This window comes from Gavia stellata, chromosome 19 (genome assembly GCF_030936135.1).
Source record: "Gavia stellata isolate bGavSte3 chromosome 19, bGavSte3.hap2, whole genome shotgun sequence".
In the NCBI taxonomy this organism is placed as follows: domain Eukaryota; kingdom Metazoa; phylum Chordata; class Aves; order Gaviiformes; family Gaviidae; genus Gavia; species Gavia stellata.
This window is the reverse complement of record NC_082612.1, coordinates 9,760,861-9,832,949: the sequence shown is the minus strand read 5'-3', so window position 1 is coordinate 9,832,949 and position 72,089 is coordinate 9,760,861. Positions and strand designations below refer to the sequence as shown.

The 72,089-nt window shown below is 36.5% G+C and overlaps 2 protein-coding genes across 2 annotated transcripts; one reads left to right on the top strand and one right to left on the bottom strand.

The window, feature by feature from the left end:
• Positions 1-21,674: 21,674 nt before the first annotated feature.
• On the bottom strand, positions 21,675-28,277 carry C19H4orf33 (chromosome 19 C4orf33 homolog). The gene is made up of 6 exons (XM_009817254.2): positions 28,247-28,277; positions 25,934-26,123; positions 24,061-24,121; positions 23,806-23,857; positions 23,500-23,699; positions 21,675-21,812 (listed from the first exon to the last, which is right to left on the bottom strand). The coding sequence occupies exons 2-6, from the start codon at positions 26,112-26,114 to the stop codon at positions 21,713-21,715; spliced, it is 594 nt and encodes a 197-aa protein (XP_009815556.1). The 5' UTR covers positions 26,115-26,123; positions 28,247-28,277; the 3' UTR covers positions 21,675-21,712.
• Positions 28,278-29,374: 1,097 nt separating this feature from the next.
• Positions 29,375-71,243, top strand: SCLT1 (sodium channel and clathrin linker 1). Its single transcript, XM_059826871.1, has 21 exons — positions 29,375-29,424; positions 32,526-32,593; positions 33,292-33,344; positions 34,261-34,330; positions 35,457-35,512; positions 35,886-36,018; positions 36,587-36,709; positions 38,018-38,083; positions 40,069-40,139; positions 45,915-46,005; positions 46,178-46,269; positions 47,960-48,137; positions 51,631-51,729; positions 53,403-53,474; positions 54,425-54,499; positions 55,007-55,152; positions 56,074-56,266; positions 57,633-57,829; positions 67,303-67,381; positions 68,457-68,552; positions 71,151-71,243. Exons 1-21 carry the CDS (start codon positions 29,391-29,393, stop codon positions 71,211-71,213), a joined length of 2,055 nt encoding a protein of 684 aa, XP_059682854.1. The 5' UTR covers positions 29,375-29,390; the 3' UTR covers positions 71,214-71,243.
• Positions 71,244-72,089: the final 846 nt, after the last annotated feature.

Here is a 72,089-nt window from a genome sequence, read left to right as displayed (position 1 = left end):
ATGGAGTTCATCTAGGAGTTTAAGACATAACATAAGAAGTTATATTCTCACTTGAGAATGACCAGCAATGAATCAAAATTCCTTAATTTTGAGTCATTATAAACACATTTAATTCCATCGTAAAAGAACCATCATTATTTATCATGACTCAATGAATATGGTAAATCACTAAGAATAATGGCATCTATTTTCTTCTAATTTTTCTGGGAAAGAAGTGAGCAATGTACATCCCTACTAAAGGGGACGTCTCATATCAAAGTACATGAAACAGCTCTGCACACATGAAAACTCAGAAGAGGACAAATTAACTCAAAGTGAGAGTTTTGGAAGCCTATCAAGTCTGGCTTTATTTTAGTATCTTCTATGCTACTCAGGTTCAACTCATTTAATAAACTCAACAGCTTAAAGCTTAAATTATTAAAGAAAGGACATGTAGTAAGAAAAGACATATTAGAAATAAAAGCCATACTCAGACACAGCCATGTTAAAAAACACAAAAATTGTAATGAGCCCTATGCTTCGGAGAGAGCATTGTGCAGTTAATGTAAGTAATGAACCTTTCATGTGAAATGATGTAGTGTCACAACTCATTTGCATCCCACTTAAAGTGTAATTAAGTTTCCCTGACAGCATGGCTTATGACTGAAAGAACAGACCTGGCTGCTAAATTAATCCAGAATCCCTCTAGTTAATAACACTCTGCAAAGGAAACTTAACACACTTTCATTTATAGTTCCTAAACTTACATTTAAAGTGGCACTATAAGGAATTTCAGAGAATGTTTTTAAAGACTTCAAGCCCCACTCAATCACATTGCTGATTTCAAGATAGGTGTACTGAATCCAAGACAAGTTTTGATGCAAACCGTGGAACACAAGATAATAATGCAGCAACATGTCTAAACACGTTTTCATTTTTTGTTACTCTCGGAAAATTGACATATGCATTGCAGGAACTGCATCACCAGGGGAATGTCCTCAACTGCAGAGAGAGAGGGAAAAGGTTTCAGTCTACCAGTCTAAAGATGCTCCTTACAACAGCAAAACAGATGATCATCAGCTGATTCATTATTTGTAATGATACCAATATCTGATTTTTTGATAGAACAATAACATCCAGCAATGCTCAGTAACAGTCAACAGCTGTTTTGAAAGAAACCCTATTATTAACCATTCTTTCCAGCCACCTGTAAAATCCATGCTCTGAAAAGGAGTTACTAAAAACATTATAGAAGGATTGTCTATATAAAGCAGTCATGCTTTTATTTTTTTGGGTAACATTTTATGTTTTATGAATCAGTTTATTCTCTACTGATTTTCATTTTAAAGGTTCTATTTAGAGCAAAGAAAGGTGAAACACTCCAGAATACATAAATCCTCTAAAATCCACATGGATCTAAGAAATGTTAACTCATGACTATGAACCATAAGTCATGGACTGTCTAGAATAAACAGTTCATAAACACTGTCATCTTATCTACCATTATATTCCTGTATGCATGTTACAAATAGTGAGGAACCTACACAGTCTCTCCATTATTCTGAAAATCTCATTAGAGAGAACTCTGTTTCTGCCACTGGAAAGAATCCAATTTTAGCAGCTCCACAAGATCATTCCCAAGAGTCACTCTGAAATACATTACATGAAAATCTGCGAAGTCAGAATCTGGATCCAAGAGGAATAGGTACACAGTGGCTATAATTAAACTGTAGCTGTTAAAAAGGGCTTATTCCTTCCCTAGAAGAGCATTAGTTGTAACAGCTTTTGTAACTACCAAGTATGACTAACTGAAAAACAAAAATCATGTTTTGCGAAGTGTTTTGATGTTCTGGAAAACAATTTTACTCTACAGCTGAAGAAAATGAAAGCTAGTAACAGTTATTTTTTATATAAATAAACGTTGCAATTAGTCACAAAACCCACAGTTTTACAGTTGGTAGTAATAGAACATGAACAACCAAGTCTCTCTGAATTTGAAAGATTAAGCTATAGCTTTATAATATGAATACCATCAGTACTTAGAAGATTGGTCAAAATAATTTCAAATATTTTCTGCTAAGGGGATGTTTTAGGAAAGCACATTGAGCCCAGGAAGGTAAGTTTAAAGCACCAATTATCCCTCCACAGTCATAATTTATAACAATCAATACAAAACCTAGGAAGTACTTGTAGTGTAGCCCCTCACATGATAGAAGTTGCTCATTTGCCTGAATGTGACTTTCAACATAAGACAACACAGTTTTAGTGATCCAGACCAAATGTTTGTTTTCAAGTAGTTTTAGTCATTACTTGACAGTAGGAACTGATTTATCTATATCCACAATAGTAAGGCAGCTGGTTCCCAGGTCTCTCCCAGATTCCATTTTTGACTTAAGGTTTTGAAATACAGGAAATGGTAACTAATGGAGAAAATAAGGAACAGGAAAACAGTGTGCAAGTAAATGTTTTGAGTTCCACTAATAATTTACACTTAAAAATTAAATTCTCATAGATGTGATGAAACCAGAATTCAAAGCCTCTGGCTTTCGTATGGAGCCACTTGCAAGTCTAACATATTACTCAAGGCACATATGTATCTCATCAGATACAACTCTGTCTTGGCCACACGTTTCAGGGCAGCAAATTTCAATTTTACTTTAAATGCAATGAGGTTTTGAGTTGGTTTTGTAAGTAATTATCAAGAGTTTATTGGCACTAACTGAACTAGTATTGTGTAATAACAATTGTATAGTAATATTTTATAATATTCAGAACATGAATGCTATTATATTCCCACCAATCAGGTAGTTAGATATCAAAATACTATATTTTTATAAAGCAGCAAATAAATACTCTTTTTTGGCAGGGACAGAGCAATTTCCAATTCCTTTGCTGCAATAGTGAATAGGAAAACATGCTCTAACAGAGTTAAACAGAGACGACCTAGGGTCCTTCAGGAAGCCAGAAAATTCTGAGGTACTACAGAACCACCAAGCCTGAAATGAAGGAAAAGCTGTTACAGTAGTTTTTTTCTCTAACGACATCCTGCTTAAGTTCTGAAATCAGGGGGGCCACTGAGCACTATAAATCAGCCCTGGAGCTTTGAAATCAATGTGTTCCTGCGTGGAAGGAATATAGCTGAATATATTCTATGCAATTTATTTGCATATAGCTGTTACGTTTTCTCTACAACATTCATTCCTTGTAATTGTATGCAAATAATCAACTTACATAGGACGCTCCATATTCTCATTAGCTGAAAAGTCTCATTGCAGATGACAGTCCAGATGACATTCCATTCTGGATTTAATCCAAAACCCATTAAAGTCAAAAGGAAAAAACTTATTTCCAGACTTCAGTGGCCTCAGAGTCCAATCTTGCTTTATTGGCAAAAAGAAATTGTTCATACTCACAAACCAGGCTCCTGAGCCAGTTCAATCTCTTCTTTAAGTATTGGATAAAATGCTCATATATTCTTCCATTCATATATCCATGGATAACATGGAATTCGTTATTCTCAGGTGGCAAATACTTTCAATGAATAAATGACGCACCATTCCAACTGCTCCAGGTTATATCCACTATTTATAGCAGATCAGTCCCTTTGCAGAGCACTTAAAAGAAAGCAATTAAAATTTCAACCTTATTTGTAATGTGATATTGGCAAAGTATTTGTAACTAAAGCATTTTCAAATACTCCAAAATATTTTCATTATCTGCATTATTCAGACAAGGATCTCCAGGTTTCTCTACTATTTCACAACTATTTATTATTTAGGGATTATTCAACTGATTCCCCAACAAAAGTTTCAACATATACATTTAAGAAATACAGAAGATTACCTATGGAAAAAAATTATTGAATGTTACCATTGCAAGCATTAAAGTGCACATGTTGAAATACAGACACTGATTTTTGTTACTTTGTAATTTTTAAGAGTATTCCTTCTCCAAACTGACATACCAATAGCATATTTAGAGAGATGTAATGTTTTTGTTAGAGAGATCAAACTCCACTAAATTAACTGAGTATTAATTCCTGCTGGATACAACAGATTGTTTGGAACATCTTCCAAACTACCGCCATTCCTATATACTTTCTACTCTCCCATTTGAGATTGCACATGGGAACTGCCAACGCAAGAACTTTTCTCATGCTTGCTATTAAAATAGTTGTGGTAACTGCAACAATTCCTTAACTGAAAAAATTATCATTAAAGTAATTTTTAGCTGTCTTAATACAACTGGGCAATGGGAAATGAAATAGCAGTTGGGACTGCACATCTAGCTGATTCATCATAGACTGTTGTGTTTTACAGACAAAAGTTTGTGAACACAATAAGGATCAGCTTTTACCAAAAAGATTTACAGGTGCTATTAAATGGAGCATGATACTATCTTACAAGTTACAGTAAAATCAATTTCTAAACAGTTATGTTACTTGTACGTGCCAGTAACAAGGACTTCATAAAGTCTAGATATACACTGAAGAGCGCAGAACTTCTATGGAAGTGCTCAGTGGTACCATCAGTTTTTCCATTTTTTTATTTCAATTTGAAATTTTCAACTTGAAAACTACAAATTTTTCAATTCCACATTGATGTAAGGGTATAAATTAGTTTCTATGTATTAATCTTATAAAACAGTGTGTAGGGACATTTTGGATTAAGACAGCAATGTCTAAACCACTACCATGGTGAAAGATAACTGCTTTTCAGTGTTAAATTCACTCTTAGTGTGGACAGTACCGATAAAGGTACTACCTGTTTCCTCTGCAGCTTTTTCAAAGACTCATTAAAAATAAAAGGACAATCATGAAGTTGTCCAACCGTGTTGTCTAACTATAGACAAATATAAAAAAATCAACATAAATCAGAAAAATTACTCACTTCTTTAGCCTTGGTTACTGCATGATTAGGTGTTACAATACCTGCAGCAACATAAGTGCTACCCATTAGGACAGAAAATGATGGAAGACAAACAATATTTATGTGTATTTCAGAACAGTAGGCTCCAATTTTATACATGTTATGTGCTTGCACACACATACAAGGTGCTGCAGATATGTGTGAAGAGTACCTCCACATAATCTATGGCTGAGGGATATCAAAAAAGCTTTAAATGCAATTAAACACTAAGTTGGAAAAGGCAAAGACCACCTGCAGAAGTCTAGAAGTACACTTCTCCCCTCTCACAGATTTTGTGTCCCCACTTGCTTCATTATACATTCTGCAGAGAGTAGGTTCTTGGACGAAACAATTTTACCTAGCTTATTGCCAGAAATTTTACTTCTGAAGACTGTTCTTCTGCCACAATACTGCATTCGATCCTATCAATTGTGGCTGCATATCTTGTTTTCCTAAGCTGTGGCAATTAACGAAAAAAAAACCTCCCCTCTATTTGCAAGAAAAACAACATACTCAAATCAGTCAAACTGGTATTTTCAGAAAAATTCTAGTTTGGTCCTGACCAGATGACTGGATATACTACAGCATAAATTCTAATCCCTACCGGTAATTTAGTCCACCGTGGAGGGAACCGTTATCTTCCAAATTAGAGCAGAATGGCTAAGCAAGCCTCAGATGAGCCTGAGATCACAAAATTGTAACTAATTCACCTGCCCAATTGAAGACAAGACCTTTTGTTATACTGCAAAAGCAAGCATCAAGTTAGTAACTCACCTTGGGATAGCCACCATGCCAAATCCTTACCTCAACAGCAGAAGCAGTGTATTAACAGCAGTGGAATTTAAAAAAACCCAAACAAACCCAAACAACCAAACTTAGAGAAGGAGCGATTGCTGCTTAAGTACAAGAAACATTTTGATCACACAGGATGAAATCCTATGAGTTTTGTCATTTAAATCAACCGGAGCCAGATTACAACCTTAAAAGTATAGTGGAAGACTATAATCAACTAAAGTTTCTGCAGTCTTGATGATACACACTAAACATTCTCTCAACTTGTCTTAAATTAAAACTTCATTAAAGTATACAAACATTCTAAAAGCTACCTGCCAAAGTTTTCACACATTGCAGAAATCTTATTACTCTAAAAACATTAACTTAAGCATGCAGTTAAACTGAAAGTGTGAGCTACTGAAAAAATGTATTCATATTTTGCACAATGTGTTAAAGTGAGGCTGGACTTTTGAATAATTAATAGGGAAAAAACAGCTTTGGTCTTCATAGAGTGTCCATAAAGCTTAAGTATAAACTTGAATATAAAGAGATATCCACAGAACAGTTCTCCAATTAACTGGATAACCTAAGCAAACTTACAAGGGATACGGAGATATCCTGTCATTACTCAAAGTGCATTATTTCAATGATTTATTTAGGACACTAAAACAAATGAAGTGAAATGTACAGGTTTCAGTAACCAGAAGAAAAAAAAAAATCATAAACGGGAAGATGGTAAAAAGAGCAACTATTGTCAATTTGCAAACCTCTCTGTAAATGAAAAACTGGGAAAAACATTAGAAGAAAAGATATTAGAGAAACTGATTTTACCATGATGGTTCTCATCTATTTTTATATCATTAAAAAATTACTTGCATTTAACCTTGAAGATAGTGTACTTTATATGGAAACCTACTAAGTGAAATAGTTGGCAAGGTGTGAATTTAGTATTAAAAAATCAGAAATATTTTACATATTCCTGGATCTTATGCTATATTGTTTTTGAACAAAGTTACTCTTAAAAATAGCTCAGATAACTCCTTTTCCACTTAAAACAGAGCACCATATACAAGTAACCATTTCTTGATTTAAGAACCTTCTTTTGTCTAGTGCTGTTTATATATTAAGTAATTCAGAATAATATTTCTAAATCCTAGCCTTAAAAAATCCTAAAGTCTTATTAGGCACCTAAATTGACTAACCAAATCTGTTTTAAAAGTGACCTACCAAGGAAAATAATTTAAATCTAATTTTCTTATTCTAGAAATTCTTTTTAATGTGAAAAAGTACACGTGTGGGCAGAATGGTTAACATACAAATATGAAATCATGTACTTCTATTTCTCTACAATTAACATTAGAAGACTAGATTGTCTTTTCAACCCATATACTTACGTGTTTATTCACAACTGATCATTGTGATATTTTAGTGTCTGGATGAAAACCTATAACCATCAACTTTCTACTTCCTGGCCAAGAAGCTAGAACAGCAAATTACTAGGAACCACCCGCATCACTGTGGCTAGCAAGGAGAAAGGACAAGGGCTCCATTTCCTCCTGTGAATTTACAGCAAGGCACAATCTAATCCCAGTTCTCATGCAAGATTTACAGAGAAATGCTATACTTACAGAAATAACTCTGAAGTCAGTGACATTGTACCCAACTAGCTGTATTCAACTTTTTTAGGATCCAATTATTGTCCCCTATTAATGGAGGATTTTGTCAGTATTTTGGGAAATTTACAATTTGTTGTCCTGAACAGAATTGTTTTCACATGGATCTCAATTGTTTCTAAGCCCTGAACACACCTAGAACTCTCTAAGACTTCCTTACTGATTGTTTTCTCCATGTAAATAACTACCTTCTTTTTCCACATATGTAGTGGAAAATTACAGAAGAGGGGAGCATTGTCTGCAGAAAACATTCTTCATCAGGATGCCTTTAATTCATTAAAAGTTCAAGAATGCAGTCTGGGTTTATTGTGTAAATTAAAGGGAAATGCAGTTTCTAATTAAGGCTATGAAGACATGAAAACAATGTGAATTGTGTCTTTCCAAAAAACCTGATCATTGTGAAGTTATTTTCCCTGAAAATTCTCTGATCTCATTGATAAGAACACAAATAAGAAGTTCTTTAACTCTTAAGAAAATGAAATAAAAATAATAAAGCCAAGAGAGGAAACAAGAAAGAGTTCGTTTCAGATGGCATTTTGTTATCCTTGCAGGATACTACTCACTGCAAAGTAGTTTCCTCCAGAGAGGATTCCTCTATATTCAGTCAAACAAAATCACCTGAAAACTGAATTTCTATTATAATGTTAAAACAAGCTCAGAGACACCATTCATTAAATACTGAATTTAACTTCACATCTAACCTCTTCTTCAGTCAGCAACTTGACTGATCTGTCCTAATTTTCCATCAACAACAAAAAAAATACAGGCACATGCAGTCTCATAAGAGATGGTGGTCTTTTATCCTCATGCAAACAATTGCAATAGTTACCAGTTCAAATTAAAATGGTATCCGAATTTAAATTATGCAGACACAAAGCATAAATCAGAACTTTATCAGCTAACTTTTTTGCTCCATCAGAAGTTAATCACTAAACAGGGAAACAAATTTAGGGACCAGATGTTTGTATTCATTTTATTAATCGCTCATCATACTGTATATAACCAGTAAAGAACTCTATATACAAATTTTAAGTCAAGTGAAGTTTCAGCAATTAACAACATCACAATCAGTGCAATGTCTGTTACAGAAACTAAGCTATAACTTTACTTACTCAAAACTGAAGTGAATGATAGTTTATATAAATTCCTATCAACAAAACTAGTAAAGGCATTTTAACCCTGGAGGTTTTGCAATGGCCCTATCTTTCAGCAGCTATATGAACTTTTGTCTGGTTATCCAGAAGTGAAGCTTATGTGGTTGCACCACTTGTGTATCTGTCCCGTTCTTAATTACTTTTGAATCCATGGAGCAACTTCATATAAAAGGGGGGGTGGGAGAAGCAGAATGCATTAACAATAAAGAAACTTTCACAATTTCCATGGTGAAAAAGACAGCAGGTAGAAGGAGGTTCAAGTTACTGCCCCTATGAAGTAAACAGGGGTACAATTTTCAGTCATTTGCATTTTGTTTAATAAGCAGTTGCTAGTCAATCAGATGATGCATGTACCCAGCATTTCAAGCAGATTACCCATCAGGCCCAATAGTGTGTGCATAGCTCCAGGAATAAACTATCTTCTGCTTAGAACTAGCATCAGAGGACAGAAAGGCACAGGGAGCACAGAAAACAAAACTATAAGAAACTATACTCTGGGAAACTGTTTGTAAGCAGTATGTTCTAATTATGTGATGAAGGATTCTTGGTTCATCATAAAGATTGGTGTATATAATTTGCATGTTTGTGGGGTTTTTTAATAACATGGCTCTGTAACTGTCAAGGGCTCTGATCCTGTCAGAAAGGAAGCATCCACAATTTCTAGAACACTAGATTGGACTTCTTGCTAATCACAAGCTTGCAGATGTTGCTCGGCAAATCTCAGAATTAGGCCCAAATTTGATTCAGACTACAGATGCTTATATACTTCAAATCCAATCAATATGCCAATCATTATAGCAAGGCAATTCCAGCAGAGTTTTCTGGGAACAACAGAACTGATTTAACAAAGCTGGTATGGACGTTTGAAATTACAACCTCATCATCTACCACAGTTTCCCTCCCATGCCCCGTGAGAACTTTGGTATGAGTTTTCTAGTTTCAGTTTTCAAATTTAGTTGCACTCAAGATTTCTTGATTCCAAATGGGCATTCTGTGCTGTATGGTACTACTCATTGCAACTTATGGCCTGACATATTTAATCATACATATTAATATTCCAGAGTGGGTAACAGGTGGCATCAGTGGATTTCTTAAAGATACAGCTCTCCCAGTGTGCAATGTCTCCTAACACCCAGCCTTTCAGACCCACACATCACTTCAGATTCTGCCAACTTTTAACCATTAGATATAAAAATAACCTTCAATACCAGTGCTAATGGAGTTTAAACAAAAGTGAAAAGCTTCAGACTACCTTGTGCTTCAAAAAACTTCCTAAAATGTCAAATGCAAGCTCATAGATCTTACTGAAAGCTGACAACAAGCATGCAGAGAAACAGTTAATCTTTTTGCAAAAAAAATCCCAACATATTCCTGTTGCCTCCATTTGTGAGGAACAGATGACTGGTACTCAGCTCAATCAGAGTCTGACAGCAATTACAAGCTCCTTAACTGTCACACTTCTAACAAGACCTAAGATTCTTAAGTGATTTCTAATGCAGATAGAAGGGCTCAGGGAACATGGAACACAAATCCAATGGAAACTAGGCTTCACAAAACAGCTTGTAATTAGTATGTTCTAATTAGATGCTGAAAGACACACAACCATCCACAATTAATTCTATTTGTGATATGGCTTGGGGAACATCACAACTAAGTTAGAAAAGACCAAAAGAGCCAAAAAATGTGAAAGCAATGCTACGTGGCTCTCATTATGTGGCCTACTGAAAAACAAAAAAGTCATCTTGTATAATACCTAGAATTTATTTTACAACAATCCAGTCCTTATGACCATAATTAGTTACATTACAGCTGCTGAAAAACTAGACAATTAGTAGTTCTAATAAGCTAGCCATTAACTTTTACCTATAATTGCCTGATTTTAAGAGCAGTATATTTAATAGTTTAAAAGAATTGTTACATTTGTCAATTAGCACCATCTTTTTTTAATTAAATCATCTTTCCATGAGTGGAGAAAAGAAAATACAGATGTTTCATGAAGTTTAAATAGAGCAGACAATTCTTCTGACTAAAATCCAATTTTTAAGGGCTGTAAAGGCTAAACCAATGTTTTGAGCTGTAAATGTTGATACACAAGCTAACCAGAGAAAGGAGCAAAGTTGCACAGATCTTTGGACAAAGTTCTACTTTAGGGAGGTTATTCTGGTCTTCCTAATCAGGGAAAAAAATGGATTTCAACAGAAAAAACAGACATTGTTGAAAACTATAAAGGGCTTTCAGAATACATTTAAGAATTGTGGACGGGGAAGGTGTTAATAACGAAAAAGGGGAATTCAGCATCTCACATTACAGTGAACACAAAATTGGGTGAATACAGGCAATGCTTGTGATGTAATCTGTGCAAGAGTCCCCATTTTAACAGATAAATTACACATCTTATAAGCAATGCTATCATGATTTTAAGCACTTCAGGCATTGTAGACTCAGGAGGATGAAAATAAAGACTTGGCACTGTGATACTAACACATGCAGAATGTGATTACTTTTCCCTATATCATTTACTATACCTGCTAATTAATCTGGAGAGCCTCACCCAAGCATCAAATCCACAGATTAACTGAGATGGAAAGCAGTCAATTTACTTCTCTATTAAAACTAACTAAACAGGTGCAGAAACAAAAAAAAATAAATTCCACTTCTCATTATCTCAGATATTCTTTTCCAATCCTGAATGCTAAATCTCAGTAAGTCTTGACACCACAGAGATGCAACATGTGGAAATGGACTCATGTCTGAAGGAACTTCCAGTATATAAAAAAATCCCCCTACTTCAAATGAAGCAAGTGCCTTACATTTGCCAGTACCTTAAACTGTAGCAGCAATCCTGTAGTTATCCCTTTTCCCTGACCCGATGTCCATGCCTATGTTCCTTTCTTTATCTCAATACTCATTCAACTGAGGTTTATTTTGGTTTAGGGTTTTTTCAGGTGTTTTGGTATTGATTTTTTTTCCCCTCTCAGAGAGAGGACCTGGGGTCAGGGTTGGGTGGGGAAAGGGTTTATTTGCTTCTTTATAGGTGGAGTTGTTGTCTATACTGACTCCCCTCATGGCTGGAAAAATTCCACTGCGAGCACATCAAGCCAGAGGCACTGGCAAGACAGAGCTGCCCCTTTTTAAGCAGCAGCCTGCACTCAACTTTCAAAACCATCCTTCATCCCAAAGGCTTCACTAATGACCATCTCATCAGTAGTATCTGAATAGATATAATATAGTCACCATTTCCTACCCAAACAACAGTATTACTACATGACCTGATGGAGTCTGAAGTATGAGGTCCCTTAAAGGAAGATTTGATTCTCTCGCTCTCTGCACAGATGATATCAACAATTTAAAAATTCAAGTAAGATAGCCAGATCTGTTTAACAATATAAGGAAAACATGATTAACACTAGTTTGAACAGTGATTTGTGATATAGAGACTGGTATCACTTTACCTATTGTCCTCAAGGCAAAAGAACCTGTAGAAGTGACTAAAGGGATCCATCAAACAATAATAAAGGAGCATAAAAAGCCACTGTGGCATAAACTACTCCAGAGTTCAGAAGTGACCAAGTACTCTGCAGCCTTACATATTTCATATTTAGTTTCTTGCCTATGACTATATGATCCTACACCACATTGAACTACATATACCACATGAACTACCACATTTATTCCGTACTCTCACTTCACATGGGGGACAGCATGCAGGGAATGAATCTGTTACCAGCAAGACTTCTGCATTTATTGCAGAAGCTGGGAAAAATATCCAGAACAAACAAACAAAAGGATGGAATCACAGTTCAGTAACTTGAATGGAAATTCCTAGTAAATGGAATTATATTTCTTCCTCTGACACAGAATTTTATGTGATATTTGCGAAGTCATTGAAACCTAACTTTTCACAACTGATCACTACATGTAATCCCATCCTGCCCCACATTCCACCTCTACAATTTTATTCATCATGTTAAAATCTCCAGTACAGGTTAAAAGCAGTAGCACTGAGAGGCTAGTTATGTTCTTCATGGTCCACCAGACTACAAAAGACAAACTTAGCACTTGGCTTTCATGGTGATCTGCTAATAGCAATAGAATGTGAAAGCGTTCCTGGATCTAAAGAGAACATCCTGTAGAAGCCACTGAACTTTTTTCTGTTTTTTTTTCCTGTTCATATCTCCATTTCCTCTTTCCCCTCAAAGCTCTTTCCCTTGACTATCCTGGACTTTTTGTCAGGCCAAGTCTATTCTCTCTTACCTTCCCTTAGTTCTTCAACCATGTATCCCTACCCATCCCCTTTTGTTTTCTTGTCCAGCTGCTTTTACATTTTATATCCTTTTCCCAGAAGTAGTCTTCCTTCATAGCTCCATGTCCCACCCTGTGTTTCCCATCCCCTCTTCTTTTCATGGTCCACACTCAGCCCACAATAGCTAAGACTGAGCTTCCCAATTTCGTGAATTCTAGCAGCTTTCTTCTTCTACTTCTCAGTACCTTGGTTCAGCATGAGATTTTGAGAACATCAGCAAGCACAGTTGCTTTGCCTCTTGGTTGTAACACACAGTTCTAGTATAACTTAGAAGTAATGAGAAACAATTGCAGGGAATTAAAAAACAATTCCTTCAGCTGGGTTTCCAGATAAAAGAATAGATAGTGTTTCAGACCACGAATCCATCTAGCACAGTGGCCTTTATCCATAAGTAGATGCCTAAGGAAGAACAGGAAGTAAAGAAAGCATATGCTTATCTTACTACACTCCCAACCTCCAATTATTCTGAGGGGATTTCTTGAACCTGGTTTTATATACTTAAAAACCTCCACGTTATCATTCTTCCAAGTGCCTTTCCCAGTCTCCCACAGAAACTTCTCAAACACACAGTGGCAATACAATGTTATTAAAAGTACCACCTTTCTCTGCTCTGAGTGTGGCACTCACTAGTTTTGTATGATGGTCCATCCTCCTCATATTAGAACAAGTCAACCCCCATCCAGCTTCTTTGCTGTTACATGCATTCAAACTTTATACCATAATTTGTAGCCCTCTACCACATCCTCAAACTACCTCTTTTGCAGGCTGAAGATAGCCCTAGCCTAACCGGTAGATGCTCATAAAAAAAAGCATTCCCCATCACATAACCTGTCACTGGGAGGCAGAAAGACCACTCAACATTGAACAAGTTAAAGCCTGGCAATTCTACCTGCCAGTGGTGTATTCCCACTCCGTGCAGAATCTTCAGAGAATTCACCTGTCAAGATGCAAAAAGCTCTTTTGAAGATGCACAGAATAGTTTCTGAAATGCTGTTTTACAGAGATTACAAAAGACTCCTCCTGACAATAATACAGACCTCTCACGAAGTCTCAAGATTTCATTCTAGAAGTCATAAGGATTTAAGGAGGTACAAGACCCCATTTTTGTCTTCTAACATCATGAACTACCTTCCTCTGAAACAGCGAAGCATTTTGCTGAAATTAAAAAAAGGTTTGAAGTAGGTACCTGGCATAAGAGGTTACAGACCACTCTGTTAACATTTAGGAAAGTAATATGCAACTTTAAAACAAAAACCAATTATTTAAAGTGCCAGACACAATTAAATATAAATACCATGGCTTGTATAAGCTATAAAGCACTGAGAAAGTACCAGTTTCCAAAATGTTTAATTTGCTGATGGAAGCAAACTCAGCAGTAAGAAGGAAGTGAACCAATTACATTGCCTAGAATTGAAAAGATGAATAATTTTATGACGGCTACTACTGGCACCAAGATATAAACTTCATTGCCTGCAGTGACTGAGTTCAAGAGAGCAAACTCATGAAATGAAAGACAAGATTAAACTCGCTAAAAATATGTTCTACAGAGGGGAGTTCTGTATTTTAAAAAAGATGACATCTGAAAATTCCTTTTTTTTTTTTTCCTCAAGAATCTGTTACATATTCCAAGAACGCCTCTGAACTAGTCTGGCTAGGTTGATTTTTTTGAAACAGCAGCGAAAGCACCGTAATTTAGATTTTATTGCAGTGCTATTTTAACACAATTTAGTTAGTTCTGGTTTACCACATGCATAAGAATACATTTGTATTTGCAAATAAACTACATAACTGGTGGAGGGTATTTACACACATACGCAGTGCTGGTCTATAGCATTATTTCTGAAAACAAATTACAAACATATTTTGGTACGTTCATAGCAAGTGCAGATATAAACAGTGTGTCCTGAACCACCACTTAAAACCCTCCCACAGAACCTGCAGCTAAAACAAGCTTTTGCTTGTTTTAAACCAGAAGAAAGAAAAAAAGCAGTGCCAAGCAGTATGCTCAGATAGAACTAGCTTCTAGAACTGAATTCTCCTGATAATACTGATACTCTTTTCAACAGATAGACAAGTCAATGGAAAAAGGCATAATTGCGATACACTTTATGTTTAAACTGTTGCATTGATCTCACTGGGACTATTTGTATGAACATGTGTATAGCTGTTTATACAAGCAGTGTAAATAAGGGTTCTATAATCAGGCTTAAAGCACTTCCCAGTACTTTTGCTGAAGTACTGTTCAGAGACACTGTAGTAAACTAAATCTCTCACTGAAAGCAAAAAGAAGGAATCACCATTAAAATAAATGCAGGTTAACTATCAAACTTCAATAGCATTATTATAAACGTACCATAATTAAATGCAATGAAGTCCACTTTAGAGATGGCTTTGGCAGTGTGAAAGAACAGTTTTAAATTTTATGTGCAGTAAATTATGCACTGCACTGTACATATTTTGAAAGTATTTTACATGGTCGGAATTTAAAATACAACAAACATCCTGTGTTGTGTCTTTCAGAGGCACAAAACACCTCAGCCTGGGAAAAAGGAACCATAAGCAACATAGTACTAAGATCAGATTCATCAGTATTGTATCATCATAGTACTGGGCAGCACAAATATTAAGTGACTCACATTTCTAGTGAGTTAACTAGAACAGGTAATACAGTAGCTATGCCAGCCATGGCAAACAAAACTTATATAATCTAGCATGAAGTTAAAGCTTGCTAGCTCTAACACCTGACCGGGCATATTAAAGAAAATTATTAAAAAGTATACAAAGATACCAGCAAAATTTTAATCCCATTCAGAGTTTTTGCATTAAAAAACCCCACTGTGTAGTGTCACTACATGCAGTGTTAGATTTTATCACCTACCAGACCTGACAGCCTAAGTTGCTCCGTCTTTGCATTTAAGACACAAATCACTTCTGCCAGTAGGACACATGACCACTCACATTTTCTTTAAAGAAAACTTCCCTTTTGCATTTTTTTATCAAACAACAACAATTTTCTGGTCCTCTTAAGCTACAGTTTTCACATTGTTTCACATGCTTCTCTAAGCTTCACTCCAGAGTGTTTGCACCACTCAAGCCTCACCCTTGAAGGGGTGCACCATCTCCTACAAACCAGGCTGTATTTAAAAAAAAAAATTCCTTCAGAATTAAATATAGCCTTTTTGGAAAGTTTGCAAGAGACTATTCAAGACATTTGTAAAAAACAACCCCAAAAAAATATTCAAATCATTTGCATATCACAACACTATCTTTCATATTACAGACTGATACCTCATGGGATTTCTCTTCTGATAATTTTGTCTCAAAATTATTTATAGAAATACTACTGTAGGAAAAGAAACATTAGAACTGTAATTACACAGCACAGCATAGTGGGTTTTTTTGATAAAGATGTCTCAAAAAAATCAAAATAAGCCATCATCAGCTTGACTGAAACATCTTTTTTCTGAAATCAAGGATATAGTAAAAAAGAATGGATCTGGTTAAGGATAACTAGGCTGGTAGCACCAAGGCATAGTTTTGACAACCTTCTTCTTCCACCTAGTGGTCAGGAGCATAAAAAACAAGGTCTTTGGGAGTGCAGTCATAAGATGTTTTCAAACACCAACTCTCTAAAGATTCACTGACATTATAAGGAGGACTGAGTCATGTAGAATTCTAGGTTTCATGTTCAAGCTCACAAGTAATAAACATACTATAACAAGGAGCTTAGAAATGCACTTACGAGATAGGTTTGTTTCAACAATTCTAAGTTGTCTTTACAGATGTATTTTTCATTCACAAAGCTCAGTATTTTTGTTTTCCAGGTTATTCAGTCTGATCATCTTCTAAGTAGGAGGTTGCAGCTATCCAAATCTGCATTCTGTCCCAACCGCTTAAGTATTTACTAAGAAGATTTGAAAAAAAAAATTTAAAATGTTACAGCAAAACTGCTCAGCATTTCATTAAACTTCATAAATCAAATACCACAATAGTATAAACAAAGTCAGATAATTCTATTGCCCTATAGACAGGGTGGTGGTCATAGCAGAATATAAGAACTAATTCAAAGTTTCTGCTGAATTATCTGGCCACAGTGGACAAAACATGCCTATTACTATTGAGCACTATTTAAGCAATAGAAATATATCCATTATCTCAACTGGAATTTTAAGTAAGAGCAGTGTTTTCAAGCTCACATTCTGCTTCTCTTTAGGATCAACATTCTCACAACAGAACCTACTGAATTGGAAAATGGATTAAACCACAAATGTATTTTCAGAGGCAATGACAAATTGATACTATGTCCTTGTGTTTTCAACTAACCCTGGCATTAAACTTGGGGAAACTCCATCCCTTACCCTTTGTGTGGGATCTTCTCAAATAAAGCATTGTGGATATTTACCATGCCTGGTATCTGTTAGCAGCAGGACTAACAAAACATGGCTCCTTATGCATTTATATTTTATACATACACTCTGTCTCCTAAGCTTCTTCCCTCAAGATGACACTAGAGTATAGGTCTATGAAATCTAAACTCATCTCTGTGACAGCACCTCATATCCCTTAAGTTCCACACATTTCCTAGTTTCCTAATGGAAGTCTAAAGGTAAGAAGCTATACGTACTACAGCTGAAGTTAAGCATGCACCAACTGCTTCAAGTATTGGGCACTACAGCTACCAGATAAGGGCTAAGAGATGATCTCTCCTTTTGCTGAATTTGGGGTGCTACACTGAGGAACTGCCTCCAGCTATTCATGTCCACACATTTTGCAAGAATACAGCATCTTTTGAGGCTGTCTGTTCCTCTAATTCAGATGAAATTGGGTAATGGATTTAAAAATTGTTGTAGTAGTGGGGGTAAAGGTGATGACAATGTTGCCAGAAAGGCAAGAAGGTAGTGATAACCCAACAGCCTCATTTCCTTAGGAATTCTGTCTAAATTTGGTAAAATAATTAAAAATTGCCACAACACTGACATTTTCACATCTCACAATGTCACACTTAAGGTTATCTAAGGCCTTTTCAGAGCCCAAAAAAAAAAAAAACAAACCCAAATACTGTGCACTCCCCAGTAGGTATTCCCCCATTTCCAAAGTAATAAAATTCCTGCATCTTAGATTCAGTATGTCACATGATGTAACTGGCACAAGGCCAAATATTATCCACAGGAAACATTTATGAGACAGGCTGATTTTTTTTTTTTCCTTAAGAGAGCAATGGATAAGAAATGCTCACAGGGTTGAAGCATTTAAATTCATTTCAAAGTGAAATGGCTTTGTGGATAGAGTGCTTGCACAATCTATGCTTTCTACCATGCATCTCTGCATTTTATCAAATTGATATCCTACATAAAGTATATCCAGTGTGACAATTTAGAGAATTTATTTGTATTCTTCTTGATACAAGTTTGACATACAAAACCAGCACAATGCTGAATGCCTATATATATGTATGCATGTATATACACACATACACTGACCTAGACTGGATTGAATCACATTCCTTGTAAACCAAGATTAACAATTAATGAACATGTACTTAAATCGAACTCATGCAGAACAGAATTTGGTTTGTCTTTTCCTCATGTTTGCATGTCATCAAAAGAGAGGCAATTCAGGAAAGACAGGCTACAACTGGACTCCACAGCATAGAACAAGACCTGGTTAAAAAGCAGATCAGAGCAAGAAAGCTACGAACTAGCTAGTCATCCCAATGAACATTGATACCCACCCCTGCAAAGTCCTGGGCGCTTTAAGTGATGCTGGCAAGCACTGTATTGTCCACTGATGAGCCATGAATTCACTATGTGCCAAGACACTGTGCTTCCACCTAACATATTCCTTATGTAAAGACTCTCTCCTACATTAAGTTTCTACCAAGGGATTAATTTAACTTTAAACCTTTAGAAAGAAGTCAGTGCACAGGTTGTAACTCTGCACTCCATGAACCCATATGGAAACCTTCTGATGAAAGCTAGCACTTACAGTTCAAACAGACTCTTAAAGCTTAGAAACATACAAGTGAACCACCCGACAGCAGTGTGGAGTAGCATGTGCCTTGAATAAAGTCCGTATGATAATTTTCATTTTCAGAAGCATCTAGCATTACATTTTCTACTGCAGAGACAATTATTTTACTTTAAATTACTTATTTAGGGAAAGTAATCTATTTCCCTCAAAGTTTATAATTTGCATCCAAAGTCAAATCTGAAATAGTCAGTTTGAAGAGGGAATGACTATGAGATGAATCCTCTGAATAAACAATTTGATTTACTGTCCTTTACATACAAAGCATCATTCATCATGTGAAAACAACCTTTGTGAGAAAAACAGTAAATTCATTTTGAACCTCTGCATGCACTTTTTTGAAAAATTGTTTAAAATGAAGTCTAGAAGTTTAGTGAAATGTTTTTTGCTTTTGACTGAAATTTCAAAAGCAGTTTTGAGATGTCAGTATCAGGATGATGTTTTTAATCAACATTTATTGGATTATTCAATATTTCAGACTGATGCCATTCTTTAGAAAACTGTACATGGATTGAAGGTAGAAAAGAAGCCAAACAATTGAATGTACAATACTTACAGTTTTCAACAGATGGCACTTTATAGCAAGGAATCTATAGTGTCTAATTAAATGATAGCAAAAACAAGGGGATGGCTGAGTGCACTGACATGCCAAAGTCTGCACCTGAAAATGCCTAATATCCTTAAACTTGAAAGTATAGTTCTATAAAACTGAAAGTACAAAGAGGGAATCTAAAGCCAAACAAAAACTCTGAAATAACATTCTATGTCAGATATTAATCACACCAAGATGTTCTTCACAAAAGCAGAATATTCCCATCTTCTTTTCTCCTCAGGCAGAATTTACAGGTAGAGTTAAGTTTAAAGACAGAAAAGAAAACATGACCATCAGACTATGGTTATTACTGCACACCAGCTCAGAAGAGAACCAAGAATCCTTTTAATAATATGAGTTAGAGTGCAGTCTTGTGCAAAACTTTACAGGCATTTTGATGTCTAAAGCTACACACAAGATTTTTAGAACCATTTATGAGGTAAATAAACAAGAAAGGCCTGGGAGCATTGCTGCCTCTGAATTACAATGCAAGTTACACATTTAAGTTGTCTGTCAGTATTATCTGAGTGAAAGGCGCTTACTAATGAGTCACAAAAGGCAAACTGAGAATGACAACATTTAAAGAAATCCATGGGGAGCTAACAGTTATCTTCAGTTATCTAATCAGTAGTTACAGAGAAAAAGTCACTCTTCTTGGAGGTGCACAGAGAAAGGACAAACAGCAATGGACACAAGTTGCAGCATGGGAAATAGCAATTAGATAAGTTTTCAGAACAGAACTACTTGAGTATTGAAACAGGCTACCCAGAGCATTTGAAGCTCCATGTTTGGAGTTACTCAAAACTCAACAAGGCCCTGAGCAAACTCACCTAGCTTCAACAATAGCCCTGCTTTGAGCAGGATGTTAGACTACAGGAACACCAGTCCCTTCCAGGAACTTGCAGGATTCTAAATCGTTCAGTAGAAAATGCTACACAAAAGGATGAGAACCAACACCACATTCTCAGGGCATAACTTCTGAAAGAGACTCCCTCAATTATGACTGAGCCATGTTCTCTCAGACTCCCAAAACAATCCTTCTCACAAAACTAGAGAACATGACCACCTTTTACCCTGTGATGATGACATTTCAACAGGATGCAGGAAGTCCTCTTTCTAGTAAAGGGCTGAGGACCATATCGTGATCTGAATCCTCATTCTGAACTAAACCAAAGAAGTTTGATTTTAAAGTCACCTAACTTTTCAGATGTAGGATCTAGTTAGCGGGTAAGCTTCCCATTTTCTACGTTCATTTACATAGGATCAAGTCAGCAGCCACCATCAAGCAGCACTTACTATGCTAGACAAAGAAGGAACATCTCATTTGTAAATCTTGTGAGAGTTTACAGGTTAGATGTTACCATCTAACAGTATTCAGTACTGTTAAAAACACTCATGCCCATACATAGAAAATGTAGGCACATACAATTAGAGTATTTCCAATGTTAGATGGCATGCAAACAAAATTCTCATACATCTGAGCTGAATCCTTAAGGTGATGTGACAAGGCCTTGGAACAAACAAGCTTTTGTAGGCACACAACTATACCAAAAGGTTTTACTAAACATTATTTCTCCTGGAAACTTTTCCTGGAATACATAAAACCTTTTGTAAATCTATCCTCTGTACCTAAATATCACTAGAAATTCCACACTGAATTTGAAGCAGAGAGGTCTGCTAATAAAGTAATATAGATTAAGTTCCCCCTGCAGCACTGTGCAAGGGAAAACTTAAGGTACAGGAAGGTATAGGAAAGGGTAGTGTTATTCCTCCACAGCTTCTTGTATTGGGCCACAAAATGCCATGATAGCTGTATTCTTTTCTGTTCCTGAAGGAGGCATTCTTTCTCCTGATTGCCATCAAAAAAATTAGGCACATAAGAATCTCATTCAACAGCGAAGAAACAAACAAGCAGCAGGGAAAATACAGCAGAAATGCAGTAACTACAGGAAACTGAAACATTCCAAGGCAGATATTGGCCTTGTCAGGTTCAGAGCTCTCATGAAAACACAGCTGTAATTTTAGCACATTTTTTCCCCTTCATCGGTAGGAGCAGATTCATCTCTTGCACAGATGAAAAACTCCATACCCAGATGAACTGGAACACAAGCCATTGCATACTTCATGAATTTAGAATCAACTGGCCCAGATATTTTAGAACTGATTTTAAGACTGATCAATGATTTTGGTGTCAAGGAAAGCCTTACTAATCTGATATTTACAAACTCTGCTCAAAATGAAGAACTTGTTTCCATACAGCTTCATCCAACCTTAATGCTATAAAAATTTATGCCTCAATCCATTTAATTAGTTAGAGACTTCCATATATCTGATTCAGGCTGCTTCCAGTCTTCTCCCATTAGTCCCTGCAGGTTCAAATCTTTGAAAAATTCAAGGCGATGACTGCAAAGAGAGGAGAGAAATAAACAAAGAAGTTGTAAGTCTTGTAGTATGGGTCTTAATAAAAGGCAGTATCCTTGGTAGGTTTAATTAATCTTTATTTTCATGTTTTCTCGGACAGGAATGTAACCAGCACTCCATGCGTTGATTTTCCAAAACTTGAGTTTATAAATAAAAATCACTACTGTGTTTCTGAGAATCTTGTACTGGAAAGCACAGGGTAAAATCCTCAGCTATGAACAAATATCACACAGCATAAAGTGAAGTTAACAAAGTGCTCACCTTTTAAACTCCCTTAACTTACATTGCCTGGAACTGCAGTCAAAGCAAGAGCACAGTGACATCCTGCTTTACGACTTACCCGCACTCCAACAGAGTAAAAATTTACAACTCTTGACCAATTGAAAAACCGTATCACAGGGATATCCTTTCCTTACAGAAAAGGGGAAGATTGGATAGGATAATGAAGCTAGTAAATACTTTTTTTTCTTTAAGACTAGAAGTCTCGTTTTCTTTTAAACATTATGAATCAGTTCTTGCTAAGAATTTCTCCTTTAGGCTACCACGCAAAAACAACAGAAAGAAGACACTGAAGTCAACTGCTAATTAATACTTACATGAAACAACTGCCAAACAGTAGACAGAATATCTGACACTACACTAATCATTTAAAAAGGTAAATGGAATTCTCTTATTAGGAAGTAATTTGTAAGAGTAAACACAAACTAAGAGCAATGAAAGTAGCAAGGAGCAACCTCTTCACATAATTGCATCTGCTACCAATGTCTGAAAAAGTCAAGGGTTTTTGGAAGGGGTACTATAGAAAGAATAGAAAGAATCCCTTCCTGAAAAATATTACAGGCATTCTCCAGTTTACCACAGAAAAATAAAAGTATCTATTTCTTACAGAACACTGATAAAGAGAATGTATTTTATTAGCAATAGCTTAGAATTTTTTTAAATAAACAGTTGCAGAAGCTAAGTTTTTCTTAAATAAAGGCAAAAAGGGTAATTTATCTAAAATTTACCTCACCTGGCTGTCATTGTACATTGAGTAACAAGTTTGCATAAGAACTACACTCTACCCTCTAGAGCTAGTTAATTTATACAAAATACCCAGCAGTAGCAGTTTTTATCAAATCGTCTCAGCCTCACAGTCAAAGAAAATAAACAGGCCCAAAGCGCAATTTAAAAATCAAGATATTCTAGTTTTTCTATTGATACTGGGTATCCTTTTATTATACTTTTCAGTTTAGTCTGCCTTTTCAATTTTTTCCATAATATCGAGCCATCTGTAGAGGTGAGGTTGTTTAGAACAGTAGGGGAGAAGCAAAAGAGATTTACCGGAAATGTATCTGGCAAAATTAACACTAAATGGCATTTCAGGAGGTGCTGGAGGAAAGGAAAAAGTAGAACAACCTATCTATGATTTAGCTGAAGAAGGTAATAAAACAGATGCCAGTGCTGTTGAATGCATCGTTTTCTATGCACCTAGGGGTTAACATAGAAATCAAGCACTAATTACAGCTATCTGCCACAGTGCTCTATACAAAGTACAGTGCCAATGGATCTGGGGCTAAGCAGTATAATTAAAATACTAATGGCACTCAATCTGAAAACCATATTAGCTTTCTTTAAGTATTCCAAGAATAGTGCAACTGTACTACAGAAGAGCTAATTTCATGCTTACAAATCTGGTTTCTGTCCTTCCTGCAGTTCATGTCGAGGCACAGGATGAAGCGCTTCATATTTTCTCTCTTCCCCTGAGCCATGAATTGCAAATGCATTGAACTTGTTTGTGCATGGTGGAAAATAATTCCAAGGAAGATGAGCTTTACCCTCCCATTTGGTTTTCATTCTGGTCACCTCAAACTCTAAAGGAAGTTCTTCCTGTTAAAGGAGGAAAAAAAAGAGGTAATGTCACCTTCCAATCAGGCAACAGGTACCTAAAACCAATTAGTTTTTCTGTACATTATGAATGTACTTGACCACTTACTTTCCATACTCTTCTTTTGCCAGAAAGCAGCAGCAACAAGTGTTGTCCATGGCTGTCAATAAAAAAAAAAAAAAATCAGAGCACCATTTTCTTAAAATGATGCCAAGTTATTAGTGTACTGTTCTGCCACAAATGTGTACATACCCCATATTGGAACAATTTCTGTACCCAGTCTTCCTCATACATATATCTTACAAGCATTAGAACTGGAAATGCAAATTAACATTTGTGACTTTTTCAGAGTGCAGTACTTACGGACAAAGTTCAACTTCTAAATACTGTTCAGTTCTGTCACTCAGGAAAAATGCTTCTACAACTGAAAAAAAACAGGCTGTCAGTACTTTATAGTAACTATTTTGTAATAGCCTGACACCTTCATATCTCACTAAAACAATTCTATTTTCATGATTTTGGGCCTGTGCAATGCCGGAGTTTGTCTCACTGTGTACATGCTACTGACAGCTTGTAACTATTTGAAATGCAGTGCCATAATTGTAACTTCAAGAGCTTTTATTTTTAATGCCTATCATCATAAAGAGCTTTATAAAGCACTGCAGTAATTTTATTTACTTTACCAACTCCAGCTTTGGAAACACTTCTCTTGATGCAGCAGAAAAATGGCAGGTCTACTAACTAACATTAGGTGTCCATGGAGTAAGAAAAAAATCAGCACACAGCCATTTCACCTAGTACGCTTGCTGTGAACAAAGCTGACCAAGACAGACTGATCCTAGTCACAGCATGCACTCCAGGTAGAGCACTTCAGTGCAGAAGTCTTGTGTTTGCTGGTAGCCTGAGGATTCAGAGCACCAGAGGGAAAAAAAAGAGAAAAGCAGAACATACACTCACAGCAGAGCACACACCCCATAACTAAGACTGCTAAAACTCAGAAACAGTAAGAAAGCATTTAGCTCTTAAATGGCTTTTCCTTGTAGATGGCTGATACTTTGGACAGGGGATTACTGTCCCAGGTGTACCTGAAAGCCAGGTGTGACTGCTGAATCACCTTGCAGGAACACAAAGTAGAACTATAGTGGTGTTTCTCACAGCAATGACATTATTAGAAAGCTTTAGTTAGAATTATAATTAGATATGATTGATAATTTTGTTTTATTTTTACATAAGCCTATTTAGCATAATAATATCAAAGAGGTGCTAATACTGTTCTAGCAGAGCTTTATTCAGAATAGCTCAATAATCAGGAAGTAGAGAACTGCTGGAAACGTTAAATTCTTGCATTATTCAAAGCAACAGGTAAAAGTGGAAGTATTGACAGAAAAGGAGAAAGAAAACAGCATTACTCTAAATCCCCATTCCATTTGGTTACAGTTTTGAATCTTCCTATTCCTCAAACATACTTTGGAAAAGTCCTTAAAATAGACAAATGTTTTAGCTATTGCTCTCTACTTCTTAAAGCAAAAGCAGAACCTATCTTTAGGATTTTGCTTTGTTACCTACTGCAAATGCATTTTTATATATATGCCACAAAATTATTTTGATATTCAAATATGTCAAGCCTCTATTATTCCACAAGTTATATCAGTAATGCAGAAACTAAGTTTGAGCGCCTATGCTATTGACAGGATCAGCAAGAGTCAACCCCTTCATTCTTGAAATCAATCCAGCTCATCGTACTCCATTTCTTTATGGCCACCAAATGACATTACATATTTGCTTCTTTTCCCAATCATTTGTATTGTTGCACTACAATAAAACAACCACTCACCTTACGGTCAGCAATACTAGTGATGAAAATCAATTCACACCTAGAAAGAGAGCATCACTCTTGATACGGTTTGGGATGTTTTACAGCTGAATATAGTATGCCGCTTACAGTTACTTAAGGAGCTGTTTAAGGGTAAGGCAGTAATTACAACTAAATTCTTTCCCAATATTCTTCCCCACGTATAGGAAATTTTTTTACTTTACATTTCAGATCTGATTCTCAAAAGCAGTACTGTGACCAAAGAAACCAAATTGAGTTAGACGTCATACACTCACAACCATTAGATCAGTTTGAAAAAATAACCATCATAGACTCTTAAATAAAGACCAGGCATATTAACCACAGAGGAACATCAGTGTCTACACAAATCAGATATATTTCCAGCAGAACAGTTACACTTACCCTCATAATCCCATAGTCTACTAAAAGGTTTCCCTGGCTCTCCAAGTGGTGCTGGAGGATCATTAAAGAAGGGAGCATGAACTTCCATTAGCAGTCCTGCATTGTCCAATTTCAGCACAATTGTTACTGGCTCATGGCTCACAGGCAAACCATCCCATGTGTGTTTAATTGTAAATTCCATCTTCACGTACTACATAAATGAGAAAGGAAGTTTCTGCCAAAGAAGATCTCAGATTCCATTTCAGCACCAACTACGCTGTTTGCTTGGCCAGGAAAAAAAAAGCACACTTTCGTACAAAGTCAATCATCAAATCATGGGTTTTGGCATCAGAAGAGCTGGGATAGTTTAGCTTTATAAAGCAACTAAACAAACAGTTATATGAATGCTTTTCACAGGTTTTTATACCAGCACGGTTACAAATCACTCTGAAGTCTTACCAAGCTTAAGGCATTTCAAATATGTACCTAAATAAACACCTCCCAAAACCATCAGAAATATTTATCAAGAGAACAGATAAACAAAATAAAGTCTCCACTACATGATCTTAGATGATTCAGTAAAATGAGAAAAATACATTGAGAAAAAACTTCTGTAAATCTGAGATGCAAGAAGACAAAAGAATTAGCTAAAGCTTTCCTTCTTGGTTATTGCAAACCAGCCGAACTACAGGATTTCAAGGAAAACTGCAAGCACATCTTGTTAAACACACTGAATGTTTGCAGAGCAAAAAGAACAGGGAACACTGCACTCCAACAGCTGTTGTTACTTAGAAATAACTGTACAAACCTTAAGAATAGCCTCAATCTATTTCATAAGCAAAATAACTTTATGGCCCCTTACCCCTCCCCTCCTCCCTATTATGAGTTCCTTCCCATCTCCACAAAAGCAATCCCTGATTTGTTCCCTTGCACATCTCCTAGCCATACAAGAAGGGAACTCGCAGTACATAGCCTGACTGAGAATTATGCACATGCTGTTAAGTCCAGTGACCAGAAAGGTGCTAGCTCAGTAGCTAAGTCATAACCACGTTGCCTTCGGCGGCGAACACTAAATTGGGTTCTTTCGTCTCTACCCAGATACCCATTTTCTTGGGACTCACAGAAAGGTAAGCATAACTTACCACATTCTGCAGGTGTTATCAACAGGTGTAGTACATGAGACAGAATGTAACAACATGCATCACACTTCCCTATATGCCATAGACTTGCTCTTATGATTACCCATGAACTGTGTCTCATACCCTCTGCTACAGTCACACTAGCCAGTTTCCATTCACCAGCGTTCATGTTGAAAAGCACCAGACCTCCTCTCTTTGAGGTCAAGTTGGTTAAAATAGCTAGAATCACATCAGGTAAGTAGATATACTCATGATCAAGTGACAGATTAGAGAAAATTTAAAGTAATAGATTCAGTAATTAGACACCTTAATTTAAGAAGTCCAGTAAAAAAGGAAAATCAAATATTGGACTATGACTTTTGACAAGGTTGTATTTAAATAAACTGAAAGCTAATTAAATTCTTATGTCAGCATTTTAACTGCATGATATGCTAGACAAGCATTAGATGAGCTTTTTGCAAGAGACCTGGGATAGCCCTAGAAATTATGGAAGACTCTACCACCATTAATGTTCACTCCAACTCAAGTGGCAAGTTTCTGGAAGCAAGATGACACAAGTTGAAAAAAAAGAGTCAGTGTACAAAGCATGGGGAGGGAAGACACCCAACAGTGTCCTAACACCATTCTTAAACCATCAGAAACTAGCTCATAGTCCAGTATTAGTAGTAACTCAAACAGGCAAAGCTAAATAATCCACAGTTTAAAACAAAAAGAGAGAGCTAACAAGAAAAGGTATTCTAAGTAAGTACAGTGACAACTTTTCTGCACTAATTACAATGTACACCACCAAATAGAAGAGCAGTATGTTAAATAACAAGTCCCTTCCACAACACAAACAGCTGCTGAAACATATTTAATGGGCTATTTAGCCTTAAATGGATCTAGAAAATAATAATCCACAGGAAACGTAGGCAAGTGTTGTATTTTTAGTTTTCTAAGCTGCAAACACTGAGCAGCACGAGCACCTTTTAACACTGCACCTCAGCCAGTTCTTAATACGCTATGAAGAGACGCAAACGCTAAATGAAAGAGTTTTACAGCAAGTACTTTCTCAGCCATTTAAAAGCACTCACATTGCATATCCTCAAGCGACACAAAGCTGACAGCACCTCGCTGACAGGCTCAGACCTCAGCCACATGAGCGTCACACCTCACCAGCGAGGAGAAAGCTACTGCTGCTTCCCGCTGTACTCACCTCATGCCTCTCCTTGTCGAGGGGATTTACGCGTTCCATCCCAAACCCTATCGACGTTGGTGACAAAGACAAAAACAAGCAGGAAGTAGTCAGACTGGCGTTTTTCTTAATTGCTCCAAGAGGACAGGGAAGAAGTTGGAAACCGTGCGAGAGACAGCTGCTTTTACTGTAGTTAAGACTCATAACTAGACACAGGCACGAGCTCCCACAGGGCTCGAAACTGCTCCCGGTTTCGGTTACCTCCCAGCTCCTCCCGCCACTAACAGCAGCAGCATTTCCTGAAGAGAAGTCTAACGCGTAAGCACCTATCTTTAACCTGTAAGTTCCTCAGAGTTTAACAAGTGATTTCTTACGCCTCCAGGCACCCGCTGCAACTCTGAACGAAAACTCGTCCCTCAGGCACCCGAGCGCCTCCACCTCCCTCCCACGCCCGCCACATCTCCGGCACTGACCCTCAGCCGCCACAGAGCTCGCGCGCATGCGCACACAGCCTCCCTCAGCCCTCCCTCCCTCCCTGCCGGCCGCCTTACCTCGCTTCGCGCGCTCCTGCGGGCTCGGTCGCTCCGCTGCCACGTGACCGACGCCGCGTTTGGGGCCGAGTTGGTCGCTAAGGGAGGAGTTGAGGCGTCCGCGGCTCGTGGGGCGGGTAGGTGGGCGCGCGCCGGCCCTTGCCGCCGGGCAGGCCCCGCCTCGGCCGTTAGCTCTTACGGGGGCGCGGCGCCAAGCGGGGTAACCCTCGCGGAGGCGCGTGGGTGCCGTTAGTGCCGGCCGCCGCGGCGGGGGCCGTTCCCCCTCAGGCGGTGGTGGCGGCGTTGCTGCGCCGGGCTGAGGGGAAGGGGCGCGGGGGGGCGGTTGTGATTACTGCCCCCGCCCCACGCAGCCGCGGCTTTACGTCCCGAAAGAAGTGCGAGCCGGTGGGCGCGGGGAGCGCGTCCCAGCGCCTGGGAGTTCCTGGCTCCGTCTCTCTCCCGAAAGGCTCTTACCGTCTCTATCCCGAAAGGCTCTTACCGTCTCTATCCGCCGGCGGGGCGGAACCCCGTGGGGCACCAGGGGTCGCGAACGGCTGAAGTGACCGGCTTTTCCCCGGGTGTCCGCAGGCTGTCCTGGGGGGGTCTCAGCGGCGGTGAAGCTTCGCACTGGAAAAATGGCCACTGAGCTGGGCGGCGGGGGAGAGCCAGGTGAGGTCTCTGCGGGCCGTCGGCTTCCTGGGCTGCCGCCTGCTGCCGACACATGGCGGGTTGGCCCAAGCGCAGCCGCGGGGCTGTGTGAAGGAGGGGCCGAGGCCTGGACGCTGCCTCTCGGGAGCGGGGGTCAGTTTCTACAGAGGGTAGAAACCCTTTTGCCTGTGGTTGTAGCAATGAAGATTTATATTCTATAGTTCTTCTAGTGTTTGTTGTAGTGAATAGCATCAAAACTATTGTTTTAGTTAGCTGAAGACTAATAATTAAAAGCTGCTTATGAGGGTAATAGCCAAAAGCACATGCAGTTTTTTGCCATAATGCCTCTTTTCTCTAGGTAAGGAACTACTGTGTTTCCTATGCTTGGCTTACACCTGAAAGGCAAAAAAGCTGTCTTGTCAGTTTCTTATACAATGTGCTTTACAGACTAAAATCAGCATTTTTAATTAAGTTTTCTTTGTTACAATTTTGATAATTTTAATGTAAGCTTAACATGATTGAATCAGAGTACACTTTACTTACCAGCAAAATACTGGCAAAAATTGTTTCTGCATAGTTTATACTCCTGTAAATAGGGAACGGGTTGATGTGTTGTCCCGAGAACATTGCTGTCCCTGTCACTAATTAGTGTTACAGGAAAACTTGATAGTACAGCAGGAAGTAGGACAAGATCACAGTGCATAAAGTGCTATGGCTATGCATCGCTCAAAAAGCAAAATTTCAGTTGGTACTAAACTTTGTATGACAGCTTTGAGTGGCTGAAGGTGAAAGACCAGCTCTTGATTTCAAGGACCTTAATAGCAGAAGAGCTTCTGTCTGAGCCAACACAGTCATCCTGGCTCAAAAGCCCATACCAAATAATGGATTTTCAAGGTATTTTGCTTTTTCGTATGTATTTAATTTGTCTGGGTGTAGCTTCTTATTTTATAGATCTTTAGGCTCTAAATAGAACTCAGACTAAATTCACTGTGAAGTGGTAAGAGTTGCCTTTTCTATCAAGGACTTTAATTCTCTCTTTAAAAATCTTCACACATTTTGAAAGGTGCCAAATGACAAATCTGAAGTTGGCTTGCATGCCAACTGAGACCTAAGTTACTTGAGGTCTCCTCGTAATTCTGATATATGGATTGATGTTTCTCTTGCTTTATGAATGTGAAATCAAAGTTCTAAAATGCTGAATGTGTGTAATACACATAAAAAGAGATTCTCTGAGGACTATTATATTTAATGTTGTAGAGTAAATATTTGTTGTGTTAAATATGTAGCTGTAAAGAAGGTTGTCAGAATGAAATGCTAGTCTCTGACACTGATCAGTTATAAATTGAGTTTTACCTTAATACATTTTGAAATATCAGCAGCCAACCCTCCAAATAATAATTCCTCCATTCCATTACATAGTTTTGTGATAAGCTACTAAATACATAAAACTTTTATCAGAATATATTTTAATGATTCACTGTTGAAGGTGAGTACATCTGTAAGGGGTGTTTAAGATTTGTCCCCTTTTGCGCCTATGGCCTCTCATATGCGGACTGCTTTGGCTGGTGAGGGCAACTACGTTCCCCTTCCTGTTCCTTGGCGTCCTTTTACTGTTACCTTCTTTCTATCCCCTCTGTCTTTTTCCTATATCCTCCTTTAGAAGATTAGAACCAGAATAAGAACTGTGGGAAGTGTATCAAGAAAATAGGCAAGAAGTTGTTTTAAAGCAAAAGGTATGCATTACCTTCCTGACTTCCTTTTTCTTCCTCTTTACCTGTTCCAGTTACAAAGGTGTTGCTCAGATTCTTATAAAATAGAACAGAATACTTCAGTTGGAAGGGACCTACAATGATCATCTAGCCCAACTGCCTGACTGATTCAGGGCTGACCAAAAGTTAAAGCACGTTATTAAGGGCATTGTCCAACTGCCTTTTAAACACTAACAGGCTTGGTGCATCGACCACCTCTCTAGGAAGCCTGTTCCACTGTTTGGCCACCCTCTCAGTAAAGAAATGCTTCCTAATGTCAAGTCTGAACCTCCCCTGGCACAGCTTTGAACTGTTCCCATGCATCCTGTCATTGGATACCAGGGAGAAGAGCTCAGCACCTCCCTCTCCACTTCCCCTCCTCAGGAAGCTGTGGAGAGCACTGAGGTTGCCCCTCAGCCTCCTTTTCTCCAAACTAGACAAACCCAGAGTCCTTAGCTGCCCCTCACAGGACATTCCTTCCAGCCCTTTCACCAGCTTTGTTGCCCTCCTCTGGATACATTCAAGGACCTTCACACCGTTCTTAAACTGTGGGGCCTAGAACTGCGCAGTACTCAAGGTGAGGTCGCACCAACGCTGAATACACCAGGATAATCACCATCTTTTGACTGGCTGGTTATACTGTGTTTTTGTTAGATCAAAGAACACTCCATGAACAAGTGGAAAGAGCTGTTATTTCTCCCTTCCAACCTTCTGCTGGTTCTTTCATTTGTAGTACAAGTAGTCTCTGAAATCCCAATAGCCAAAGTTAGATGAGTAAGGAAGAGTGATACCTTAGCTGATGTTCCCAGCTCAGCAGTGTGAAATCTCATTACTCATTATGCTTTGCTTCTTTCAAAAAAGCAGATACTGACAGACTGCATTTCTTCATTCTTGTTTGGGTTTCTTCTGGATATACTTGAGTGCTCAGATCCATTTGTCAGTGAAGCTCTCTTGACCTAAATTTGTTGAAAGTTTATTGAGAACTGCAGGGTTGAGTTCCCAACAACAGGTTAATTGTCAAACACCCAGCTAATTGAATTAGACACAAAATGTGATTTGTTGCACTTGGACCTCGTGAATCGTTGATGTGTATGTGTTTGTGGGTTTTCTAGGCAGAAACTTCACTTTTTAAAATTTCTAAAAAAACCCAGAAGGAATATGAAAGAAATTGAATTCATTATTATTACACAGTCTTTGTAGGCTTTTTTGAGTCCTATTTTCATTAAAATAATTGTGCTAAATGGAAGTATTTTATGAAGCATGTTGTGTCCCTTCAAAGCACTACACCGTTAAACATACTTCTGACTGCCAGTTGGGTTTCTCTAGATAATAGCCCATGTTGTAGATATGATTCTCAAACTTTGTATTTTTCAGGTCAGAGGCTAAATGTGGCACTTGGACAGTATGAAAGAGACGAGATTATGAGAGCTACTGGTGAGCAGGTATGGGAACTCAGGGGTGGAAGTAGTAAGAATTTTTGTTATGAGGTTTTGAGACAAACATCTTTGCATACATAGAGCACAGCCCACTTCAGCGTGGCCTGGCCTTGCTTTGGGTCCGTCACACAGCTCTAGAATTGCTTGTTGTTTTTCCAAGCAGCAGCAGAATAAAACTGTCATAACAGTGAATTCTGGTATTTTTGGTGCATTTTCAAAAGTTTGTCATATGCAGGAGAACATATCCCTGAAAGAATATGTTTCCTACTTTAGTAGACTTCAGTTTTATAGACTTTTCTAAGAGATTGGTCTCATGTGAAGATAACTTTTTGTGCTGGCTGCTATAAGCCTGTCTGAAAGTCTGTGCAGAAGCTAGGGCATCAGCACTTTCCTGATGCTGGCATGCATGGAAATAAACATAGCACTTACTTACACAAACTTACGATTGTTCTTGTAAGAGCGAGATGATTTCCCCTCAGATGCAATTATGCTTTATATCGGAGCATCACGGGGGCGGGGAAAAGCACTATTTCTTCAAATTGGGCCAGCACTCAAGGATTTTTGAGCATAAACTTGGAAGTGATCATGTGGGATATTGTGTATGATTACAGTACAGGCAGAACAACAGCTTTGGGTTGCATATAAAAATTTAAAACTACATGCAGTCATGTGCAAGTACTAATACATAAAGTATATCATTACAGAAAAATGCTCCTGGTGGTGATGGCATATCAGGATCCAGGATGATGGACCAAAGGTAACTGATTCCAGATGATAAGTGGGAATACTACAAAGTATTCAAAAGACATTGTCGTGTGCTTTTGAAAGTGGACCAGGTGTACCTGGTCTTATGACGTGTTCACAGCTCTGAGAACTTGTGAATGGAGGTCTGTCAAAGTGTTCCTGTAGCAGTTGGTTTTAGATACTATTCTGTTTATTCAGTAAATTAAATATGACTTTTCTTGCACAATATGTAAAATAAAGTGTGAGAGATGAATGAAGGAATTCTCTACTCTAAGTTTTAAGATAATAAACAAAAGTGCAGGTAGGATTGTACTGACCTAGGTAACACAGGTAACTAATGTCTGTTGAGGTCAGGTGGATGTTTTTAAAAATGCTTATTTGGCGATCTTCAACTAACAGTTGCCTACTAGTAAATTGTTTAATAATCATTGTAATTTCCTTTCTGTTATAAAAATAACCTATCCTTCCTTGTCAGCTTTTAAGACATTATCACTCCAGACTAATATAGAATTTTCAGAGAGTTACTATCAATTACAAAAATATTAAGAAGGAAAAAGTATATAAGTAGAACTACATTGTTTTACATTGTCTTATAGGCCACTTTACTATTGTATGTGAAAGCAGTAACAAAGTCTAGTCTTTAATCATTCGGGATTCTATGGATGAAATATTAATGTTGTATTAATGCTCATTTGAAATGTCCCATGTTCTAGTTCTGTTATCCAGGAAACCTGCTGTTAGTGATCATGCTTTAAAAGTAGTGATTAAATTTGTTCGTTTGATTCTGGTGAATGTTGAGCTTGGAAGTAAAGAGAAGTGACTGTTTTGTTCTGTTCTCTAGATTAAGAATTCTGTAAAAGTAGTTAATTGTCAGAACAATGTTTCAGCATTTACAAAACATATTCTAAGCATGTTTTTCAACTTTTTAGCTTGCCAACTCTAATCACAGAGTATGATAAACACTTGGAAGAAATGAGAGAACAGCTGCAGCTTTATCAGGTATGGATGTTCCTAACATTTCAGACTGTATATTGTTAGTATTGTATAGTATTACTATCTAGGCCATTAGTTTTTGTCAATAAAAGAAATTATGCCTGTGCTATGCTTCAGAAACTTGCTGGACTGTCTGCTTCAAATGGATGAATGGAGAGCTTTCTATGAAAAGGTTGGGAGATTACCCAAATTGCACAGATTACTGTGTGTTTGGAGAAGTAGTGTTGTGAAATGAAACATGCATGTTTTATTTCTCTAGATGTTCTGATACGGTTGCAGGTATTTTCCTAGGTGATATTCAGATAAGGCAGCTGTTTCCCCCATTCCTTACAGGTCTGATCTTGGCCATGCAGTCCAGCTCAGTCCTGCAAGTGTAGATACACCCAGCCTTCTTCATTCTTAATAGTTCTTCAAATTAAAATAATTCTTTAAATTTTATTATCATGGAAGCTGAGGTGGAGGGGGACTGTCTTACATTGAACCACAGAAAAGTGAAACTTTTTAATGCTTCATATGATCACCAAAAAGCAAAGTGATATGTTTAATTATTAAAACCTGCGGCATACAGAAAGCAATTTTTACTTGTGATCTACGTGCAGAAATTATATTCTGGTTTTGGTTTAATGCACTTAATTTGTTTGATCTGTCCATCGTAAAGATTCTGCAAATACAGTTTTCAAGCTAGGCTGATTTCGGAAGGCAATAGAAGTACTATGGTTTTGTTGCACTATTTAGTTAACAAAACAGTCCATTTGACTCATATAACTGTTTCTCCTCAGTTAACTCCTAAACTCTTATTTCAAATGCTTACTGCATAAAAGATGAGAGTTATCCACTATATCCTTGAAAGAACTTGAGTTAATTAAGAATCAGTCTGTAAGAGCTATAAGAATTCCAAAAGGTAAGTTTAATGCTCATAATAACTTGTGAATGCTCAGGTATAACAGGATTTAGCAGCTCTTTAAGTGGCATCCTGTGACTTTCCTTAAAATAGGAAGTGACTTTCATTTACTGTATTATGCTGAATTAAATTGTCCATCTTTTACAGTATCAGTCAGAATTAAAAGATTAAATAATTACCAAAGTTTATATCACTTAAATGAGTGCTTACTCTTGCATGTTTCTGTGTTAGGCACAAATGAGTGGGATGAAACTAAAATTTGAACAAGTCACCAAGGAAAATGAAAGGTAAATAATTGCACTGCCCTGTTACTACTGCTGTTTTTCTTAATTTCTAAACCTTAAAAAGCTTTTTTCCAGGACCTTGAAATCTTTTGAATCTACTTAATAGCTGAAGATCTTATACTCATGAGCTTAATGTTAGAGTCTTTAAGTGTTTGATACAGATTATAGCACCAGGTTTAGGAGATTTAACCGTATCTCTAAAAGAACTAGATACTAAACTATTTCAAACTATAGTGTTTATAGAACAAACTTAATAGATTTAAACATGAGTTAGAAGTAAATAGTATGTACAGATTGAAGGTATGGTATACTTCATTTGTTAAAAAAAATCCCTGTTAAAGAAATACTTTGCTGAACTTAGTTCTTTGAATTTCAGGCTGCATGCGGAGTTGAAAGAGGCTCTTGAGAAGCAACTGGAGGCTCTTCCTTTCATGCCTCTGGGAACCGATATTCCTGCAGATGAAGGAATAGTGAGAAACCTTCAAGAACAACTACAACTGTTGAATCAAGTGTGTGAGATGAAACGTTTGTACTGCTTTATTTCTCTTGTTGTGCCTTGGCAGATGAGGGGAAGCTGTTTTATTTCTTTGTTCAGAATTCTTTTGTTCAGAGTTCCTTGACACTATTTTGAGGCCCTCAAAGTATCCCAAGTATATGTGGGATATAGAAAATAATACTTAAATCTGAAAAGATAAGGAAGATTTTTTGACCTTATTACAATGATGTATCAATCCTGTTGCAGGTGATTAAGGTGAAGTTAAATTCACAGCTGAATTTTGGTGTTTGAATATAATATTTACTGTAGGCCTACAGTAAATACCTGTAAAAGATTGAGCTATAAAAAAAATTTGGGAGACTTGCAATTCACTTGTAGGTGGAATTTGCACGTGTAAGCATCTGGTTTTCTGCATCTGAATTTGGTATTTTGTCTGTGTAGTTTTAATGTGTGCAGAGAAAAGTACAGAAAATAGTATTTCTTCAAAATAGAAATTAAGACTTCTCTTTTTGGAGAATGATAGATGGAGGTAGATGTGCTGTAATAGAATATTCTATTCAAATCATTGTTCTGTAACTTAGGAAAAAGAACAAGCAATAGAGCTCTGGCAGACTGTGTTACAGGAGCATGATCGACTCCAGCAGCAGTACCAGGAACGCATGACTGAAACGCAGATTCATGTGGCTGAAAGACAAAAGCAGAAAGTAATTTTCATTTATATTTTCATTAATTTTGGAATGACTTTCTATACTGTAGAGATTCTGGGCCTGGGTGTGGTCAAACTGAAGTGGGGGGGAGTTCTACCAGGAATGTTAATTATTTTCCATAATAGTCATCTAAAGTTTAGTGGTCAGATGTGGTCACTGATTCATCAGCTAAATGCACTGTTATGATTGGAAAACTTTATTTCAAATATATGGGCAGAAACTTGGGGAATGCACTGAGTCTGAGTCTTGTCCGCATGTACATATATATGCACTAAGATACCCACGTGCATATAAATAATCATATGTTTGAATTGCATGGTTAGAAATCTTCAGTAGAGTTCAAGGTCTGAAAAAGCTGCTAAAGATTTCTGAATTTTAAGGTGGAAGTCTTTCATGTTTTCTCCTATGTTTGAATCCTGAATTTTGTCTGTAAGGTGATAGTGGGAGAAGCAGTCTCTGTTTCCTGTTGTCATTCAGTGAAGAAGGATGTGTAAACAGATAAAAAAATGAAGTTCATCAGTATTCTTCTAACGCTAGTTTGTGTTTAGCAGCCTGTTTCTCTTCTGCTGTTTCTGGGGAAGGCCATTCAGGAAATCTTAGTTCAGAAAAGCAGCTGTTTTGCTCTGACGAGCTATATTAAGATGCTCAGTGTGTGAAGAATTAGTAGAAACTTCATGCCACTATGCACCTCACTACAGATATTTCTAGGTCTGTAAAGAGGTGCTACAAAGTTTTAACCTATTCTTTCCATTTTCAAGTGCACTAGACTTGTGGGCACAGTTACAGTTTGCCTGTATAACAGAATTTTTTTTTTTTTTACTGATTTTTGTTCTTAAGTCCACCTCAGCAATATGCTTTTTTCTGAGAAACAGGAAAAATATCCATAAAGCTATTGTGCTCTGTCAAGTTTCATAATTATTTCAAGTAATAGTTAGGGGGACTGTTATCTATGTGTAGCTCCAACTTTTTGCTCCTGTTCCTTCTATTAGATTATTTCTTTTGTTGCATTGTCAGTTACTGGTAACATATATGCTTTCATATTTTGATAGTAAGTGTGTATGAGTTTTGGAAGGAGGCAATTTGTAACGGAGTGAAATTCAGATACGTTTTTCAGTAGTAAATCTAATTTGCCAGATTACAAGGTCAACAACTAAAAGCAATCTACTTAAAATCTACAAAGGCATATAGAATTTCCTGCAACATGTATAAATTTTTTTTGAAAATGTTTTCAGTTGACTATGAAACTCTAATTATACACTCTTTATGATGATAATGATTGTAAGAAGCTCTGAATTATCTTTTTAGGATCAACTGACTGGCTTTCAGCAGTTGACTCGGCAACTGCATATAGCCAATGAGAAAATAGAGTTGGTAAGTAAAACCTTCTGAACAGTGACCCAGTAAAATATGTTTTTTTCCTACTAGAGCCTCAAAGTGTAAAAGAAAAGCAAAAGTCAGATTTGCAAACTTCTTTTCCTCACATCTGACCTATTGTTAAAATATATGCCTGCTTCTTTGGTGTGAAATATTGTAGGTATGAAGGAAAGATCACTACATTCTTTGTCACAGTGCCTGTTATTGTAAACTTTTATATTGCCATCTTTTCCCTTTCGCTGCTGTATTCTGTTCAAAGCAAGTCAAGTCTTTAAATGTTCTTCAACTACATTTTTAAGATGTTTAATCATTCTTGCTCACCTTTAAATTCTTTCCAGTTGTGCCATCATTCTTGAACTGTGGTGCTGGAAACAGTACAATACTCCAAGTGAGCCCTTACCAATGTTGAGTAGTATATTGCAGATTACTACAGAATTTTATCTTGCAAGCAGTTGTCCTGTTTACAAGCTATTTCATTAGTATTAATAAAAGCAAACTAATGCACTCGGAGGGGAACTTCTGCTTTACGTAGTCAGTGGTGGTCTCAGAATTAACTGTTCTCTGAATATAGATACTTTGGAGTTACTGGGAGGTTGCTGTCTGAAAACAGTGTCAAGCAAATACAATGATGAGCTTTTAAAGCAATTTTGCTGAGGGTTTGGAAGTCAGAGACTGTTTGATCTGCTGTTACAAGCAAATCAATGGTAGGTACCTCAGAAAAATAGAATCACTGAACGCTTAAAATCATAAAATTGGAAAGAGATGATGTGGAGAGGAGAGAGTGAAATATGTGAACTCTTTGAAAGAGATAAAACAGACGATGTTAAGATAAAGGTAATCCATTTGTTTGCATTATGCAAAAAACATTTCGCAACGTCTGTTACCAAAGGCATAAAGATGTCACGGGATAAAGCAGCATGCCCTTTCTTGAACTAACAAACTGAAAAACAGGAAGTGAAGATTAATTAGTCAGGTTTTTTATTGTGGTAAAACAGCTGTATTTCCTCGATGTGCTCAGGTTAGAGGAGTTCAGCATATTTATAAATGCTCTGGAAATGAGATTCAGTATTGAGGCAACAGTGTTCATTACTGATGTTAAACTATTTAAGGTAGTGAAAACTGAAGTAAATTGCAGACATTTACAGGAAGATCTTATGATGTTGAGTATCTGAGTGAACTTTTTCTGACATTTCCTTGGTATTAATAAAAGCAAAATAATGCATGTGGGCAAGAGGAAGCTTTCACTTTGGGTGCTCTGTGATGGTCTTGAAATTAACTGTTAACCACTCAGAATGGGTATTTTAGAAGTAGGAAGTGTCTGAAAACAATTCCTAGCAACAGTCAAAAAAGCAAGAAGAGTGTTAGAATTATTCGGAGAGAGGAAGAAGGAATATATTGTGCTTAAGTCCACAGTACAGTAGCATCTCAAACGCTGCCTGCAGTTGTGGTCATCTCTAATATCTCAATGTAAGGTATATGTAAGATCTAGAAAAGGCTAGTAGGGTAACAAAAATCTGAAACGATTCTCAAATGAGAAGGCAGTTGAAGGAGAATGACACCTCCAGCACTATGGCTGACATAGAAAAAATTAAGGAGGAGCAATTGCTCATTGTTTTTTGTCTCTAAAACAAAGGAATTCTTTCTGGCAATATGTGGTCTACTGTGGTACTCACTGTGACAAGATAGGCTAGACACCTAAACTAGATGGGAATGCAGATGCTATTACAATTCTCATTTCAGCAAGTTCTTATATTACCAAAATATGGGGAAAGAAGGGGACGATTAGGTATATCACTCTGCATATGCCTTTCTAAAATACTCTGCCTAAACCTTGGCACTTGGAGACCAGCCACAGTGTTAAATAGACCTTATTGGCTATTTTTATGGTATTCTATTTTGTAGAAATGCCCTATAACAATTCTGAATATATAACTTTTTCAATACAATAAGGAACACGTTACAAATATATCCTTTTTTTGCAGAGCAATCAACAGTTTCTGAAAACTGTAACAGAACAGAATGTGGAACTAGAGCAGCTACGAAAACAACTGAGGTATATACCAGGCAATTTTTAAAAATTATTTATCTTTTCTGTAGCTTTTTCTAACCTGCTGCTGTATCATGGGCCTTGCTTGTACTGCAAACTGATTTGATAGTGATAGTTACAATGGTTTCAGTTAATGCCTCTTAAGTTTGTTACAAATCTGTGCATCATTAGTGTTAGGGTAGCATATTTCTGGTTAGTGTTGTTTGGTTCAGCTGTTTCCTGAAATATTCAACATTTGACTTTTGATTTAAAGGGAACAAAGTGTCAGTATCACAACAAAATTGACTCTGAAGATGGGTTTTCATTAGAAGGCAATTTGCAGAAAGTCTGGTTACAGAATTGCTCATTAAAGTTCTGAAATTTGAATGTTCAAAGTTTAAAGTTTTAATGTTTTTATTAGAATTTCCATTCACTATTTCTCAATAAAGAGCTCTAAATCATAGGCTTTTTGGAAGTTATAGGGAAGAGAAGCATTAATTATATTCCTGCAGTATATCAAGGAAAATGAGAAAAATACCTGTGACACAATTTCATGATTATTTGTATTTACAGCCATAGTCTGTTCAATGCCAGTTTACTGTATCTGTCAACTGTTTTAATTAGTGACGGTTGAGGTCAAACTAAAATTCAATTTCAGTAAACAGTGGATTTGTGGACTGACAATGAAAAGGAAATGGATTCATTATCAACCAATGATAATTTTTTGTATAGCATTACCTAAAGCTTTAAAATAAGCTTTTTAAAATAAACTTTTAAGTTTATAGGCTTAAAATTTATAATGTACTTAAATTTTGGTTTAATTATTAAATTTTCCTTTTATTTTAGTGATTCTAATTTCCTTTGATACTGTGATTAAAATACTTAATACAGTTGGACTGCTATGATGTTTTAGTTAGTTTTATCTTTTGATTTTAAAGAACGTCATCCCAAAAATGGTAAAAATAATTTCCATTTTTATGTAAACAGTTAAAGATAGCTTCATGTATGTGTGCATGCACATGTGTTCATGCACTCGATTTTTGTGTGCAGCTTTTGCAGGTAATACTGGTATTTAGAAACCTAGGTTGGCTGAACACATGCTGATACTGATTTTATCCCTCCAAGAAAGAATGGCTGCATCAGACGTTCCGTCTCCTCTCTTCCAAACCCATACAGAATATTACATGAAGAGAAATTGGTATCTGTTGTAATGCTAAGTGCTTATCACTGTAAAGATTGGGTGTTACACAAATTTCAGCATCTGTTTAATGAGTCTAGTTGTACTATTCACAGATATTAAAGTTACTGTGTCACAATACCCACAGTAAAAGATACAGGTTTGGAGTGAATGAACAGATTCATTAGGGTTGAATATTGGTTGTTGGTGAATATTTATTAACCAATTTAAAAATTGGTCTTTTTTCAAGATTGTTTGTATCCAAACAGGCTTGCTGTTAGAGCAATAAAAATGAGCTACTTCTAGTATTAACCTTTCTCCCCCTTCTTGGTATGTTGTGGTTTTCTTACTAGAAGAACCTTACTTGTTTCAAACTATGTTTATTTTTACATTTCCTTTGTGCAATAAATGTAGGACCAGAACCTGCTTACAAATCCCAAGTTACTTCAATCACTGAAGATGTGTTTTTGAGGGGGACATGTTAGCACCTCTGATTTTTATTAGCCAAGGTTTTTCCATGGAAAAACTATTTTCAAGAACAGTGTGTTTTGGAAAAGGACAATGTTGTCACAAGCAATCAAAGATGAAGGTGGTGTTCAGGGTATTTGCTAAAATAAAGTATTTCCAAACTGGTCATCACTTGCAATTTGCTTGTGCATGCTACTATTTAATTCTTAAAAGGGAAACAACATTTTCATATCCCTACTTTTTTGGAATTTCTTTCCTTGCAGAAGGTATTAGTCTTGAATTACTGTTTTGGTATCTCATTCATGTATAAATCTTTGGTCTTGCATTGACATGCTTACATTGACTCATGTAATAAGTGGGTATGAAAGCAATTAGCATTAACTGAACCTATTTTAGACATTCAATAAATGCCATCAACATTCAGTTTATTACTGCATTTCTAACACTCTCAGTGGTTTTGATGAAAAGCAAAAAAAAAAACTTAAAATCATTCAGGTTGTGGTTGAGCAGCCTGTTGAGTGTTTTTGTCAAAATTACAGATGTTGTGATTTCCTTTTGGTCTCATCTTTATTTCCTTTTTTAAAAGGAAACTTTTTTTTAGGCTTGATCCTTAGAGTTATATGAAATTCCTGAATGATACCGTTTCAATCAAATAATTTAGAATACAGCTTGACAACCAAAATAGCCAAACTCTTTGATTCATAGCCATGCATACACACAAGCATCTGTATAACTGTCTATATGGCAATGGGTGTGGATAGTAGAAGGGAAATGCATGTTTTCTGCTTAAACCGCTGCTTCAGGAAGAAGGCATATTAAAAGGTAGAAGTCCCTGGGACTGACTGAAAGCTAGTGGATCATCTTGTTCTGAATTTTCACTCACACATGCCCAAATCTATGTGCATATTTTTGATTAGTTGCTGTTTTATAAGTAGTGAAAGTGTGAGTCAATTTAGACTTCCATCTAAGTATTCACAGGGCTGGAGTAGTCATCTTCTCATTTCAGAACACTAATATGTTCTAGCTGGGCAAGACTGCTTGACACATGTGGTGTAAGTCAATCAAAGCAGTTAACTGCATGCTGTTAGTCAATAAATGGACAATCGGTGGCCTGTACATTAATGATGAATATTAATAATACAACAGGTAAACCATGATACTAGGCATTTGTAATATATTAATAAACAAACACAAATCTATAAACAGCCTTCTGTAATTGATCCCATGGAGTACTGATCTCACACACTCTCTCTTGCTTGTGCTTCTATAGGTACACACATCCTGTCTTAAAAGAAGCATGGATTAAAAGTATGTGCACAGATACTCCCTTTTTGGGAAGTACGTGTTCCCCCATCTGCACACCCCTCTTGCTGGACGTGTGGGTGCTCCAGGTTTACGTGTACTTGTGCTGCTTCCTGAAGTCTGCTAGCTGTGCCCTGCTGAGAAAGCACCCCATGAGTTCTCGTACACATGCTTGATATGTTGGTCCCCATTTACTTCACCCTGGGCTGTCAGTCTGCTAGCTGGGTGCACGCTACTCTTGGGGTCTGGTGGGACGGCTGCTCTCGGGCATGGAAGAAGGTGGCAATGCCCGTGGGGTGACTCCTGGCAGGGTCAAACACAGCGTTACTGCTGGGCTGTCACTCTCAGGTCTCTCACCCACAATCACAAGTTTTCATGTTTCCTTTCAAGCTGTTGTCTTCTCAGAAGTCTGTTCATAACTGGTTAATCTGGCTGGCGATGGTCATGAGCAACCTTTGTCAGTGTTACTCTCACCATAGCGTTCTCAGTTCTGCACAAAGAGGCTCTCAGAGGAATTTTGCATCTCTAATTACAGGCACTGATTACACTCATGTTCCTCTCGGATCAGCTAAAAGTTCTTGCAATCCTAAAAACAGTACTATGTTATACTCACAAAGCTAATGACAGCAGCTCTATATAGCTCTAAAGTGCGTGCTGCGGTGATTCTCAAAGAAGTCTGGCATATTTTCACTGGTTGTTTCTCTATTGTGATGCTGCATAGATGTAGTTTGCATGGATTATATAGCATATATTGCAGACAATTCTAATCCTTTTGGATGTTTTTAATAGATTTACATTGATTTATGGTGCTAGAGTGTATTGTATGGCCTAGATTGAGTGTAATTTTTGGAGCTTTTGACATTGCTAAGCTTTTAAATGTGTGTTGATAAATTTTAGGTATTTTAAGTTTAACATATAGTAAACTATACAATCTGACACACGCAGCCATCAAACATTTTAAACATGCTCCTGATGTATTGTCATCCTGTATCTCCAGTATGCGTGCCTAAAGGAAGGCTGCCAACTTAAGTTTTGGCAAGTAATCTGGGAAAAAGAAGACAAAATTAAGAGTTCTGCTGGAAGTTATTTTCAGGATGATATTAGTTTTTATTCTTTAGATGAGATGGTGACCTTACCCAAAATAAAAAAAAATGAAACTTGGGCAAAAACTCCCTAAGAATTGTTTGAGAACTGAGTCATTGCTTCTCGTCAGTGATAACATAAATTCAATATAAAATGTACAGTTACACTGTGCTGTTTACGTACCATTTATGTACTATTACGCTAGCTATTAAAGGGTAATAATCTGCTATGCATAGAGACAATGCAATATTTGATGTATTTCTGTAGAGAATTGATGTTTGAACAGATTTCACTTATTTATATGCTAGAATTTTTATTAAAACATTTATTAGTGCTTTAGTGTTTCAAAGCTGTGTTGACGTCATTAGGACGGAAACTTGGCATTGCTAGGGCAGGTATCTGCATTTCGAAATCTTAAAGCTTTTAAACAGAGATAACTTGCCAAGATTATGTTATAGCTATATTGCACAGTCAAGAATAAAAGCTCCATCTTTAGAATCAATTTGCTGCTTGTTAAACACACATCTCTGAATTTGATCTGAATCTGAATTTGGACATTAAAATGCATTTTTAATATTTAAGCTCTTCTGAGTTTTATGACCTCTTTATATTTTTCTTAATTTTCCCTTTTTATGCTGGGTTTTGAGTTTATATTTTGATTTTACAGCACATTTTAAATATTTTTAAGTATTTTTGGGGAAGTAACTTAATGTCCTCATAAACTTAACAGTACTTTTTGTAGGAGAAAGGTGCATGATTCAGCTAGAGTAAGATCAAACGTTTGGACCTGCCATGGGGACCATGTGTCTGGGAATAATGTTTTTATCTCTGTTTTTGCTTTTTAAAGAAATTGTAACAAAATTAGCTTTTCTGGTTAATTAAGCTGAAATTAAGTATTTGCTGTAGAATTGCTGGGATTGTGTATATTTTGCTTAAGATTTTCATATAGTTATAATACGCTCTTGTCTTTTATGCCATTAAATCAAAGTTATTATTTCTATAAGGAAGTTTTGCTTGAAGTTGATTTTTAAGTTTTCTAGCTTCTTTCATGCCTATTAGTGCTCCAGTTTGTGTTAGCTTATCTAATACGTTTGCTCTTTTTTAACTTCATCATACATTCAATCACTGGTCTTTAAATTTAGCCTAATATGCAGCCTGAATAATTGTGTTACACCCCAGGAGAAGGACTCTGTATGTCTTTCTGTTCCCAAGTCAGAGGAGTAGGAGGGTTGCTCATTTCAATAAGCTTTTCTACTGAGCAGGAAGTCTGATTCATTAACTAGTTCTTTTTTTTTTTCCTTTTCTGTTTTAGCTTGTCAAACCTCTTCAGATTACAAAGCACATCAGTTAAATTCTTCAGAAGTGGTTAATGATTTTTTTTTTTTCATTCCTAGTCAAATTGGTTTAAAAAGTGAAATCTAATTCTGAAAAATATTTCTCTATTAAGTATTCATGGCCAATTATATTTGAGTTATTGCATCACGTAACATTTTTGATTGCCTGGTCCTCCCGAATATTTAACCAATGCATACACCTTCTTGTTAAGCTGTCTTTAAGAAGTTATTTCCACAGGACAATTGTTTAATGAATTTGGTGTTCCTCTCTCACTGCCACCCAGGAAGAAGGAGAAGGGGGAAACCTTTTCTGCCCTGTAGGAACAGTATTAGGAAATCTGACTGCCCTTCACAGCTATTTCGACAAAGTTGTAATGGAGTCGGTTTTTTCCCCTGTAATAATTGAAATGTAATTCATAGACTGTTTTCTTTATATAGGCAAGCCAAAACAGATGGGCGGACAGCAAATGCTAAGCTTGATGAAATGACCAGATTGACAGAGAAGCTTCAAGGCCAATTGGAGAGAAAGGTATTCTAGAGAAAGGACTAATTTTCTATTACAATTGAATGGCTAGTCAGTTATCTGAATGTTGATGTTACATTAATCGCAAGTTGTTTCCTAACTTGTTCTGTGTTAGTATATCATTATTTTTTTCAGGGAAGCTCAGATGATGTCTGGATAATGCATATATTCTTTCTAGGAAGAAGACGTGATATCTGCCCAGCAAAGAGAAACAGCATCTGACAAACGCTTGCAGCAAATGCAGTCTAGTATAAAACAATTAGAAACAAGGTAAAGATAGTTCATTGGGTATTAATAACAGGATACATGCAAGTGAGAGAAAATACTACGTTTTTTTCAGCCTCTGGGTTTTGTGTTTCTGATCAGTTCTGTTTTCTCAAAATACAGATATCTTATGCTTGGCTACTCTCTATCTTGTGTGTTCTATTCTGCAACCTTTCAGAACAGCTTCTGTTTTCAATGTATTTAAAATGATAAAACAGACCACCTGATTTTATTGACTGTAATGGAGAAAAAAAAGAGGCATGTATTTTTCATTCTAGTGCATAAATTCTAGTTACTCAACTCTCGTTAGCTTTAGGTGAAGTTCTAAAGAAAAACATTCACACTGAAATTTGAAAATACTTATATAAACTAGCTGTTTTTGAGGTTAATGTAGATTTTTCCTTCCATGTTAATAGGATTTGGTTTCAGGTCTTAGTACAGCAATCTTTATACAAAAAAAGATTATTTAATAGAACTTTTAAAGCACAGTTCTTAACAATAAATGCTAGTTACAAAAGTCGTTTGAATACCTGCTAAGGAGTAGAACTTTAGTTCCAGTACTGTCTACTGGAACATCTAAGACTCGATCGTGTTTTTTGTGGGTTTTTTTTTTCCCCATCACTTTCCAAGGATATCATACTTAGCTGAGCACAGTGATTTTGATTCAAGTTTCACCAACAGTTGTTGAATTATTAACATTAGTCAATTGACCTGATAGCTAAGAAGAATTCATAAATTTCTTATTGAAATAATTGTGTGACTGTTCATCTTCCCATTTTGGTCACAGCGTTGTGACCGTGATTAACAGACTCTTCAATAACTCTAGAAACCAAATAACTACCAGGGAACCAACCTTGTGACTATGTGGTCAAGTACTGCCTCAAAGAATTGCACAGACTTGTGTGGCTACCTCTACTTGATGGATTTCACTGGCCTAAGCATTGTGGAGGCTCTTAAGCTTATTTTAGAATGTCTTAAGGAATTAGCTAGTTTTATTACTTTCTGTAGGTTTTTGGTTCTGCAAAAATTGTGCTTTGGTTCTACAAAAATTGAGTGGTTGTCTTTATTTTTTATTACAAACATGTTAGAAAGTAAAAAAGCACGGCTGCTTGAAAAGGCAGCCCAAGTGTTGCCAAAGTGCTCACTCTGGGTATTTAGAACCGTGCACTTTATTGAACCAGCAGCAGTTGTGGTACTTTCTGAGATTTTTTTGAGGATACCTCTGAGACACTCTCGCCCTTTCTCATGGCTGCCAGTACTGACAACCATAATTAAACAGTAAGAATTTCTGAGCTGTTGTAAAATTACCAGTGGTTTTCTTGTTCTAATGGTATAGCTGCAACTTCATTGCCCACATCCAATTATTCCATTTCCTCCACAGAGGAAAACTTTATTCCTTGTGGGGCTGTTATATTCTGTTTTAATATAGAACATTTTCAGTGATGTATCCCAGGATAGCAACATTCTTCTAAGGATCTTCTGAGATTACATATCTGAGTTAACTGCTTTAATTCTGTTTCTTTCTAGGACTTGATTAATATTAAACTCAAAGACTCTGTCCAAAAACAAGCAGAAAACCAGGAATGCAGTTTTGGCAATTTAGGGATAAATACTTCCTATTAGTTGAGGTTGAAAGAATTAGTGTCTTAATTAAGCATCTTACTGTTAAATGAGTAAAGTTATTACTGTCCTGTAGATTACGTGTTACTGTCCAAGACGCTGAACAGCTGAGAACAGAAAGAACAGCCCTGGAGAAACAAATCGGAGAGCTTCAGACAAAGTATGCTAATCTAGAAAGGGAGAAGTATGATGCTGTTGCAAAAGTCCAAGATTGCATACAACTCTTAGAAGAAGCTAACCTACAAAAAAGTCAGGTAAGGCAATGGATGAAAATATTTCTTAAATATTAGAATACTTTCATCAATTACAGTTGTGAAGTGCTCGATTATGTATTCTTACAGGCATACATGCATACACAACCAAGCTTCTTTTATGTCTGTTGTACTAAAATTAGTAATGCGTAAGAGAGCAGGCTGTGATATGACCGTACATTACTTAGACTTGTCATACAGTATAAATTTCAAAGAATATGTTGAGTGCCTGGATAAAGGTGATCTAAGTGATAATACCGTACCTCAACTTGAATTTTCAAAAATTTTTGACAGAGTTCCTTATCAAATATTTATAAACAAATTGGGCTGTCAGAATAGAAAGGAAGGTCCTGTTATGAATACATAACTTATTAATGGTTAGGAAAGAAGAGCTAAAACTAAAGAGACTTTTTTGTTATATGATGGACATAGGTCACCAAGAAAGTGAGTTCTGTGATCAGATCTTAATTATTCAGAAGAAATGTGGAAAAGTGTCTGACTAATGAGCAGGTGAAGTCTGCAGTCAGGAAAAAATTGCAAAGGCATTTATTAGTGTATTATAAAATGAGAGAAGAAATTCAAATGTGCCATACTGCGTGCTGAATTTAGTCTTAACAGTCAAAAAAGGGTTTAGGAGATGGTGTGGATGTCTCTTAAGAATACATTCACGCAATCCTCAGTGGTACTCGATACAATGAATAGAATGTTCAGAATGAGAGTTAAAAATAAAGATGCCTGTAAACACAGTGCACCTTCATGTGCAGTTTTGATCAGCCCATTTCAGGTAAGACATAGGAGAATTAGGAAAGTGCAGGAGGAGTCAACAAAGAAAACTAGGTATGCGGACAGGCCTTGAAACAAATTTTTATATACAATATGTGATTAAACTGTCATTGGATGATGTGTATGCCAAAAGTATAGATATGAAAACAGTCAAATTCATGACAAGATAATCCACCAAAACTTTCTAAAGAACAGCGTATAATCCAGCAATTCTTCACATGTCTATTGATAAAAAAAAAAGTCACCCTGTTTTCCCAGTTCTTAACTTTCCTGAAGTATCTGCTGTTTGCCCCTTGAGGAGATAGGGTACAGGGCTTGTTAAACCTTTGTCTAGCGTGGGCTCTTTGTGTTTTAATGCTAAGCTTCAGATCGAGTCAGGCTTTTAGAAATCTAATGAATTGTGTTTGCTGGCAAGGCAGAACTTTAATGCACATCTGATGACTGTAGCCATCAGTAAGTGAAACCCAATTTATTTAATGTTTGTGAATAAATGGAGAATCTTAACATTGATTCTGTTTAGGCTAACATGTTGAACTGTTGAGCAGTTAAGGAGATAAATGCTCCCTTTTAGTCTGAAGTTGCTTTTCAAACTTGTGGAGCCTCCTGAGTATCTAAACTAGCCTTTTACTTTTAACTTTTGGAATATCAAAGTTAGCGTTGCTCTTGCTGATTTCAGTTCTGTGACAATGGAGGCAGACCTGCCTCCTTTTTTCTGACAGAAAAGAGAACTGACTTCTTCAAAGAGATCCTGCTACCTTCTGGCCTGCTTCAAGAATAGACTAAAATATTGACAAGGCTTAGGGTTCTGGTCATTACTGCAGTTAAACTTCTGTGAATCTTGTTATTATACAAAACAGGATTATCATCTTGTTATAGCCTTTCTTCCCATATATTTATAGTCATTTAGGAAACCCTTTGGTGGCATCTTTTCATAATTTCCTCATAACTTTCTGCATCTCATTTGCTTTATGACCTGATCTTCTGCAATTCCCTTTACTTGTTAGGCTCTGGTTCAGAAAGAGCTGAAAACCAAAGTTTTACATCCTCCAGCTCTTGGTGGCCACCTTTGGACTTGTCAGTTCCTTTTTCTTAGTTGGGTATTTTGGTCCTTAACAGCATTGCCCTACAGTCCGATAATGGGGAGACTATGAAGAATGAAAGGTAAAAATAAAATCATTTTTTCAGAGTTTAAAAAACAGGAAACACTCTGTCACTTGAAAATCACTGGTAAGGAGTATAAATCATGTTTCCAGTTTGCTAAGTATTAGTACATCAGAGCAGTGTTAGAACACCATTTTTCATCCAAAAGTAGTTCAGCAGATCATTTGATGCCACTTGCTATGAACTCACATGAAGTTGACAGAAAGAAGTGGCCCAGTAAAAATTATTGTGATATAAATTGTGTCTCTAAGACAGTAACTGAACAGTAACAGATAAATAAGTGGCTTGTTATAAGTAACAGTTTAGATTAATGCTGTAGTAAGAATAAACTGGAATTTGCAGACACTTGTTAATTTACTGCTGTGGCTAAAACATCCTGAATTCTTCAAACTGGGAAGTTTAGTAATGAACAGGATAAAAAATGCAGCATAATATACCTATCAGTTAACTCTTTGTATCTTAAACTGTGGCCACAGAGGTTTCTCCCTGCTCTGTAAGCGATTGAGGGGTGGAAGGAATAGGCTGTCATAATAATGCTGCTTCTGTTATGTTAACGTTATAAAGCACACAAAGCTAAGCTTACAATAAGACATCGGAAGAATTTTAAGAGTAGTCTGAGAAGTAAAATACAAAGTTGAATTGAATGGGAGCAGTAAATGAGAGTGTGACCGCTAAAGTGGCATGTTACTGCCTGAAGTGAGTAACCTTCTATAGGCTGAATTTATATCATCCAATAGGGACATTTTTCTGTCTTTCTCCCTTTTATGCATCTACATATTCTCTACGTGCCACCTAGGATTTTTCATCTCACCCATCAAGAATTCAATATTCTGTAATCTTTTCAGACCAGTATCTCCTATTATACTTTAACAACAGTAGTTGTCTTGCATCTTCCAGAGGAAGGGTTCCTTGCTACACCTTTTTCTGTAATTCTCACCATTCTTTTAGGCTGAAGAGCTGTTTGGTTCATTGTTATCCACCATGAAAGTGACTGCATACACATTCCTTAGTTGCTTATAATTTTTTTATTTCTCTACTTCTAGTTTTCTGGGAGATGAGTAGTTTAATATATCAACCATAAAAAATGCTTAGCTATATGTAGGAGCACGTGTGTGTGTGTGTGTATACAGGTATTCAGTTTCCTAACAGAGAACTTTCTATGCGTCATTGTTGGCATTTTTTATTACAGATCCTGGCCCCAGATGAGAATGTTGGAGAGTTGCTTTGCCTTTTGGTCTGAGTTCCTAGGCTTTCTTCTGTATAATTCCATACCCAGCCAAAATCTGAAAGTCCCAATAAGAAGTCCCAATAGAAAAAGGCATCTACTGACACTAACTTTTTGTGTGGTTCTGATTTACAAGAATGTGCATTTAGTGCAAAATGTTGTCACTGTTCTGGTTTTCTTGTTGGCTCTTGGTGTCAGCTACTCCAAAGTAAAAAGGAAAAGAGGTTTTTTGAACAGTCACTGTGTGTGGTTTATTCTCTCAGTGCTAGACACTATGTCACCAGTGAAAAATTATCAGTAGTATTTCAAGTTGTTATTTTTTTCTAGGCACTCTTTGGGGAGAAGCAAAAGGAAGAGGAAATAAAAAAAATGAAAGATGAAATGACTCAACTTGCAGAAGATACTGCTGCAAGAATTAGAAAGGCAGTAAGTTACGATGTTGAGAAAGAATGGGAAGAATTTTGTTTTTCCTCAGCATGATAAGCTATTGATGGTGCATGGTCAATCATGAACAGTTTTCTTACAAGTGTTTTGATAATATAGGTAGCAAGGCAGCATGCTGACAGCACTGTACTCTTCAGCTTTGTTATCTAGACATACATACTTTCAAGCTAAATATTATTAAATCTCTCAAGGAGCAAAAGCATTGATGTCTGTGGAGACACTGGTATAGAGAAGGCTGCACTGTGAAGATGTAAAGAATGACACTTCAATTTCAGAGATTCTGTTCAATAGCACGTCAGCAGACTTGAGTGTTGTATTGGTATCAAGGTACTTAATTTATGATACATGGCCTCATCTTGGAAGTTGCTGATGGAAGCTTATCATGTATGCTTAGATGATAGGACCTGTTGAAAGTTATACTATCAGTCTTTTGGCATCTCGGTACTTAAAAATACTCCCCTGTTTAGGCAAGTAAGACTCTTCTACCAAGTACAGCTAACAATCAAAAGGGTCAATATCACAGCACACCTAGAAATCAGAATTTAGCAGAGAAATGACTGAAATAAATGTTGTAGTCTCTTTATGATTTTTGTTGTTATGAGCTGCTGAAAAATTGAAGCTTTTCTGATAAAAGACTAGTCACAAAATTAATTTCCTCCATGTTGTGTACCGTCTGCAGTTAAAATGCAGACTAATCTCCCTGGAGGTTGTCAGTAATTATCTGCATGTCAAAGACACTTGCTTTATTTTAAGGCAAACTCCAGAGGAAATAAAGGCTTGTTATAGGCATGTGTTGGCAAGGTCTTTTGTTGCACGTGGACAACAATGTAAAGCAATTATCACGTCTGTAAGTTTTCAGTGGTGTAATTGATTTTGCCTCCTTTCACTTTCTTCACTATTACACAATGTGCATATGTACTGCATAGGGATGAGAGGATTCTTATTCTTTCCAATCCTTTCATTTCGAGAGGTTTCAGGAATATACTGCCTAAATTTTCAGAGCCTTTAAAATGAAGATAAAGATGGTTTGTGCCTTCTGTTTGGTGGTTACCTGAAAGAATCACAAAAATTGTGGGGATTACTTAAAACTGCAATATTTAATGTCATACATAATGTGGAGAAGGTGCAAAAGCTAAAGAGCAACCAGGATAGGCACTCTAGTTGTGACAGTGATTTACTGATCAGAATTTAGAAATCTGGAAATGTCCTGTTTCTTATTTGAAATTGTTTCAGTAAAAGTGAATCTATCACAAGCGTAAAAAGTAAAATTTTAAACTATGAATTGTCATGTTTCTCCAGGTATTAACAAATACTTCTTTTGTTATGTGATCTAAAAATATCTGTTACACAAATTGCAAATAACTTGCACCTAATGGATGGCAGCTTTCCTGATAGTCTTATTGCTTTTTTTGTAAGGCCTTGTTATGATGTCTTCCTTTCTGCTTTTTTTTTCCTAAACACCCTTAGTTGAAGTAGTATGGATTGATAATAAAAATTCTTTCTAAAGTTTATGTAGTACGATTTGTTAGTTATTGCAGTCCTATATATTTCTATATTTATATACATGCACCACATATAGACAATATATATAAAAACAGGATGGAAAAATAGTTCACGGGATTAATTTTTTAGTTTAACTTTGTTTTTGATCACAGGTAGACTCTGCGAAGAAGCAATATAATGTGCAGATTTCTCGACTAACAGAAGAACTTTCAGCTCTTCAGATGGTATGGTGTTGACTGATGAAAGTATTTTCGATAGCAAAACATTTGAGACTTCTAGTTTTTGTTTATCAAGTAGAAAACTAAATTCAGGTAAAAGTTAAGTCAAGTAAAATATGATTAATGGATAATTGTCTAGGACTGTGCTTTATTACTGTATAGCGCTTTATGTCCTGCATGTCTCCAGACATTAATGCAACATACAGTGTCTTTCACGTTACTTGACAGAAGCAGCTGTGTGCAGTGTCTTAACAGTCAGTGCAGATTCATATTTAGGTGTTAAGGATATTTGCTTTGACAGTTCATTTTTGATGTGCAGATTTGCCTTATGTGTATACAATCATATCTTACTTTTACTGAGACTCTTGCCTGTCTCTGCATGAAATAATAACAGTTCTGCAAATCCACACATTTCTTTGTATAAGTTTATTCCTGAAGTTAAGCATATTCTTACCATAGTTCATAAGCATCTTGACAGTGAGATTCTGTGCTCTAGAAAACATTTCCCATGTGATGGCTTTTCTTAAGTATCCCTGTTTCTTTCAGGGATAAATAAAGCATGGAAAGCTGAGTATTACATATCTATAGTTGGGTATGTAGAAATTAAGTTGATAAAGTATGCTAAGAGAAAGTCTGAGCATCACAATCATCATATTCTTGAACGAACCAGGAACTTGCAACAAATTTTGTGGGAGACCGAAAAAGCTTGGTGCATATGCACCTATTTATGGATTAAATTTATTAAAAAAAAGGTTTCATTTTACGTGTTTTAGTCTGTATAGTGAGTAAGAATGATCCTATAGAGAAAATAATGAGCAGGTAAATATAATCAAATGCATACGTACCAGCAGCAAGAATTACATTTACAGTGGCTGGTTTTTGGCTTTGGCACTTCTTGAATTTTTATTTTGAGTTATTTTCTATTAGCTTTATTTTAAAATGACTTTTTAACATAGGAATGTGGAGAGAAACAGGGTCAAATTGAACGAGCCATTAGAGAAAAGAGAGCAGTGGAAGAAGAACTTGAAAAGGTAAGGCAATTGCATGCATTTTTACATCACGTTTAAGATCTTTTCAGAAGAAAAAGATATATTAATTTTTCCCATTTGTCATGGTTTTTTTGTTACCTTAATTTTCTTGTTTTATTTTTTGAGTAGATTTTCTTAATTGTAAATTTTCATATAATTATTTTAATGTGTGAGGATTTTTTAATCCAGAAAGCATTTTAAGGCTGTAATACTAAACTAAAAAGAGGGTTCTTTGAAAAGTGTAAAAAGTAAAAGGAGAGATGTTTGACATAATCAGAAAGAATGTTGGTACATATTCCGGTTCAGCTTAAGCTCAGTAGACAGAAAACTAACTGAATGCCAGATATTTGAAAACTTTTTTTCCAAGTAGCAGCAACAATGATAGCAACTCAATTTTGTTTTAAATCACTGGAAAATAGGATGCAACAAGGACTAGCCTCCTTGTCAGTACTACACTGCCGAGCACCAGCGCGAGGTAAAGAGGACCTTACATGTAAATTTATTCTTCAGATTTACAGGGAAGACAGAGGACATGAATCTGACAATAGAAAACTAGAGCAACTGCATCAGAAATACTTACTTGCGGAAACTACAAAAGGTGACCTTCAGCTAAGTCTACAGACAACACAAAATAAACTGAAACAACTGGAAATGAAGTAAGTCATGGATGTTACAGAAATTGGAATGGAAAACAATGGAAATTTATTTCTGTCTAATTAAATTGTTGATTATGTGTTAGTTTTTTGTCACCTCTTTTTAACCAGTAGCAGGAATAGTATCAAGATACCGTAATTCTGAAGCAAGGGCAATTAGAAATCACTATAAAAGAATTAAAGGGGATAATGCAATATGGAATGAAATATTTTCTTTACAAGATGAGAACTGCAAGCAGTTGTTTGACAAAAAAATATTATTGTTTGACAAATATATTATTTGGAATCTTAACTGCTTTTTTAAATACTGTTTGTAGGAGAAGTTACTCTATGAAATATTCAGGCAGAATTTATTACTTTATAAATTCATCTACAGTGCGGTATCTCCTAGTAGATGCAGAACACTATGTTTACATAGCATACTGAATTTCAGGTCTGTGTTCAGAGCTAATTGACATTATTGCAGTTCAAATAATACAATTGTAAAAAGTACAATATGGTACACATTTTTAGACCAGGTTGTTGTTTTCAGCATAAAGTGTGGGATTCTCTACAAGCTTAAGTCATTTCTGTACTCTGATGATTGCAAATCCTGTCACTTCACCAAAGCAATCCGCAGTTGGGAATCTGGGAATGTTATAAAAATGAAAATCTTCTGTTTCACATTGTCATTTTACTGACATTTCTACAATATTAGATTGGGTTTATGAATTCCGTCATCTTGATAAAATTCTTCCCTGCTTTGTGCATAGTTCTATCTGTCAAGCCCATTAAACATGCTGAGCTGATACAAACTTTCAGGAAGAAACAAGGGAACAGCTGTACTGGGTCAGACCAAAGATCTGTCCCAATATATAATTTTTTTTTCTCTAGTATAGTAGCTGTTCAACTGTTGAGTTCCAACAAGACTTTTCTTTTCTTCAGCTCTGAGGAAGAGAAATCTCGTTGCCAGGAAGTTATCTGTAAATTGCAAAGCATTCTGGATTCAGAAAGAGAAAAGAGTGCCTTTGTCAGTGATCAAAGGCTAAAACTTCAGCAAGAGAATGAACAATTGCAAAAAGAAATGGAGGGCTTGAGAAAACTGGCCATAGAGGCTCAACAAAAAGCTAAAATAAAGGTATGGTTTATATGTTATTTTTATTTTAACTAAGACTGGTATTTGCTTAATAAGGCAGCAGTTCTAAGAGATCTTTGGAAGTTTAAATTAAGGATGAAAGTTTCAATTATGCTTCCTGGTTTCTGCTTGAAAGTAATTTTGTTTGTAGCATTGTGCGTCTTCAGAATCTGTTGGGTAACTCAATCCCTGCTAATTAAATTGTATTTTAATATGTATTAAATTCTGCTTGATAAGATGATCCCAAATGTTCTTTGCTTTTTATAAGATGAATAGATTAAATAATAACATATTTTCCTTCAAGTAATTTCACTTACTCCAACTGCAGATCTTCATTTCTCTACTGTCTGTAATGTGTTAGGAGTATCTGTATGACTTTCAGTCCAGAGTGTTCCTCTACTTGTATGTCCACCGTGTTGTCAGAGCAGTGTGTAACTAATAAATACTTCAGTAGTGGGGTTGTCAAACATTGGTTCTGGTTTTTTTGGACAGAGAATATTTTTCTAGATGAATAGTTGCAAATAAGATAATTAGCTGAAAGATGGATGTCCTTTTTGAATGTGTTCCATTAAATGCACCTGAACAGACTGCAGGTGGGATAATGAATTAATAGTAACCTCAGCAGATTCATGGCTTCTGGAGGGAGTAACAGCTTTGAGCCTTGATGTGCCTTCTCAACATATAAAGCTGGTGCTTTCCCCTCTGCTCTTAACTCTAGCAGTGTAAAGATACTGAAAAGGGATCTAAGAATCTGCAGCGATGAAGAAGACTTCAGTAAGCAGTTACACAAGTTATGAATGGGACCATCTCAAATCTGGTTTCCACTTTGCACCAGAAGATAAAGGAAGCAGTCAACTTAAAAAGGAAACCTTGTTCCAACTCCAGACCCTTTGGTCAAAGTTTAAAAACAAAGGATCAGAGTCTTGTAGCAGATAGGCGGAGGTTATAAAGCATATACCAGATCTTTGTCTCGTTTTTAATCAGACAGGCTTCCGTTATAGTCACAGATAAGATTTATTGCTTGCTTTCATTTTCCTCTGATGTACAGAGGAATTTAGATGTAGTTAAGAAACTCCTAACACATTTTAGCTAGATGAAAAAAAAAGAATGCGTTTCTGTGGAGGAAACACAAGGGAGAAGGATAAAGATTATTTACAAAAATAAGCATACACAGCTCATTATCCTTTATTGTCAGTTGTACTATTTGCTTAAATTGGCTTTGGGAACATGTATCTATTTGAGCATATAATTACAAGTTTAATTATTGTATGTTACGTGCTTTCAAGAAATGTTTATTAATTTAACTCAAGTGTTGTTAAAAAAAAAAAGTAAAAAGTGAGAGACTTGATTGTACTCAATTTGTATTTAGATAAGCACAATGGAGCATGAGCACGCTGTGAAAGAACATGGATATGAAGCTCGACTTAAGGAAATGGAAGACACCAGTCAAAAGTCCACTGCTGAACTTAGACGGCTGTTAGTAGCTCAGCAAAAAGCAACAAATCGGTGGAAAGAAGAAACAAAAAATCTTACTGAAACTACAGAAGCCAGGATCAGTAAGCTAAAGTAAGTGCAATTTTGTTCCTCTTCTGGAAACTGTTACAGTTCTAGTTACCCTTTGGTGTATGGCAGTAGACCTGTGGTGTGAAAAACCATGAAGAGCAAATCATCTGGACTAGATTATGTGCTTCCAGCAAAACAAGAAAGAATGTTCTAAAGAGAACTTTGGTGCTCTTTGTGAAGTTAGCACAGAAGTAAAAATTTTGCATCTTGTTGATGTGTGTGAATTTTGTGTTGACAAAAAGTAAATGGAATATATTACTTTTAATTTTCTCTTTCAAAATACAGCGTGCTCAATTTAGAGAATTTTAACTTTGGATTATGAAAACTTCTATATTTATAGCTATTCAGAACAGTCACCATAAAATCAGTTGTGGAGTGAGTATCCAGACTTTTAAAATAAACCAGAAAAAAACTATTGGAACACACATTCTCTTCTGAGCAGCTGCTGTCGTAAATGAGGATACAAATGAGTTGTGTTGATTGCCTTAAGCAAAAATATGAGATAAACTTTACTTTTCTCTTAATTCATAGGGGTTGCCAGGTAACTAGCTGATGCTTGTAATGCCAGCACAGAATGTAAGAATGTTTTCAGTTTTGAAAGGGCATAATAACAAGGGCATCTCACACAACAGACAGAGATACAGATTACACACCATTCCTAAATACTGGGGAATACAAGCACCTATGGTGCCTGTGAGCCTATATACAGACAGACATCAGCTGGTTTAGAGAAGATGGTGGTGTTACTGGAAATGAGTGAGTAGAGGAGGAAGTATCCCAATGAGAGATGAACCATTTGCCAAGTTATGTCTGAAATAAATGCTACAAACTTATCTTAGTTTTAAATGCATACTGCTGTAGTGTTTGGTTCTACTTGGATGTTAATATCCATTCAAAAATGTTAAGAATCCACACTGATCAGTTTATGAAATAAGCAGATACAGCATCTACATTCATCTTGGTTCTCCTTTTCAGTGTGTGGACACATTGCACAGTGTTAAGATGTAAATGAATTGATCTGTGCACAGTGGATTTGTAGCATCTTCCCTTCTCTGGTATTGCCTTCCTCCACCACAGCTTCCTCGCATGTCTTGTGTTTGGCTGGCAAGTAACAGCCAAACTGTGGCTAGTTGTGAGCTGAAACACTCACTCACTCACTCTGGTTAGCCAGATAGCTGGTGCTTGTAGGAGGCTAAATTTTAAACAGGCTTTCTTTCAACAGAGGCAAAGAAATATATTTGCCTCATGCTTTATTTGATTTTTAAGCTCAGGAAGCTCTGTCAGGTAGATCAAGTAGACTATAAATGAGAGATTAAATTAGCCTGATATTTTTATAGAACTTCTTAGAAGTTTATGTCCTCAGGATCTCTTCCTCTTCAAAATTGGTTGAAATTTGGAGGAGACTGGCAGACTGGTACACAGTAACTTCTAAACAAGGAAGCCTGATTTCATAAGTCTCATTTCTTTAAAATTAAAATTGTTAGAGAAGAATACAACATTGCATATATATCACCATTTACTGAGAGAGTGGTGAAGCACTGGAACAGGCTGCCCAGGGAGGTGGTGGAGTCACCATCCCTGGAGGTGTTCAAGGAACATGTGGACATGGCACTGCGGGACATGGTTTAGTGGGCATGGTGGGGTTGGGTTGGTGGTTGGACTTGATGATCTTACAGGTCTTCTCCAACCTTAATGATTCTGTGATTATATTTTAGGAAGTGCATTCAGTGGTTCTTAGAAGAAAAATTCAGGGTATGCAGCTCTGTTAATTTGAGAAATTTGAAATGACCCTTTAACTTTAGTCACTCAAAGCGCAGGATGCACTCATGTATAGTTCTTTGCTCAGATTGATTTTAGAACTTGCTTACTATCATGTTAACAAGGAAGCACAGTTTTTGCCCTGTTAAAATTGGAAACCTGTGAATTCTAGCTTTTATTTCCTTTGGAGTACTTTTGGCTTTATTTTGCCTTAAAATGTACTGCATTTTGCAAAGATTACTAAATAGTTCTTTAAAAAGGCAGAAAGTTTCTTTCAGAAGTCATCACAGCGTTGAGCATGTCTGCGAGACACTGGGACCTGTGCTTATTCACTGACAGTTTTAGTGGTATAGCTTCACTGTATGTAATTAGCTGGGTCTTACTAATGCTTTTTTTGACATCTTTTGCAAATGCAGTAACTAGAGAAAAATTTTTTGTAGTGTTTCATGCTAAGGTAAATTCAAGCTGTTAAACTTGTAGTTTATTTTCTGTAAATGAAACTACAAAAACTCTCCCAGTTGAACATCTAGGTTCATAACTAGATCCTGAATGTCATTCAGCAACTTCCAATTAAAAGGGAAATATTGCAGACTTCCAAAACAATTAAAGTTGTCTGTGAAACAGCTGCTTGCTTTCTTAAGGCTTTAATGTTAAGTGTTAAAATGTTGTTATAGTGGACCAAAAGCTTTAGACCTTATTTATCTGCTGCAAAATGCTGACATAGAAAATATAACAGACATGAGAGGAAGTCTGCTTTGTGACTCTGTATGAAAAATAGGTAGTAAATTTAGAAAATGTCCCTGTTTATGTGAGAGACTGCCTATGTGGCATCATCTGGAAAACTCCTGCAATAATTTAACATCCTGTATCAGAGAATACTGCCTCATGAGCAGAACAGAAAAATTGTTCATCTCGTATTAAAGTTTGTAAGTCTACCCTAAGTTCATGTGATTCTCTGTGACTTCAGTAGATATTTTGGTGCAAGTCTAAAAGCAAAGTCAGTTACTTTTTAAGATGATTTCATAGGTGATGCTTTTACATACCGTATAAGCTAGAAGCCTGAGTTTTTGTCAGACATTTGCTCTACCTAACAAGGAAACTGGCAATAGAAACAAGTTAATTCTCTGCTAGAAGGTTGTAATTTAAACTGACATAAGGAATTTCATAATTAAATCTGTGCAGTGATGCTCTGATGTTACGGTGACAAGTGGCTATAACAGAACCTATAAGCATTATCTAGAAAATTGAAAACCAGCTTATTTTTCATGTTATATGCATTACCAGATACCTAGCTATATAGTGCAGAATGCAGTTGGCATGAAAATTAGCTCCTGAGTTACACAGTAGTAGTTATTCAATGCAAAGTCCTTGCTTATATTATAAATGAGTAATTATCAGATTTATTTTAATCTTATCACAATAACATTTTGAGTAAGTATTTTGAGTGCAAGTATAGAATGGTAAATCACTTCTTACTTCGTTGTGAACTGAAATAAAGTTGCTGATTATTTAAAAAGCAAAATAATTTTGCAGCAAATACATTTATCAAGGAAATATCAGCAAGACGACTGGGTAAGCAGGATGTATTGAATTAAAGGCTCTGTTTGAAAGTCCTCGTGAGGCTAATGCAGGAAGTGGTAACACCAAGCCTTATAGTGGGGTCCAAGTGAAAGGCCGATGTTCACCCAGCTTTCCTATACACATTTTTAAGTTTATGTGGTTTTGAGAGGGTTAGTTAAGCTGTGAGCTTGTAAGGAAAACTTAGTATCTTCCTTAGAAACTTTATCTTGTCATGACTGGGCAGCAAGGCTATGAACTTAGATGAAGATATCAACATACCCTTTTTGGCTTTAAATAGAGAGCTCTCCAAGTTTAGCAGCATATCATGATTATTTAGTATATGTTGAGGACAGTCTGAGACATTCCTTGGCACTTCATGAAGTTACTGTTTGATGTATCAGATTCATGTAAATCTATGAGCAAATACAGAGATTGTGTTGGTGACATGTAACAGAATTTCAGTTTTTAATAAGAATTATTACTCTTACAGTATTGTAATGTGCTTTATACGTGAATGTTTTTCAGGAAGTTATAAACTTCCTAACAAAGTCATATCCATGTATACTGGTTTACATAAAAGCATTTTTGTATTGCATTTCACCAGAAGTTTGCTGTTAGTGCGGCTCTTGTAAGCATTGACTCAGTGTCCCATTTGTTAGTGTAGGTGTTCCCCGTTCCTTTGCCTTAAATTCATGGTCTGTTGCTGTTTTTCAGTTCTATACTCATTACTTTCATTTTCCAAGTGAAGGTGTCCAAAACATTTTCGCTTCTTTACTAACTTCCCAGCAGCAGCTGCTAACTTTTCCATATTCTGTGCTGCTCATCTGTCATCTTTTAAGTCTGCAGTGTTTTGTTTGTGAGGTGTAATACATATGCATAAAGGAAGCATTAAATAAATACTTTTAAAAAATGAAGCAACATCGGTGAACATTAGGTGATTTTTAATTTTTAAAAAATTAAGAAGGAAAAGTAAATTTTGCAACCTGTAAGACTAGAGCATAGTGATTTTTTTTTAAATAATATGAGAATCTAGTAGATCAGTGAAAAACCTGTAGATAAAAATGTTGCTAAATAAATGGATACTTTCAGGCTTCACTGAAAATTACTCTGTGCTTTCTTGGACATTTAGGTCTCAGTTCAAGTTAAACATGTAATAGCTGCCTGTAAAACTGAACTTGGAATTAAAAAACAGTGCTGAAACAGTAGGCAATGCATTGAATACTTGTAGACTAAATTCCACCATTTTCTTCATAAAAATATATTAGAGTCTTCATTTATGAGAAGAGTTTTCTTCCCTCTAAGCATCTTAAGATGCTGTACGCTTTTAGAAGGTTTTAATGGTAATAGACTCCACCTTCACCTTACAAGAGGGCAAGGAACCAGTTCTGCTTCAATATACTTGAGCCAAAAGTCAATCTTGAAGGTAACTAAGGTCAGCACTTCTTGTGACATAGGTCATCATTCCAAATAAAATCCTTGCCCTTGGCAGCACGATGAACAACTCATGAATAGTGTTTATTCTCTTTATTCCTGCAAAACATCTAGTCTGGCAGACTACAAAATGAAACTGTTCTGACTTTTGATTGCATCCATTTTAGATGTACTTTGAGTACTAACGACATTTACTGAAGTGAACTTAGACAGCAAATATTTACAATTTAAAAATAGTAAATGAATGATTACTGTTAAAGGTTGTAAAAAAAGTGGCATAGCACTCATATTTATTTAAAGATTAGTTGTCCCAAGGCTTTTCTATTGAATTTAGGTTGTTTCTTTCTCTAAGAATGTGTATGTATGTAAAAAATTAATCTGATCTATATCTGTGTACATGTGTTTATAAACACATACAAAAACTATCACCCTCAGATTAAGTTTGGGGGCATTTTATGTTTTAAGTTTGAAGGTTGTGGTAAAAAAGCAGTATCAAGTGCTTCCAGCTTCTTTTACATTTCTTGTCTTCATTTGAAATAATTTACTTTTGAAAGAAATGAAGAATACATACACATATTTTTAAAGGCTCTTGCTTTCACTGAAGAACTATAATCTAGGAAAATGGTTCCTATGGCCATATTTGGGGAGAAGAGACTGGCTAGGACTTTCTTACTACTTTACAGTGTTGTGTAGAAAGCTGTGTAGTCCTCCAGACTTAAGCTGAGAAGAATAAATGACAACACAGATAGAAAGTGAAATCAGCAATAGCAAAGGAATGTTTAGGAAATTTGTAAATTGGAGGGAAACAAAGTTCAGTAACAACAGAATACAGGACAGATTGAGAAGGGGTGAGCGAGCAAGTTCTGACAACAGAATTTAAGCAAAAATAGGGTATTTGGATCTGCCAGCATTTACTAAAAGAAAATAAAGTGTAAGGCTTCGTGCAAGTTTTAAAAAATAAGGGCAGATAATTAATTCATTCTGTAAAGTCCACCTTGACTGGCCTGTACTTATGTTAACTAGGTTAAACAAACAAATCAAAAAGAGGTCATAATACAAGTAGTAACAGATGGTTAATCCCTTCTAATTGGCATATCAGTATTTTTCATAGATTTTTATGTTCTAATCCTGAGAATGAAGGAAAGAATTGGGGTAAATTGAGAAGGAATTTGGCAGATAAGCAGTGGTTATACATAAACCCTTACCAGACTCCTCACCGGTGGCCAACACCAAGAGCATATTTTTGTCGAACATGATTCTGGAGCAGGGATCAGAACAAGATTCACACTGATAAGCGAAGTGTCATATTCAATCAAATGACTGAATGATCCACAGAACGCCCTTCAGTGGAGTAGATCTTGAAAACTGCAGATGGGAAAAAGGTAGATCTTGTAACCTGAAAACTTTACAGGAAATGGACAGTTCTCTCAACTTTGCTATGAATATTACTCTGGGCTGTTAGATGTGTGGATGATTGCTCAGTTAAGGTACCATTTAGCCTGAGTAGGGGTAGTAATAGGTATACACGAGTCTGTTCTCTTTTTAGAAATATAAACTGAATCTACAAAACAAACAGTGCCTGAGACAATTTTATAAATGTTGGCTTAAATGATAAAGAGGGTAAGTACTTCAGAAGTTACTTCCGTGTAACAACGCATTTGAGGAGCTTTGAAAATCTTAACTCTTGAACTAATAAAATCAGTAAAATTTAACACTAATACATAGTATGAATAAATTGGTAAATAAATAATCTTAACCATTTGCCACTATTGTCTAGTAGTAAGATACAACTTTTGGGGGGGAAAAAATCAAAGATATTTGTTGTAACATAAACCCGTTATATTTGAACAACTATACTGAATGGCTTCATTTTTTTAATATTCACTTGAATTATAATTGTCAGTACTTAAAAAAAAGGAATCCTTGCCATATTGTTTTTGATTTTACATACTTTGCTTACCTTAAGCCATCTGATTGCAGCTATTTTGGGTGTCTTTGTTCCAGTTTCTGCTTTCTGTGTCATAGTTAGAGTCCCTGACTCATCAGTAGCCATGTGTGTTTTCTGGAGTTCTCAGTTCTATCTTTTCTATAATTGAAAAGAATCTGCTTCTGAAGAATGACCTTTTTTGGTGCCTGTGTATGAAGCGTTGGCCAAGACTGCCTTCTCCTCTCCCTACATCCTGTACAGTACATTGAGTGAAGTGCACAGCATCTTGAGATGAAGAAGTTTCCTCCATTTCTAAAACATTATTCTTGGCTGCACTTCTGTAATGTTTGGCAGCCATAGCTGCTTATTTTAAGATGTTCATTAAAGAAAAAAATTAACAGGATGAGAGACAGCTGCAGGTACTGGCAGTATACAAAATTCGTAATTACTAAGAGTAACTGAAGCATATTATAGTATAATTCAACCGAAAAAACAGCTGGCACATGCTGTATTTGTCATATGAGAGCTTTGCAGAACGTACTTGCTACAGCTGGCGGATTTATCCCCTGTCTGCCAAAATGCTAAAAAGCTCACCTTTTGTTTCTTACTCACTTAACAAAGACAGTATGGAGTAGGGGCTGATTTGATTATTCAGCAGTTGGGGTTACTGGTCAATTTTAATATTAAAATCTCATGTGTGTTTGGGGGAGGGTTAACAATCAGAAGGAATGAACTGTTTAGCTCAGTAGCCATCACATATCCTTATGCTCACAAGGTTAAACTGTTTTCTTTAAATGCATGTTCAGTGTGATCTAATTATAAAAATAATTTGATATACAGCTGTATATAGCATGTAAACGCTGTTTATGGCCTGTGCTGCAAAGGATGGTAATTCCACACCTCAGTGCAAGTATAGGAGACAGATTGTTTTCAGTAACTAAGAATTTTTAGTTTAGAAAATTAATCTGTCCGGTAGTCTTCTAAGATGACGGAACAATAAAGATGGTTTGTCAGAATTTGTGTTATTTTCAAAGCCTTTTTAACTAGCATAGTTAAACGTGAACATAAGCAGTCTACATGCTGTAAGGACTAGTGTTTGAATAGTTTCCTAGGGAGTTTCTTTGGAAGAAGTATGTATGAAAACATATGACAGGAATGGTATAAAATTTCTGTTTTGCTAATAAAACAGTTTTTATAAACTGAACTTTCAAAAAACAGTGGTTCATTAGGGCTTTTATATTGAAAATGCTTCATTTTGATGCTTGATATTGATTACAGAGGACAGATTGCAATAATAGTGTTAAGTATTAACATATTATCTTGATCCTGCAATTTTAATCCATCTTTAATTCTTTCATTTAAAAATGTTCACATGTGGTAACACAGGTATAATCTATATATAATTTTAACTGTTTAACATCATTTAAGTATCTGCCTATGTACTCTTATTTTTATAGCAGGTAGTCAAAAGATGTTGAACTGTTTTTATGATACCTACCTGTGATTGGTTAAAGGGGTTGGTTGAGAACAAGGGAGTGGAAACTACCAGCCAGGTGTACTCCCAACCTTATGTTAACAGATATATTGCAACCTTGTATTTCAAGTACCATACAGCAGTTCTCAGTCAAACTTTTATGAAATACTAAGTTTAAAAGTTTTTAAGAGTAAATTATTGTTGAGAACTAAATGCCATCAGGAAAATAGCAGAGGCTTTTTAAGATGGAGATCTGAGGTTAAACTATCTCCTACCTTGCCCCCATTCCCCCAGAAAGAATAAAGGCTTTATCTTCCTTTACAGTGCATGTAGTTCCAGTAATGGGCAGAGCACCTAAAGGTTAGGTATCACCTTTCTGAGCGTTGTCAGTGTGCTACATATTCATGAGGGTGATGCCATTTCAACATACTTTCAAGTTGGGAAAGGCAGGTAAAGTGAGAAGAGATTTGAAAATTCTTCCTCACAAATATGTTATACCTCAACGTAGGAGGTGAAACTGGTGGCAAGAATCTTGATCACACCTTTTTTTGTGATGGCTGTTGCTAGTGGAGTAGAAACTGGTCAAAGGTTGGAGCAGCTCGTTTAGTTTGCATCTTCTGGCTAAAATTACCAGAGTTCAGAGATTGTTCCATCTTTGGTCATCCCTATTCTTCAGTGGCTTGTGATGACAGGAGGCAAGAACTGTTTCCTTGAAGCACCAACTCAAAGATATCTACCATAACCCAGATATTTTTTGTCTTCAATACTATACAAATTTAGGATCACTAAAAGACATTTAGTATAAAAGTAAGAAGACCGCTTTGAAGAAGGTGGCATTTTCCTTTTCTGCATGAAGTGTTGCATTGTTGTCTGTCTCACAAGTGTAGAATGATTTGGTTTTAGGTACTTCAGAGCACCTTCAAAATTGTTCACGTTGAAGTCTGGTTATGGGACAGTAATTAGAATGTTAATCTAAATATTGAATGCACTGTGCAAATGCAGCCTATATTTATAGTGTATTTGGTAATGTGCCTACAAAATAAGATTCAATAAACAAAAGAAAAACCCTGTAAAATGTCAAATGCTCTTGACAAAGTCCTGTTGATTCGAACAAATACATCTCATTCCTCTGCCATTATGGTTTTGAATCCACATCATGAAGAAGTGCTAGCTGTGTAGTGCTTTTGAAATGAATGTTTTAAGAGCAACGCTGTAATTAAAAATACACCATAATCTCCTACAATACAAGAAAGTACCTATGAAATTACATTCCAATAACCGATGCACTACTGTGTGTTAATCAGCATCTTTTCTTCTGATTAATAGGAGCGAGCTGAGTCAGCAAAAACTTCGTAGCCAGGAGCTCATTTCTCAGCTGGAAATGGCAAATGAAAAGGTAACTGAGGTAAGATAATGACTGATATGACAACTACTTTCACTTACAACCTGATGCACGCACACTAGGATCTTAGCAGAAACCTATTTAGATGAGTTATGTTGCTGGTTTAGGAAAAAATTAAGGATTTTTGACGGGGTAGTCATAGCTGGAAAACCCCACTGTTTCTGCTGACTGACATGTTCAAGTGGCAGGAAGACAAATTAACTGATGACAAGAAAAGGTAAAGGAGAGATCATCTTTCAAGGTTACTAATCTAGCAATTTTAAGACAATTCAGGAAATTTTCTGAAGTCACTTGTACCTGTGTATGCAGGCATACCTCTAAAAAGGAGTAGGCATTGTGTTATGGATACTGTAGCATATGCAGAAACACCAAATTCTCAGCATACTATGTGTATAGTAGAATTTACACTGTATGTGCATATATGCATATAGATAAAAGCATTATCCATTAAAGATTAAGGGCAGGGTTGTTTTGGAATCTGCGTTGTTCAATAATTAATGGCCACTTTAGAAAACAGCTATCCTGTCAGCCTCATAAATCTGGGATAATACCCGATGCTATCTAGGGTAAGTCCTTCTGTGTTGTTTTTTGTAGTGCTGTATTATTTAGAGGAGAAAAATGGGGCTGATGCAAGAATAGATTTCTGTAAGTAAATGAGGATTAAGAAAGACTTTATACATACTCTTTGGTGAAGAGAACAGAAGAAATCTGTAGCAAGATTATCATCTCATTTGTATTATCTAGAATATTCTTTTTCCCTTTGAGTTATAGCTAAAACATTGTAAGATTGTGTAAATTAAATTACCTGGATTAAAATGTCAGCTTTTATGCATCTTACTTCAAGATGGTGAAATGAGTAAAACTTCCTCTGCAGATTACTCTGATTGGAAAAGTCATATGATGTCATATTTGAGCTGGAAATCCTCTATAATGTGTCAGCAGTGTGTCGTGAGTCTTATTGTAAGTGGTAAACAGTTCCACTTCTTAAGTTCCTCTTGTTTAAAGCTTTTTCACTACAGTATGTAGGGGTCCAGTAAAAAGAACTTCGCATTTGTAATGAGATATTTCATTTACATAGGATGAAAAATTAATGATGGAATATCGAGAATACATCAATAGGCTTCAAAGGCGACTGAGCCAGGCAGAACAGAGGGCAGCTACAGCAACTCAAAAGGTACAGAACTAACAAAAAACATGTTATCTAAGTGCATCAAAAAAATCCCATTGAATATTACAGAAATATTCACTGTGTATCATTCCTGAGGCAGAGATGATCATTTATGTGCATTATTACTAATAGAATTTTAACAACAAGCTTGTATTTTGGATGCGTCATCACAAAACTGATGCATATTCAATTAAATGCCACCTTCTGACAGGATGCTTAAGTCGCAAGTATAGATTTGTTTATGGAAACAAATTTGATGCAAATTAAACTTGGGTGGTTCAAAATGTGTGAATGAAGGTGTATGATGATTTCCATCTTGAGAAATGGCAGCAAGTTAACAAAGAGAAAAAACCTCCTTAAAATAACTGCAGCTCCTGTTTACATAAAGCAGGATATTTTTTTAGCTTGGTCTAACCTGCTGCAGCAGTCACAAACGATGGCTTCACATGATAAAGAGCAAATGTTGTGCTGATTCCTACACCTATCTCCTGGGGAGTCTGATATAAAACAAACCGTATCTTGAGTTGATGGCTAGAGAACTGCCTTTATAAAAATTGCTAGGCAGGATAGCTGTTTTGTGGGAATTCTGTTTGTGGTTTTTAAGTTCCCTGTGGCTGCACAAAGAGCATGGAGAAATGGTGTGCAGTGGTTGCAGGACAGAATTGATAGTGTGGACCTGTTTCGTGTTCATCAAATTGCAACCTTGAGCATTTTCTGCCATGTCATGTGAACTCCCAAAGTTGTTAACTTGTCTGTCCACCTGCGTTTTCATCAGTGGCCTCCAGTAGTTGTGTCCCCAAAGACTGTTGTCTTTGAGAGTACACCCCACTGCTGTTATCATCAGTTCTGTGTAACGGACACAGTAAGTCCTGTAATGTCAAAAATACTGAAAATTGTGCAGACAGATTAGGAAATGCTTGGTTTTCTCCAGGCCCTAGGAAAGGGGGAAGGAAGGGATGGCGTATGTATCTCGCTGCCATAGTGAACATGCCTGATACGTGTTTCAGTGATTCTGAAAACTTCACACAAGGTGTCTGTTAGAGCCGTTTATGTGCCTAAGCCCTCCTTGTGCACCACTGTGATTACGTAATGAGCTGAATTGTTGCCGCTTTCTTTTTCCAGTTCTCTTACAACTCAGTTCCAACTTTCAGCAGTACTATTCAGTATTTCTAGACATTAAGGATATTGGGAGGAAGGGTTTTCTTCTCTTCAGAGAGAGAAACTTCGGGCTTTAATTGTCTAAACCCCATGCTACCTATAATTCTGTTATTTTCTCTGCTGGACAGTAGGTGGGGTTTTTTCCATTCAGCGGGGTTTTTTCCATACTATTCAAGCTATACATCTTGAAGCAAATCCCATGGGGATTTGGGTTCGCTTATTTGCCAAGCAAATTTGTTACTTAAGTTGATATCCTATTAAGTAAAGGTGGTCTTTCTGCGTCGTAATTTTTTACAGTGATTTAGGAAACCCATTTGGAAATTACAGCTTTTTAATGTGGGTGATCCCACGTGAGTTGCAGAAAGGAAATGTTTGGTTGATCTGAATTGTCCAATTAGGACAAAGGGCATTTTTTTCCCAACAGCAGTGAATAAATGGGCATAGCTGCCAAGCTAGCATAACATAAGCTGTGTTTCCTGGCTGTAAATGCTCTCTGTCATGACAAGGTCTACCCAGCTGGTGAAGATTTGCTCTGAAAGAGTGATTGAGGTTTTTTTACCTCCTGTTTGCTATATGGATCTGTTCAGCTCCAATACTTCTGAGGTCCTATCTTCCCTTAAAAAACATGGTCGCGTCACCTTTCAAGGGAGTAAATTCCTGGCCTCAGCACCCATTATAGGAAGAGGTCTTGCTGTTCCTGGAAACATCAATAATTAACCGATCTTCACCAGTCTCCCTCTGAAAGGTAACGAAGAGATTTGATAAGATGTTTAGCAGCTAAATTGTTGTCCAGATCTTATTGCCACTCTTCAGAACTGCTTTGCCCTCTTCAGGCTTGGCAGAAGTCACCATTGCCAGCTGTCAGGGACGGCTTCGTTGTAATGACTTAAGAACTTGTGTGCCAAGCCTCTCCCTCTCCCCCCAGATTCAGCATGGTAACACTTCTCTATTCTGAATCTGTAGGTTGAAGGCTACTTTCTGATTTGACTTAACTGTGTATTCTCGTTACATTATCCAGCTTACTTGTAAAATTAAATCCAATATAGGCTAGAGCTGGACTATTAGGGAGTCTAGAAATCACATTTTTATTGTGGTTAGTTCAATGACTATAAATCTTAGCTTACTAAATAATAGTAATTCAGTAAGAAACATAAAAAATACAGGATAAAGTTTGCACAGGTTTAAAATGTGTGTATTCTATGTAGATGTCTTTAAGTGTAATCCTGCTACCTCATCTTTCATCATCTTGAATTCTTTGGGATCTGAAATAAGACAAAAGCAGTAGGCATCTATAGAGTGCATTGTAAATTCTGCTGTTTACCCCAAATTCCCACTTATCTATGCTTGTTCCCTCGCCTTCATGACACCTTCCATATTGAAGTTCTACTGATACTTTGATCTTACAAAAAATTATATAAGAAACTATCCGCTTGTTTTTAATTACAGCTCAGCCTGATAACTACACAAAAGAAAAAAGCTGCTTCCCTGAAGGATCTGGAAAATATTTAAACATATGTACTGTTCATTCACACCATGTTGGAGTTAGTTAAGAAGATTGCTGGAGAAACTTCATATTGGAGCATTAAAGTCCAATGCATAGCAAGGCTTGTAAAGCTTAGATAAACATTTTCTGTTTTATTCAGGTAAGAAAGGGGGTGGATGAAGATACTGTGTTGTGTATGCATAGTAAAGATTGGAAGATGACTGCAAAATTATGTAATTGAAGTCCTTTAATGTAGCAGATGAACCAATCTGATGCAGTGCTGTGGCTTATTGGTCTTTTTTGGTCTAAAAAAACACCAGCTGCAACTGTGACAAGATTGTGTACACGGGATAGAAAACATTGAAATTCATGAACAGTTTTGCTCACATACAGTCAATACCTTTAATTTTTCTTTGTAGCACAGTAACTTGGGAATATTTTGAAGATCTTTTATGAATTGTAGTAAGATGCTAATTACATCATGAATGTCAAATAGTTGCTGTTTTTATGGTAGGCATTTTAACTGGGAAACGCCTCCATCGCCTTCTGGTTTTAAGAATTAGGTTCAGTTTGTTTTGATGCCCCTGCGAAACAGTGAATAAATAAAGTGCTGCTCTGGCTATTCATACAGTTCATTTTTAAGGACTGTAATCTTTACTCAGTTGTGCTTTTTCTTCCTAGTTACTATTTTACAATTGTTCCTTGCTTTTCTGTTGATCTGCTCTCTTGGTTTGTATGTCTGTGAACTTCAGTTCTCTATCACTTCAATTCGCACAAAGCTGGTGAAGTAATCCAGCTTTTTATGCATTTTGAAATAGTGTTTGAATTCTACAGATGCCAGTATGTGGGAATCCTCTTGCGTACATGTTTTTCTTTGATAATTGAGAAACTGCATATATCTC

What these genes read in the sequence shown, in the direction of transcription:
- SCLT1 (XM_059826871.1), top strand. Translation starts at nt 29,391, where the DNA reads ATGGCCACTGAGCTGGGCGGCGGGGGAGAGCCAG. An exon ending in AACTTTCAGCTCTTCAGATG is followed by an intron (nt 53,475 to 54,424) that starts GTATGGTGTTGA and finishes TTTTTAACATAG; the next exon opens with GAATGTGGAGAGAAACAGGG. An exon ending in CTGAAACAACTGGAAATGAA is followed by an intron (nt 55,153 to 56,073) that starts GTAAGTCATGGA and finishes TCTTTTCTTCAG; the next exon opens with CTCTGAGGAAGAGAAATCTC.
- C19H4orf33 (XM_009817254.2), bottom strand. Translation starts at nt 26,114, where the DNA reads ATGGAATTTACAATTAAACACACATGGGATGGTTTGCCTGTGAGCCAT. An exon ending in TAGACTATGGGATTATGAGG is followed by an intron (nt 24,122 to 25,933) that starts GTAAGTGTAACT and finishes GTTTTTTTTCAG; the next exon opens with TTGTAGAAGCATTTTTCCTG. An exon ending in GCAAAAGAAGAGTATGGAAA is followed by an intron (nt 23,700 to 23,805) that starts GTAAGTGGTCAA and finishes CTCCTTTAACAG; the next exon opens with GAAGAACTTCCTTTAGAGTT.